The sequence below is a fragment of the Delphinus delphis genome, chromosome 15, assembly GCF_949987515.2.
Source record: "Delphinus delphis chromosome 15, mDelDel1.2, whole genome shotgun sequence".
NCBI lineage: Eukaryota > Metazoa > Chordata > Mammalia > Artiodactyla > Delphinidae > Delphinus > Delphinus delphis.
In genome coordinates, this window is record NC_082697.1 from 66,742,864 (window position 1) to 66,803,811 (window position 60,948).

The following is a 60,948-nucleotide window of genomic DNA, read 5'->3' on the forward strand; positions in this document are numbered from 1 at the left end:
TGTTACTGGTGCCTTTCTCTTGGCCAGTAAACGTGTTCTGCCTCTTCCATCGTTTTCTGGCCTTGAAGGCTTACTCGTGTACACTTTTCATTCTAAAGAATGCATTCATAAGGCTGTAAAGTCCTCTCTGACTTCCACCAATATCCACTCTCCTTCCCCAGAGGTATCTGCCATCATCCATTCACGGTCCACACTTCCCGATACATCTATGCGTCCACATAAGTATGTATCCATAAAAAGTATTGATTATAACTTATTTGCATAATGACTATCGCATTGTCACTTGCCCGTGTATTTTGAATGAACGTCTCATCTTGGTGCATAAATCATTTCTTGTTTAATTGTTGTATGTAATGCCATATGATGTATAGAGGTTCGGCCCTTCTCCTACTGAATATCATTTAGGATGTTTCCAATTTATAAGGAAAAACAGTGCTGTGGTGAATAGCCTTGTCTGTGTGTCCTTGTGCATTCTAGTTTTTTCCTTTTAAGAGTAGGAACTGATAAGAAACTACATTACCGGGCTTCCCTGGTGGCGCAGTGGTTGAGAGTCCGCCTGCCGATGCAGGGGACACGGGTTCGTGCCCTGGTCCGGGAAGATCCCACATGCCGTGGAGCGGCTGGGCCCGTGAGCCATGGCCACTGAGCTTGCGCGTCCGGAGCCTGTGCTCCACAATGGGAGAGGCCACGACAGTGAGAGGCCCGTGTACCGCAAAAAAAAAAAACCAAAACAAACAAACAAAAAACCAAAAAACAAACAAACAAAAAAGAAACTACATTACGTAACTGATAATGTAGAAACACTACATTCATGTGGACTGTTAAGAATGGCCCTGTGAATCTAATTTTTAGCTATTTATTGCTTTCTCTTTCCTCTTTACTCTTTGATGACAACTTGTACCTGATGTTCTCTGCTGTATTCCCTCACAAGCCCCTGCATCTGGCCCCTGCCCCCACCTCCACTGAACCCACTTTGGCAAAACCCCAAGACATCCCAACTGCAGGCCCAGGGGACAGTCATTTTGTGTCCTCTCAGCCACATCCACTGTTGATCTGCCCTCTTATTAAAACTTGTCTTTATGTTTTACTCTGTGGATGTCTTTTTCGTCTTCTCCCCGTCCCCTCTGCCTTCAGGTTCTGTCCTGACTATCCTGCGTGCCCTCTTCTTTTTCGTGGCCTTGATCACTTCATCTCTGTTGAAGACACCCAACTCTGTAGCTCCCAGCTAAGGTATAGACTGTGAGTCCCCTAGCTGCCTATAGGAAGTCCTCTCCTGGATGTCCCACAATCGCTTCATACTGGACATCCAAACCTAATACTTCCCCTTACCCCCAAATCTGTTCTTCTCTCATATTCCCAGTCTCATTTGGTGATACTACTGGACCTAGTCACTCAAGCTGGAAGCCTGTAACAGCATGTGGGACAAACTGGAAGGAGACAAAGGAGGCAGCCAGGAGACCAGTTAGGAAGATATTTCCATCATCCAGGCAAGAGGTGTTGGTGGCTTAGGTGAGGGTGTGGCAGGGATAGATAAAGGCAGACCTGGATTTGCAGTGGACAGACAGGAAGTGACGATGGAGTAGATGTGAGAAATGAAAACCGTACTGGACTACATGCTCTTCCCAGAATGCTCACACCTTCCTCCTCCTCCTTTTACACCTTTATATCAAAAACCAGCTCTTCCTCTGAGCCCCAATTCAAATGCTACTCTCTGAGGGCCTTTCCCAACTACTTCACCTGGACTTCTGCAACCTCTTCCCCTTGACCCGGTCCACAGTCTGCTTGGAGGCATTGGTCTGTGTTTGTCTTATCACCCACTGGAACCTCAACTCCACGAAGATGGGGGTATGTCTTGACTCCACCACAACCAGCCGAGTGCAGTGCACAGAGAAGGTGTCCAGGCAAAGGCTTGCAGGGGCAGGAAACCTCCAGCTCTGCCTCTCTCAAACCCAGGGTGTGGTCGGTGGGTGAAGTAGAGTTATGTGAGCTTCTCCTCCCCGGGGGCCACCCTAGTTGGAGTAAGGAATGGCAGGTAGCCTTCACTAAGGCTGAGGTTCAAATCCTGATTCTGTTCCTTACTAGTTGTGTGACATTTGTCAAGTCCCTTAGCCCCTATGAACCACTTTCCTGCCTCCCTCAGATCAAAGATCAAGTGAAATCCTATTTGTAGAAACATTTGTACAAACTCCTAAAAGGTTTGGCTACTTGTGTCTGGGCCCTCCTTCCTGATGGAAGCAGATGTGATGGCTGGAGTACAATGGCTGTCTTGTGACCATGAGGCAACCTTGAAAACAAAGCCTCATGCTTAAAATGTGCCTGTTTATACCTCCCCACCTCCTTATACTTCCTGAGAGTCCCAGTGCACACTGGGCCATGAGATATTCCCTTCCTTAGCTTCCCAGATGTTTCTCCCACATCAAGCCCCCTATCTGTTGCCGAAACTCTGCCTCTTTTCACCAGTGCAGAATAGAAACGTGGAGACAGAGTTTTGGGTGAAGTAAAAAAAAAAAATAGCTTCACTGCTTTGCCAGGCAAAGGGGCCACAGTGGGCTAATGCCTTCCAAACTGTGCTTCCCACCCTGGAGGGGGTAGTGAGGAGTTTTATAGTGCTCAAGGAGCAGGGTGTGATCCACTCGTGCACATTCTTCTGATTGGTTGGTGGTGAGGTCATCGAGAGTCAGCATGACCAACCCTCTGGTTCCAACTGGTCTGGGATCTATGTGCTGTGGGCAGCATACAGTTAACTTCTTCCACCTGGCGGGGGGTTTCAGTATCTGCAACAGCTCAAGGATGTGACTCAGAATATTATCTACAGCCCTTGAGGAGGAACTAAAGGTCCTTGACTTTGTTTAATAGCTAAAGTATTATTATTTTGCCTTGCTTGACTGTTTCTCATTTTTTTTCTCATTTCTCTGATTAAATTTATTCTTTGACTAAAGTTTTTCTGCAGACAAAAGGCAGGCAGAGGACATGGGTGGGGGCTCTATTCTGGGCAGGCTTCATAGGGTCCTCCTCAGTTACATGCCCAGTTTTCCACAGGCGTTTCTAGTTCAAAACAAGTTCTGAGCATTTCTTCAGAGGAAGGCGTGTCCTTGGCCCATCAGCTGTGGTGTCCTCTTGCTCTGTCAACTCCACCTTAGCTCTTCAGACCAGATGGCTTTGGGGCCACCTTCACCTTGTACATTCCACTTGGAATCTTGTTTGGGGACAAGAAAAAAGGAAGATAAATAACAAGTGTTGGCAAGGATGTGGAGAAAAGGGAACACTTGTGCACTGTTAGAGGGAATGTAAACTGGTGCAGCCACTATGGAAAATGGTATGGAGATTCCTCAAAAAATTAAAAGTGAACTACCATATGATCCAGCAAGTTCACTCCTGGATATTTATCTAAAGAAAACTAAAACACGAATTAGAAAAGATATATGCACCCCTATGTTCATTGCAGCATTATTTACAATAGCTATGATATGGAAGCACCCTAAGAGCCCATAAATAGATGAATGGATAAAGAAGATGTGGTGTGTGCGTGTGTATGTGTGTGTGTCTAATGGAATATTAATCAGCCATAGAAAGAATGAAATCTTGCCATTTGTGCCAACATGAATGGACCTAGATGGTATTAGGCTAAGTGAAATAAGTCAGACAGAGAAAGACAAATATTGCATGACTTAACTTAGATGTGGAATCTAAAATAAACAAGTAAACAAACATAACTAAACAAAAACAGAGTCATAGATACAGAGAACACACAGTTTGTGGGGGTGGGAGAGGAGAGAAGTAGGTGAAAGAGATTAAAAGGTATAAACTTTCAGTTACAAAATGAGTCATGAGTGGGAAATGTAGTATTTGGAATGTGAGTCAATAATTATGTAACATCTTTGTATAGTGACAGATGGTAACTAGACTTATCATGGTGATCATTTTGAAATGTACAGAAATATCGAATCACTATGTTGTGTACCAGGAACTAACATAGTGTTGTATATCAAGTATACTTCAAAAACAACAACCTCAGGGAAAATGTGATCAAATTTGTGGTTATCAGAGGTGGGGTGTGGGGGGAAGAGGAATTGGATGAAGGTGGTCAAAACGTACAGACTTCTAGTTGTAAGATAAATACAAGGGATGTCATGTATAACATGATAAACCTAACACTCCTGTACATTATACATGAAAGTTGAGAGTAAACCGTAAGAGTTCTCATCACAAGGAAAAATTTTTTCCATTTCTTTAATTTTGTGTCTATACGAGGTGATGGATGTTCACTAAACTTACTGTGGTCATGATTTCATGATATATGTAAGTCAAATCATTCTGCTGTACACCTTAAACTTATACAATGCTGTATTTCAATTATATCACAATAAAATGAGAAGAAAAAAGTAAATGGGATTTTACACGCATGCACACACACACACAGGAATATTATTCAGCTATAAAGAAGAAGGAAATCCTGCCATTTGTAACAACACAGATGAGCCTGGAGGACATTATACTAAGTAAAGTAAGCCAGAAACGGAAAGACAAACACTCTATGATCTCAACTGTATGTGGAATCTAAAAAAGTTGAACTCATAGAACCAGAGGTTGGAACAGTGGTTGCCAGTGGATAGGGGTGGGGAGGGTTGGGTACAAACTTTCAATTATAAGATGAATAAGTTCTGGGGATCTAATGTACAGCATGGTGACTGTAGTTAATAATACTGTATTGGTAACAATGTGAGGTGACGGATGTGTTATTTAACTTGATTATGGTAAATATTTCACAATGTATGTGTATATTAAATCTTCTCATTGTATACCTTTAAAAATCACATTGTACAACCCAAAATATATACGATTTTTACTTGTTCATCACACCTCTATATATGTACCACATCTTCTTTATCCATTTGTATGTTGATGGGCATTTAGGTTGCTTCCATGACCTGGCTGTTGTAAATACTGTTGCAGTGAACATTGGGCTGCATGTGTTTTTCTGAATTATGTTTTTCTCGGGGTATATGCCCAGTCGTGGGATTGCTGGGTCATATGGCAATTCTATTTTTAGTTTTTTAAGGAACCTCCATACTGTTCTCCATAGTGGCTGTATCAATTTACATTCCCACCAACAGTGCAAGAGGGTTCCCTTTTCTCCACACCCTCTCCAGCATTTATTGTTTGTAGATTTTTTTGATGATGGGCATTCTGACCATTGTGAGGTGATACCTCATTGTAGTTTTGATTTGCATTTCTCTAATAATTAGTGATGTTGAGCAACTTTTCATGTGCCTTTTGGCCATCTGTATGTTTTCTTTGGAGAAATGTCTATTTAGGTCTTCTGCCCATTTTTTGATTGTGTTGCTTGTCTTTTTAATATTGAGCTGCATGAGATGTTTACGTATTTTGGAGATTACTCCTTTGTCCTTTGATTCGTTTGTAAATATTTTCTCCCATTCTGAGGGTTGTCTTTTCATCTTGTTTATAGTTTCCTTTGCTGTGCAAAAGCTTTTAAGTTTTATTAGGTCCCATTTATTTATTTTGGTTTTTATTTCCATTACTCTAGGAGGTGCGTCAAAAAGATCTTGCTGTGACTTATGTCAAAGGGTGTTCTTCCTATGTTTTCCTCTAAGAGTTTTATAGTGTCTGCTCTTACATTTAGGTCTTTAATCCATTTTGAGTTTATTTTTGTGTATGGTGTTAGGGAGTGTTCTAATTTCATTGTTTTACATGTAGCTGTCCAGTTTTCCCAGCACCACTTATTGAAAAGGGTGTCTTTTCTCCATTGTATATCCTTGTCTCCTTTGTCATAGATTAGTGGACCATAGGTGCATGGGTTTATCTCTGGGCTTTCCTTCTGTTCCATTGATCTATATTACTGTTTTTGTGCCAGTACCCTATTGTCTTGATTACTGTAGCTTTGTAGTATAGTCTGAAGTCAGGGCGTCTGATTCTTCCAGCTCTGTTTTCTCCTCTCAAGATTGGTTTCACTATTTGGGGTCTTTTGTGTCTCCATACAAATTTTAAGATTTTTTTGTTCTAGTTCTGTAAAAAATACCATTGGTAATTTGATAGGGATTGCATTGAATCTGTAGATTGCTTTGGGTAGTATAGTCATTTTCACAATACTGATTCTTCAATCCACGAACATGGTATATTTCTCCATCTGTTTGTGTCATCTTTGATTTCTGTCAACAGTGTCTTATAGTTTTCTGAGTACAGGTCTTTTACCTCCTTAGATAGGTTTATTCCTAGGTATTTTATACTTTTTGTTGCAGTGGTGAATGGGATTGTTTCCTTAATTTCTCCTTCTGTTCTTTTGTTGCTAGTGTATAGGAATGCAAGAGATTTCTGTGCATTAATTTTGTATCCTGCAACTTTACCAGATTCATTGATTAGCTGTAGTAGTTTTCTGGTGGCATCTTTAGGATTATCTATGTATAGTATTATGTCATCTGTAAACAGTGACAGTTTTACTTCTTCTTTTCCAATTTGTATTCCTTTTATTTCTTTTTCTTCTCTGATTGCCATGGTTAGGACTTCCAAAACTATGTTGAATAAGAGTGGCGAGAGTGGATGGACATCCTTGTCTGGTTCCTGATCTTAGTGGAAATGCTTTCAGTTTTTCACCATTGAGAATGATGTTCACTGTGGGTTTGTTGCATATGGCCTTTATTATGTTGAGGTAGGTTCCCTCTATGCCCACTTTCTGGAGAGTTTTCATCATAAATTGGTGTTGAATTTTGTCAGAAGCTTTTTCTGCATCTACTGAGATGGTCATATGGTTTTTATTTGTTAAATTGTTAATATCGTGTATCACATTGATTGATTTGCATATATTGATGAATCCTTGCATCCCTGGGATAAATCCCACTTGCTCATGGTGTATGATCCTTTTAATGTGCTGTTGGATTCTGTTTGCTAGTATTTTGTTGAGGATTTTTGCATCTATATTCATCAGTGATATTGGTCTGTAATTTTCTTTTTTTTGTATTATCTCTGTCTGGTTTTGGAATCAGGGTGATGGTGGCCTCATAGAATGAGTTTGGGAGTGTTCCTTCCTCTGCATTTGTTTGGAAGAGTTTGAGAAGGATGGCTGTTAGCTCTTCTCTAAATATTTGATAGACTTCACCTGTGAAGCCATCTGGTCCTGGACTTTTGTTTGTTGGAAGATTTTTAATCACAGTTTCAATTTCGTTACTTGTGATTGGTCTGTTCATATTTTCTATTTCTTCCTGGTTCAGTCTTGGAAGGTTACATCTTTCTAAGAATTTGTCCCTTTCTTCCAGGTTGTCCATTTTATTGGCATAGCATTGCTTGTAGTAGTCTCTTAGGATGCTTTGTATTTCTGCGGTGTCCGTTGTAACTTCTCCTTTTTCATTTCTAATTTTATTGAGTCCTCTCCCTCTTTTTCTTGATGAATCTGGCTAAAGGTTATCAATTTTGTTTATCTTCTCAAAGAACCACCTTTTAGTTTTATTGATCTTTGCTATTGTTTCCTTTGTTTCTATTTCATTTACTTCTGCTCTGATCTTTATGATTTCTTTCCTTCTACTAACTTTGGGTCTTGTTTGTTCTTCTTTCTCTAATTCCTTTAGGTGTAAGTTTAGGTTGTTTATTTGGGATTTTTCTTGTGTCTTAAGGTAGGATTGTATTGCTATAAACTTCCCTCTTAGAACTGCTTTTGCTGCATCCCATAGGTTTTGGATTGTGGTGTTTTTGTTGTCATTTGTCTCTAGGTATTTTTTGATTTCCTCTTTGATTTTTTTCAGTGATCTCTTGGTTATTTAGTAATGTATTGTTTAGCCTCCATGTATTTGTGTTTTTTACGTTTTTTTCCCTGTAATTGGTTTCTAATCTCATAGTGTTGTTGTTGGAAAAGATGCTTGATATGATTTCAATTTTTGTAAATTTATTGAGGCTGGATTTGTGACCCAAGATGTGATCTATCCTGGAGAATGTTCCGTGTGCACTTGAGAAGAAAGTGTAATCTGCTGTTTTTGGATGGAATGTCCTATAAATATCAATTAAATGTATCTGGTCTGTTGTGTCATTTAAAGCTTGTGCTTCCTTATTAATTTTCTGTCTGGATGGTCTGTCCATTGGTGTAAAAGAGGTGTTAAAGTTCCCCACTATTATTGCATTAGTGTCAATTTCCTTTTTTATAGCTGTTAGCATTTGCCTTATGTATTGAGGTGCTCCTATGTTGGGTGCATATATATTTATAATTGTTATATCTTCTTCTTGGATTGATCCCTTGATCACTATGTAGTGTCCTTCCTTGTCTCTTGTAACTTTCTTTCTTTCTTTATTTTTTTTTGCGGTATGCAGGCCTCTCACTGTTGTGGCCTCTCCCGTTCCGGAGCACAGGCTCCGGACGCGCAGGCTCAGCAGCCGTGGCTCAGGGGCCCAGCCGCTCTGCAGCATGTGGGATCTTCCCGGACCGGGGCAAGAACCCATGTCCCCTGCATTGGCAGGCGGACTCTCAACCACTGCGCCACCAGGGAAGCCCCAACATTCTTTACTTTAAAGTCTATTTTATCTGATATGAGTATTGCTACTCCAGCTTTCTTTTGATTTCCATTTGCATGGAATATCTTTTTCCATCCCCTCACTTTCAGTCTGTATGGGGACACAGGGATTTTTTTTAGGTAATGGTAATACTCTGTATTTTAATTGTCGCGGTGGTTACACAGTTTTATGCATTTGTCAAAACTCATAAATTGTACACTACATAGGGTGAATTACCTGACTTGAAAAATTTACAGACCACAGAATTTGCTTTCATTTTATTTTTGGAAGGCTGTCCTGAAGTGATTATACAAATGCCATTTGACTTGCTATTTTGAAATGTCATTTTCTTATTTTAGGTTATCTGCACACTTAAAAATTAATTGCTTCATTAAAAAATAATTTCATGACTTTTGAATGCTTTTAATTAAAGTACATATTGCTTTGCTGAGGACCTTGTCTCTGTCTTCTCCCTGGTGAGCCATGTTGCAAACTGCCTATTTACAGCAGGATTCTGAATCAGCCCACATGGGATGGCCCAATGAACTGCATTTAACCAACATCACTGGGGATTCTAATGCTTGTGGTCCAAGGACTGTTAATAAACACCAGGAGGCAGTAGAGCTTTGTGTGAAGAATGTGGGTTCTGAAATCAGACTGCCTGGTCTAAAGTCATGCTTCAACCACTCATCTGCTGTGCAGTGGAAGCTTTCTGTGCCTTAGACTCTTTCTCTGTTAAAAAAAAAAATTGATAACAGTATTATCAACCTTGTTAGATTGTAGTGAGGATTAACAGTGTTAGCACAATGTCTGGCACCTAGTACATGCTGTCCTTGTTGTTAGTTGCATGTGTGATAGTCTTGCAGTGCTGTTGTAGGAAGCTCTTTTTCTTTCTTTTTGGTTTTATCCTTTGAACTTTATTATCACGTTTCAGAAATATCTTCATTTGGTTGACATACTGATAATTCTTCCCTCATGGAAGGTTCTTTTTCTTGAAGAGTGAAGCTGTGGTCCAGATTGAGAACTTCGTGTGGTAGAAATACATCTATTTTCATTTTTAGAGTACTTTTCCTCCGGGTATTTCTCAGGGGACTAGGCAAGCCTCACACAATGAAATAGCAGGGGAAGGTAAAGGAGAGGGTGATGAATATGGGCTGGGGGAGTAAGAAATGCAAGGATTTTGGTTTCAGATCATAAGGAGCTGACAATTTGTCAAGCACATAACTCTCAAAACAATGTCTCCACTTATACCCTTTTTGCAGGTATGTACTATTTTGCAGTAAATCGTTTCCCATTTACCTTATGGAGTGTTATGAACTCTGAATTTATGAGATTTGTTTTTAAAGTGTGTGGGAAAATTATACCACTTCTCTTGTGTACTATGTAAGTACAGATATGTTTATATTAGCCTTTGGGGAAAATCCACAGAATTTATAATTCACAAAAGAAAGTAAGCAGGTAAAGGAACAGACCCTGTAACTGGAAGAGACTTTAAGAGTCTCTGATCCAGGTCCATGACTTTATGTACAGGTGGTCTTTATTAATTTCCATTTTTGCAGACAAAATGATTAAGGTTATGTGATTTTCCAAGGTCACATGGAAAATATCAGGATTGTAACTAGAATTTGAGTTTCCTGCCTCCTGGCGTAAATGTTCAACCTGTTTTTGATGATAAAGAGGGCTGGATTAACTGATATGGGGACAGGGACTGGGAGAGTGTGGTGGGACAGAAGAGACCTTGAATAAGAACCACGGGCATATGAGAAAGCCTCATTCCTATACATTGCATGTTTCAGGCAAGTGAGGCCTGATACCTGTTGGATGAGGGAAGGCTGGCTGGTCATCACCATTCCCATAAGGAGTATAATGTAGGTCAATTAATTACAGTCTGAGGGTTTTTTGGTATAGAAACAATATGTTGGTACATTGAGAATGGAATCATCTCTCACAGGCACAGTAGAGTAGCATGGATCAAACTCACAGACCAATGCAAAAAAAAAAAAAAAAACCTATCTTAATCTATACTGAGACACTAAACTACCCATGGGACAAATGGTTGTGTTCCCCCACTATCCCTTATCCTATATAAGGGATATGGTGGGCATAGAATGAAGGACATGGCGATTCAGGATAACGTTAGGGATGATGTCATGGCACTTGATAAAATGGATGCACCCATCTCCATCCACACAGAGAGGCACCTGCTGCATTGAGCAAAATGGACCAGGCTTTGGTCTCCTGGGCTTGTGGTGGAGATCCACTGTGAAATCAGTCTGCCTTTCCATTTCCTAAGGCTGACCCAATCCTCCCCGCCCTCCACTCACACGAGCTGTTAATTCTAAAATATGTTATTACCTTCCTTCAGTCAATTTTTTGTCAAGTCTTGTCTTGGGGACCTGCCTTATTTTAAAGATGACTTTTCATCTCTTTGCTCTAATCCATTATGTACATGCTTCAAAAAGTGTGATTCTCAGCAATTTTATTTCCTTAGTTCCAGAATTTTTTTGAAGGCAATTTTATGATTGACTCCATGTACCACCTACCATGTCAAAAAAACCTGACAAAGTTTTTTTCTTGAAACATCCTTAAACATATATGTCAAAAATATAATTTATTCCTGATGCTTGTGTCCAAACAGACATAAGTTCCAAACTGGATAAAATAGCTAACAAATGTTAGATGTCCTCAAATATGATGTGTTACCATGTGTCAGGATGAAAATACGCCCATGTATTTATAGACATGGGCTGCTATTTATAGACAATAGTGGAGAAATTCCAGTCCATGAATCAAACAGGGGGTTGAAGGTTCTAAAAATGAATCCATTGTACTATCAAACCCTACAGGAGTAACTTATATTTATTTTCCTGAGACTTATTCTATTGAATAATCATGATGAGCACTGTAGATGTGGTAAAAATGATCTGTAAATATGTCTCCTTATGAAAGCAAAAAAAGTGCATATAACTAACCTAAGACAATTTGTTTAAATTGTAAGATATCTGAAAAGCATCAAATTTGGCTCCAATATCATTTATAGTTCTGGTTATAAAATGGACCATTCCTGGAGGGAGAACAGCCTGTTCTACATTCACAAATACCAAACTTCACTTTAGTGAGGTTCCTGAGCAAAGCTGGCTTCCCTGACCCACGTCCCCAGGGCTGGAGTGGGAGGCATGAGGGGAAGGTGGGATCTGAGTTCTGTTGGCTAAGAACAAAAGTCTCTGTGGTGGAGGAAAGGCTTCTGGCCTCTGATGCCTGCCCCGTCATATCTAAAACTTTTTTGGAAAGACTTGAGCATAGAAATCTAATGAACTTGGAAATAAAGCTTCTATTGTAAAACGGCTTCATAGCTGGTTTCAGTACTTACTTTGTCAATTTTAGGAAACTGTATGGAACAACTGCAGAGTTCTCACAATCTAAGGTTTTGGTTATCTAATAACCAAATGCATTTCCCCTGGATTTAATGATTCGTGCACACAGTAAGTTTAAGGAAGATCCCAGGCTAAGTTGCAAAACAAACTCACATTAGTTGTAGCTATTAAAAAATCGATCACAGTTTTCAGCAGAGAAGGGAGTTAATTCTGTCTGATTTTCAGGTTGATTGATTGCTCAAGTATTCTCTTTCATAAAAGTACTCTTCCTCATTTTCAGACCAGTTTGTGGTTGTGCAAAGATAAAATTGTGGTCTTCTCTCCTGCCAGCAGAGATGTGGTTCTGTGGTATGTTGTACAAACTATTTAAGATACTTATGTTTATGTACACACATACATGCTTTGTCTACCATAAAATATTTAGATTTTAAGTGTTAAAGGCTTTCTCATCATACCATGCAATATTTTTTCATGTACTTCATATAAACCATACGTTGGAAAGTTGTAGAGTCACAAAATAAGAAGGCTTTATAGTTTCAAAATAAGTATATGAAAACACAGTGCCATGAAGTTACATGGTGAGCTGGGGTGGAGAGGAAGCAGCCATTCACAGGACCAAACCCACATACATGCAGGAGACAGCAATTAAGAGGCCAAGGATAGGGATGTTTTGAAAATATACTTAAAACAAGATGAAAGATCTTGGACCTTTGAAACTGTCCTAGAAAGTGAATGAAAACAACAGCCTTCTCTTTTATCAGAGCTCTGACTCAGACCTACTACTAGGAAGACCTTGAAATACAGAATATATGTATAGAAATATATATCAAAAAACCATATATTCCTTTAAGTGGATCAAACTATTATATGTGCAAATTTCTTTTAGAGATCCTAGAAGCAGTTGCGTACATGGACAACATTAAGTACATAGGTGGCCCACCGTGATTCCTCACAGCCCAGAAGGCTCTCAGGGGTACCCCATACTTTCTCCCATAATTACTGGGTGCACCTGTAGTCCAGAGGAACTTGGAAGCTCTCAAGCTTAGCAAGGAGATATCAAAATGAGGCCCACAAAGCAACACTTCCTCAGGACAGATTTTTCCTGAACCGCCCCCCTGCCCCCGCCCCCCACTGAGGTCAGGTCTCTGCTGTAAGTTCTCCTAACAATGTACACTTCTTTTCTAGCACTCAGCAAACTGTAATTAACTATTCATTTTGTGATTACTTGGACAGGTCTGCCTCCCTACTAAACAGTAAGCTCTATGAGGGTAAGTCATTGTGTAAGTCATCGTGCTTTCCTCTCCATTTAGTCCAGTGCCTGATGTCTTGCATGTACTCAATAAATCTTTATTGCCTACGTGAAAGTGGTAGTTCTTTGTCTTTCCAATATTATTCCTGACATAAATTGAAACAGGTATGAGATTGCCATGGGAGGGAAGCTGTGGGGTTCAGAAGGTTCTAAGCAGGTGAAATGCTGTGGCTGGCCCAGAGGTATGCAAATGAGCCAGCCAGGAAGAGTTTCATACATCAGAGATGGAAAGGTTTTCCTACTAAGAAGACAGGCATCTCTGACAAGTACATAAACTTGAATTTGCTGCCTGATTTTGTGATTCTAGGTTTGAATGTTATGTAAATAGTTTTGTGTTTCATGTTCCTTTTAGCCACTTTCATTCTCACTTCCTAGTTCAAAGTCTCAGGAAGGGGTGTGGGAATAGACAGACACATTATGAGGAGGAGCTATAATCGTGGGCTCTAAGGGAATGTTTTATGGAGGTTAGCTTTGCAGAGACCAGTCGCATTAGGAATGAGCATCGTTATGATAATCTCGGTTGAGTTTTTATAGTTTATGAAGCTTTCAGATCATCTGATTCTCACAGACATATTGTGAACTAAGCGACTCAGAATCGTGGCCCACAGTTTATAGATGAGAAGAGGGAGGTTCGGAAGAGGTTGAGTTATCCAAGTTACAGTGAAAGCAAGAGCAAATTAACATTTTTTGAGAACTTACTATGTGTTGAGGCACTATGCTAAGCCCTCTATATTTAGAATATACAATTTAATCCTCACCACATCCCCATGATGTGATACATTATATATTATATAATAATATATAATAATATTATATATTATTACCTCCGTTTTACAGATGAGGAGACCAAGACCTAGAGAGGTCAAGTTGTTTGCCTCAAATCGCAAAATCAAGAAATGTAGAGCCAGGCTTCAAACCCAGGTGGTCTCTTTCAGAGCTCAGAGGATAAACCACTATGCTAATGAGTAGCATTAGGAGACTTCCAGTAGAGTATATTGTATTATTTGTATTTGCTAACCAGGTTTTCAGACTCTTGGTTCAATTCTGCTACTTTATGCTGCCATTTTTTATTTTTTGCTGTACGTGGGCCTCTCACTGTTGTGGCCTCTCCCGTTGCGGAGCACAGGCTCCGGACGCGCAGGCTCAGCGGCCATGGCTCACGGGCCCGGCCGCTCAGCGGCATGTGGGATCTTCCCGGACCGGGGCACGAACCCGCGTCCCCTGCATCGGCAGGCGGACTCTCAACCACTGCGCCACCAGGGAAGCCCCTGCCATTTATTTATTTATTTTTTAAACCTATTTGCAGTTTCACCTTAGCTTAGACTTTATCAGTAACCATAGTGATGTCATTGCATATGCCTGAGATTATATCAACCAAGTTCAGATAAAAATCCCTTCCTTATATTTACTAATTAAAAATAATTGTTGAATATATTTACTAGTTTTATGTTTTAGAGGTGCTCATTGCTTAATAACCACAAGGAACATCTATTGAATACACTGGGGAAAACTTGCACCTTTCTCTGACACTCTACAAAATATTAAGAAGTATAAAAAGAATCTAAGTCCGTGAAAATACGTGATTACATGAGTTCTTTTTAGTCCATTACCTCTTCAAAGAGATGACAATGAACAACAGTGATGGCACATTCTGTGTCCTCTACAGATCCAGCTCTCTCTCTCTATAGGTTCTCTTTGTAATTGAAAAGAGAACACGAGGGTGTCGTAATTTGTAGCTGATAAGAACAGTTACAACAAAAAGTGCCCTGCCTAGAGTTCTAGATAGGAAAGTGATCCATCCAGTCAAGATTTTGGGCCTGTGCACAGAGATGTGACCCAAGCTACACACCTGAGCCCTGGTCAGGAGGGCACTGAGCAGAGCCCAGCTTTTGAATATCACTGCATTTCAAAGCCACATTAGAAAGAATACTGGCTGCTATTTGGCTTTTTGTGTTATCTGTGCCTCTTCCCCTCTCTGTGATGGATAACTGAGGTTTTAATATACAGTAGTGACATACTAGTAGATGAAGGAAGGGGGCAGTCCCCAAGGGCAATCTGAACTTCTGCTTAGTATATTTACTCTTGCTGTTTTCCTTCCTCCTCATTTGTAATTCAAGAGGCTCTCTGAGAAGAGAGAGACAGCAAGGCTTCTTAGATGGATCAAAGGACGACAAGCTGGGATACCGGGTTCTATGAAAAGGTCTGCTATTGAATTTGTTCTGCTACCTTTAGGCACATCATTTGTTCACGCTGTGCTTTGGTTTCTTCCTGTGCTTGCTAAGAGTAAATAACATGTACTTGAATATTTTGTGATGATTATGGAGTATTTTAAATGCGTGAGTGATTTATTTTTCCAGGCCGCCTGCTCAGGTCTAAAGTGAAAGTCTGCTCCTTTGAGATGCTAGGCTTCGTGGTGGTCAACTGACCCCAAATCCTTTAGACGACAGCAGCCACCTAGTTGCTTCTTCTCAGCTCATCAGGCTTACTCTATAGTTGCCGGGCTTATCTTTTGGTCTCCTCTGTTTGCAGAAATGAAATATGTAATTTTATATGTTCATGCTGCTTTTACACTCCCCCACCCCACTCACCCCCTCGAAAAAGATGAAGGCTTTCTTTGGCACAGAGCTGCTTTATCTGTGACACTGATCCCAAGAGACAGTGGAGAGAGGTGACATGGCAAACAAACTGAATTATCTGAGCTTGTTACTATAGTTCCTTTTTGATGATTTGGGTCAGGACCACTAGAGGTTTGAACTAGATTTAGTAAGGTGCAGGCTCTTTGGGGTTTGGCAGGGAGAAGTCAGGGAATATACTGGAAACAGAACACAAAGTACCCTTCCCCTTTCCCCTCCCTGCCTTTTTGCTTGTTTGTTTGTTTGTTTGTTATAGCCTGTGTTACATTAGGCAACAAGATGCCCCTGTCAGCGAAAGGTGCCAAGCTGAGAGTCTTAGAAGCTAATAAAAATGTTTGTGGATAAGCAACAGTTTTGTTCCTCAGCAGTGGATCACCACGACGCTATTAAATAACAGTCTCTGAAGTGCACTAATGGAGTTAACAGAAAGGTTTCTTTTGTTTTGAACTAAAATACAGTGTATTACATTATTTCTAGTGAAGTTAAAAGCAGTTTCTAAACAAGCCTAGGAAGGTGTGAAGCTAGAGGACCCATGAAATATGTTACTCCTTAGTTGTAGCTTTGGTGGCAGCAGGAAGAACTTCAGACACAGGAACACAGTGTAACCTTTCAGTTTTGAAACGCTGCTAGGTCTTCCCGTTCTATAAATGATCAAAGAAACATTTGGGTAAATACTGCTCCCAAACCTTACTTGGCTTTAAGAGTGCTGGGTCCAACTTCCGTTTGTTAGTTCAAGGAAACAAGCAGCCAGGGACTCTAATTTGGGGTCTTCATTCTTGGACAGGGTCATCAACACACCAAAACATTACTTGCAGGTGCCCCAGCTGCAGCAACTTCCAACAAAGGCAGAGCTTTCCCCGATGCCTCTTAGAAACAGGGAGCCAGCAACCTGCCAGGCTTGGGGAACTGGGCGGGGAGGTGGGGAGGGATTGGTGGTAACTTTTCCCCCCTAGATTCCTGTCCGCTTTGCAGCTCCTGTGAAGCAGGGTGGAGGTCCTTGGGGTGGGGGTCTGGCTGGTCGGCTCTAAATGTAAATAGGAAGCCACGCAGCTCAGCAAGTAACAGTTAAGAAATGGCAGTCTCCATCTCTGGCAAGGACTTGGTCCAAGTGTCCGAAGGTACGAAAGGGATGAGGGTCACCCCCGGGTCAATCTGCACAACCTGGTGAAAGTCCCTCCGTCGTGGGGGCGTGAATGAGGGGCCCAGAGGCAAAGACTAAGGCGAGGAAAGACCAGAAGAACCGCGGACACTACCTTGGAGGGACGGGGAGGCTTCAGGTACCGCCTTGGAAATTATCTCCCCTGGCCCAAAAGTCTTAAAATCGTTTCCGCCATGATAAGGAGCCGCGACCAAACGGGAGACGGGGACGCGCGCCACGCGGATGCGCGCTCCCTTTGTCCCACCTCCTGGCCGGCCCGCTCATTGGGAGGAGGGAGCGCGCTTCGGAGAGAACGCGCCGCAGCCGTGCGTATGTGGTCCGGGTGGAAACTGGAGCCGGCGGCGGCGGCGTTCCGGTGTCGGAGAGGACGGGGGAGGCGGGAAGGCTGCGCGCCGCCCGCTCCTCCCCACCCCCCGCCTCGGCCCTGAAGGGGCTGGATGGGCGAGTTGGGCGCGATGGCTCGATCCTGGGCGGCGGCGGCGGCGGCGGCGGCGGCTGGAGGCGGTGGCGCGTCCTCCTCCTTGCCCCGGCGCCGGCGGTGATCCGAGCGAGTGGCCGCGGCCCCCGATGAGACTGCTCGCGGGCTGGCTGTGTCTGAGCCTGGCGTCCGTGTGGCTGGCGCAGAGGATGTGGACCCTGCGGAGCCCGCTCACCCGCTCCCTGTACGTGAACATGACGAGCGGCCCCGGCGGGCCGGCGGCGGCCGCCGCGGGCGGCAGGAAGGAGAACCACCAGGTACTGGGCCGAACCCGGGCCCGGCGGGGCGGGGCCGTGGCGGCCGACCTTCCCGCGCTCAGCCTGGCTATTGTGCGGGGCGTCATGGCGAGAGGCCCCCCCGGGCCTCGCCCCGCCGCCCCGGCCTCTCACAAAGTTTCCCCCCGTCTTCCCGGCCGGGCGCTCGGTCCCGGCCCGGCGACTCCTTTTGTTCCGCGGCGCGGTTGGAGGACGGCCTCCCCTATCCCTCCCCGGCCCCGGCGTGCGCGGCCCGGAGCCCCGCATTGTTCCTGGGTCCCCGGCGGTGATTGCAGGCGCTCCGCCACCTCGGCGTCCGCTCCCGGCGGCGGGACGGAGGAACTTTGGGGTCGGCGCGTGGCGACTGGGACCCATCTGACATCAGGGCCTGAGAGCTAGATGATCGGACCAAACCCATTATCCCGGACAACCTTCATCAGCTCCGAGAATCACACCGAAAAGCCGGTGCCTCTTTTTGCCTGGTTGAATTTCTGAACGTACAAAAGGTCATAAAGAAATTTAACCGTGCTTCGTGAGCCATTTAACTCTCTGGGCTCGTTCCGGTGACATTTTCCCTAAGCACTTAAAAATGTGTTTGACAGGTCGTCACTCCCATCCTATCGAACCTTCCCCTGCTACTAAAGAGAGATCGCCTTTAAACTTTGATTTTGGTATCTGACTGCAGAGATGTGATAATACGAAAGATGATGTAAGCTTCTACTGGAAGGGTTATTAGAACTGGGCAGGAGTGAATTCTTTAAAAAGTTGTAGTTGTGCACTGTGAACGATGGCGGTGTGGCTCGTTGGGTAGTCTTTTCATTAGCTTAGTTTTGTGCCGCTTAAATATGTGCATTTGTAGTATTAAGAGTGAGATATTTCATATTTGACCGTAATGTAGTTGGCGGTTAACATGACTATTGCAAGGAGGCTTTTGAACTCTGCCAGAGTGTTCGTTTATAATAGCTAGCATTTGTAGTACATTTTGCCTGCCCAGAGAGCAGTAGCTAATTACTTCCCATCTTGTGTCTCATAATTTTCATATTTTCTCATTCTCCTATGTCATTTTTCTTGTTATGCCAGGTGTTCAGAGTTTACACCGAAGTTGATTTCATGTGTTCTAATGAAACTAAAGAATTATCTAAGGAGATAAGGCTATTCATTCAGAGAAGTAGTATTTAGTTTTTCTTTAAAAAATATTTATAGTGGCCTTTTTCTATTTTTAAAGGAAATCATAAATTTCCATAAAATTTTTTAAAATTTATAATCCCACAGCTATTGCACTTTGTTAGGTAATCACTCCTATGATATTGTTAGGAGTGCACATAAAGTTAGTCGGTGATCTTAACTTGTAAACCACATTGTTTGCTACAGATTGATCAGTCAGTTTTAGAGTTGTACTGTAGTGATAATGTAGTTACCAAAATGTCATATATCTGTAAGGAACATGGATAATGGTGTAAAACAATGAATAGAAATGTCCTTTTTAACAGTTGGTAGAAATAAGTTTCTGGGTAGGATAAAAAGGAGGCTTATTTCCATTGACATGGAATTATGGTAGAGTCTCTTGGCTGTAGGTGTTTATTACAACGCTTGTGATTACCTCTACTGCAGTACACTTGATGTTTTCAGTGCTCAAAAAAGAAATAGACATATTATAAAACTGAAAAACTGTTTAAGTAACTTGGTTTTTATGGGGCCTAGGTAGAACTATAGCTGTAGACATAGCCTCAGAATATGTCCTAGCAAGATATCTCTGAATGTCTTCTAATTGTGTACCTTTATCAAGTTGAATCTGCCAGGTTCTAAGGAAATGTAATACCTCATTTACTTCATTAGGCTTCTGAGATACTAAAGTATGTGTGTACGTGTGTACATGTGTGTGTTCTAACCAGTTGCACCTGACAGCTTGGCAGCTAATTTCTCTGAAGACTAATCTGGTGGTTTCTGAATATTAGGTGGGCAGGGGGAGATTGGCTCTTTTCCTTAGAACAATCAATCCAGACATTATTTTGAGTTGATACATGCACATTATGAAAATATTGTCCATGAATAAAGATTAAAATGAACAAAAGAAACATGTATAGAAACCACAGTGAAATAGGAGACTGTTCTCTCTGCAACGTGGCTGAGTTGATGATTTGTTACCTGCTTTATATTTCAGGATCCTGGGTTTGCCTTATAAACTTAGTTGCTTGTGAAGTAACTTAACCCTAAACGCTTTTCCTCCCTTCAAATTAATAGTTCATACTGGGTCTTCTGGTGTTCATTTGGGTATGTGGCTTCCATAGCCAGCCACATCTGGTTCTTTTGCAGTTGCATGAAAGTGGGGTTATGGATTTGATTGAACCATACTTAGCACAAGTTTTCCTTATGGTTATTATTATTTTTTTTTTAAGTTTTATTTTTTTTTAATTTTATTTATTTTTTTGTGGTACGCGGGCCTCTCACTGTTTTGGCCTCTCCGGTTGCGGAGCACAGGCTTCGGACGCGCAGGCTCAGTGGCCATGACTCACGGGATCTTCCCGGACCGGGGCACGAACCCGTGTCCCCTGCATCGGCAGGCGCACTCTCAACCACTGCACTACCAGGGAAGCCCTCCTTATGGTTATTTTGATTAAGAAGTTATGGTGGTAGATTCTGTGTTTAAGACAGACCTTGGGCAATGTTTGTTCTTTAAAAATAGCTATTTAGTTACTATAGCCTTGAGAGGCAAGGCTCCTTTGAGCTAAAGCAGCTCTAAAACTATAGTCGCAGCACCATTTTAATAACTCGGTTTGGTGTGCTAGCTTCAAAACTGGGATTTATGTTTCACTTTGGGAAATCGAGAAGCAAGGGAGGGCTTCTCTCAGAGTAGGGATGGATATGGCTTGCATGCCAAATTGGGCTCACTGACTTTTTTGTACAGACTGTGAAGTAAGAGTAGTTTTATACTTTTAAATGGTTGCAAAAAATATATAATCTTTTGCAATATGTGAAAATCTTTTTACATGAAATTCAAATTTCAGTATCCACAAATAAAGTTGTGTTAGAACAGAGCCACCAACTTTGTTTACCTATCATCTGTGAGAGCTTCCAGATACAATGGCACAGTTGCATGGTTGCTACTTTATGACCTACAAGCCTAGAATATTTACTGTCTGGCCCTTTACAGAAAAAAAAGTTTCCTCCAGAGAAAATTTCCAGCTTCCTTAATCAGCAGCACATTCTCTTTTTTTAAGCAGCACATTCTTAATCACAGATTGCAAGGTGGGTAGTTTGACTTACTGGGAAGAAATTGAGGCAGACAGTGAGAAACTAGATATGTGACTTTTCAATATTGGCTGACCCGGAACTTACAAAGAAGATAACAGCAACAAAAACTTTGGATCTAGTCTTTTTGAGGCATTGCACCTAGTACTTAAAGTTAATGCAACTATTAAAGAGCTATTGAAACTCTTAAAGGACTCTTAGGCCCCACTAACTAGGTTCTTGATAATAACAGTTATTCAGCAGCTTCTCAATTGATGGAGTGAAAAAAGGATTTTTATCGAACTCCTTGGAGCCAGGCCAGGACTATTTCTGCAGGTGACATACTGCAAGGTTTTTTTTAAAAGCACAGATAACATTATCGGGAGTTAATAAGGTGTGACATAAAATTGCAAATATGTGTATATCTGACATTTTATTTTTTCACCTTCTTATATAAACTTGAACTGTGCTTTGCCATAAGCAGTGGTGGGTTTAAGATAGAATTGAAATGATTTGGATTTTTTTCCAAATGAAAAAACACTTGGACATCACAGCGAAAGATCAAAGGTTATGCTAAAGGACAGATTCTGTCTGCTGCCCCTCACTCCCCAGTTACCTTATGGAGGTGGACCCAAGTCAGGCATGAGTTATCAGTGCTCAGTGGGGCCAGTCAGCTAGCCAGACAGACACTGATGGATAGGTTCGTGTCCTCCTCTGAGCTGCCTTTGAAAGTCTGGAGGCCTTTGCAGCCGAATACCAAAGAGATTTTGAAAAGGGTTTCTTCCTTCCTTATAACCTGTGTTGAAACCCTAAACAAGTGTTTGCTTCAGTTTTACAGAACACGGGGATGCTCTGTTCTGGATATACCAGAGGCCTTTATGTTCCCCTCTGAAGGTGCCCTAGGGGACCCAGGTACTTCCAGTAAAAGAGGTTTTTAGACCCTCTGAAGCGTGGTTAAAATCTTAGGATTGTAAAATACAAACAGTGAGTGAGTATTTGAAATGAAGATTGCCAGTAATTTATTCATTACATCAGAGCTGAAGCAATTTAATCTAATCTGTATAAGTTGTTTCCCTCCATGGACGTGAAGGTGTCTTGTTACTCTGCACTTTGAAATCTCACATAAAGAGGTTGTTGGTTTAGGTTTGTGTCATTTGTAGAAAAAGAATGAATGATTTGAATATCTCCTCCTAAGCTGTACTTATACACAAGGTGTCAATGATTAAACGTCTGGACTGACATGATTGCATTGTAGAACTGAGAATGTGATTTTTGAATCCTTAGCTGTCAAGGTCAATGTCGTCAGGCTTGGTCTTACCACCTGCTGTAGTAGAAAAGATTCTGCTGGACCCTGTCAGTGGAGCCTTTCTGGTTGTTTTTAGTGGTACTGAATATCTCAGGTCTTTGCTTACTCATTTCTTTTGAGAATGGCTGGGTGCCCAGACCTACAGTGTGGTTTTTGGGCATTCCCTTGAACTTCAGTTCTCTGACTGGCTTTTGTGGACCTTGGACAGGAAGGGAAAGAAAATCAAGTTATTTTGCTTCTATTAAGTGTCAGGTACTTTAAATATATTATCCTCTCTAATCCTCAAAACAACTCTTGGATGTGGTATATCCCCATTTTACAGACAGAAGATTGAGGCTGAGCAATGAAACTTGCCCAAGAGCACAGTTAATAGATGGCAGAGTTGGATTTTGAAACCCTGCTCTGTCTGGTTTCAAGGCCCAGGCTTTCCCCACTGTTTCATGGTGTCTCTCCTAGGAATCCTTGTTGTCTGAGGGGCTGTGAAAGTAGACTGCCTTCTTAATGGCAGACTGTCCCCATTCTAGTGGACGTCTGTGTAGACATTGAAATTATGTAGCTGAGTACAAAAACCAAGTTGTTCTTGCAGTTTGTGAGTTAGATAAAGATGGGACAAGTGCTTGAAGTTCTGGCTTTCATCCAGTTTGTGCATGCTTAGGTCAAATTTAACATTGAAAAAAAAAATCTTGCCTGTGGTGTCTTTCTTGTGACACCAGCCAATTCTCTGACACTAACTAGGTGTTCTACAATTCACTTCTGTTTGACACTACCCGGAGTTAACAGCCCAGAGACTTAAGGGCTCCTTCCTGCAAGACTGCCCTCACTTCACATGTCAGCTACAAGTTGAGGGTCCACAGTCTACCCATGCTTCTGTCGGACTTGTTTATAAACTCTGTGGTTTCCACAACCCCCATCAGGTTAAATAACTTGCTGAAATGACTCACAGAGCTTTGGAAAACACTTGACTTCTGCTTATGGTTTATTATAGAGGATACAACTCAGGAACAGCCAAGTGGAACAGATGCCTAGGGCAAGGGGTTGAGGGTTGGAGAGGGTGGCACAGAGCCTACGTGCCCTGTCCAGGTAAGCCACCCTCCCAGCGTATCGATGTGTTCAGCCACCTGGAAGCACCCAGCCACCTGGAAGCACCCAGAACCCTGTCTTTTAGGAGTTTTATGGAGGTTTCATTACCAAGGCATGACTGATGAAATCTTCGGCCTTTGGTGATTGAACTCCATCTCTAGCTTCTCTCCCCTCCCTGGATGTTAGTGGTGGGGCTGAAAGTTCCACCCTGCCCTCCCGGTCATCTCCTGAGCATACAAAAGGTGTTTTATCACTCCTGAGTTTCTCGAAGGTTTTTAGGAGCTCTGTGCTGGGAACTGGCGATAAATACCAAATATTTATTTTTTATTAAAATCAGGAAGTTGGTTTTTTAAAATAACTTTCTAATTCTAATTTTACTAATGTGCGCAAGTCCTTTGTATTTTGGAAGAAAAGACTGTTATATCATATGCCACGTGTTTGACTAGTTGAGGAACTCAAAAAAATAATTTCAGAAAAACTTTTAACTGTATCCCTCAGTCTGATAAGCAGATATAATTTTATAGGGAAATTTCATGTCTACTTTAAAGGAACGATTCATCCAACAAGGTTATATAAAGATGAGGAGATTTCCATGGCCTTAATGAAATCTTTAAGACATGACTTAACACTTCATTATGTTGACTAGCTGGTGCCCTGTCATGTCTACCTGATTTGGCCATTTATTGTTTGGCTAATTATTAGTATCTCTACAGTCTTGTTGCTAGTAGGGAGAACATTGCTATTTACTGTAACCTCTTTTAGAAGATGTTATGTTTAGTTATCACATCCTATTTCACACTTGGCATCAGCAGATGACTGCATGGCATAACTCTGGCTTGATTAGACTTTGTTATTTCAAAGATTTCCTTACTTATTTCCATTGAACAAAACTCAAGCAAACTTTAAAGGGAGATGCTAGCTCACAAGATGCTTTTTCAGACCCTGTGGTCTCCAGCTGAGGAGTACAGCCCTACAGTAGGGCTGGCACACGGTCCTTCCAATGTGAACCTTTAACAGGCATGATACTTTGTTCTTGCCTGTGCACATTTGTCTCTGTAGTCTTTGAGGAGCACACGTTCAAAGAACTCACCTGCTTGAACATGTGCAGAAGCCTACAGACAGGCCACTTAGTGAGAGCTCATTAAAGCTTTTCATTTAAGCTGGGTTGTCTGGAGAGAGGTAACTCCAGGGGGACTGCCACATGGTTGCATGGGCTCCTGCACTGACTTTCTGTCAACATCTTAAGGGCAAGGTGACTAAGTATTTAAGGCCTGAAGGTCCTGGCCAAGATCACGATGACATTACTTGTTTCTCTGGGTTTCTGATTTTTTTCCCTCCTCTGGAATGTAAGTTCCTGGAGGCCAGTGAGTCCATCTTTAATTTTCCCTAGACCACTTTTGAGCTGGGATGGTTAGGAAATGCTAATGAAATTTTCTGGGTAAGCCCATTTAGGGGTTCTTAAGCAGTGGTGATTTTGTACCTTCAGGGACACTTGGCAATGTCTGGGACATTTTGGGTTGTCATAACTGGAGGGTGCTACTGGCATCTGCTGGGTACTGGCTAAGGATGCTGCTAAACATCCTGCAGTGCACAGGACAGCCCCCATAACAAGGATTGTCCAGCTCCAAATGTCAATAGTGCTGAGGTTGAGAAACCCTGGCCTAGTGTAATTTAGTTGCTATCTAGATCGGATTATCTTTAGACACATTTAGTCAGTCTAACTGGCCAGAATAGTTCTGCTTTCTCAGACAGATACACTGGGTAGCCTGAAGCAAAGAGAAGCTTCTTTGAAAGAAACTCATAAAAAAACCACATGCACCTAGAACAGGAGCTTGAATCAGCTGGGAGTGCTCAGAAACCCCAGGCTTCCTATTCATTCAGGAGCTATAAGGTGGGAAATGAAATGTGCTCTGCCAGGTGCCTGGTACAAGGTAGGCACTCGGTGTGTTCCTTCATTGCTTGCTCTGCTAATGCAGTTTTGTGGTGGGTGGGTAGCTTAACTACTATTTACAGAATTGGGTTTAAGCAAGGCCTTGCAAAAACCTTGAAGTTTTAGAAATTGATGAAACCCAGTGACACCTGTCTCCATGGTTATCCTTGTGTTCTCTCCAGGATTTTACTAGAAACTCTAAATTTTATCTGTTAGACTGCCTGTGATTTTTAACAATAATTGTTAAACAGATGAACATTTATTGTTCATCCGTATCTGTGCCAGTCACTGAAGTCAGTCATTGTCCCTGACCTTTTATGGCGCTTTCTGTCTACTGGGAAGATAGACACCGGACATGCAATTATGTACAGGTGTTCAGTTCAGTGGTTATAAATGTTACTGAGGAGACTTGGGAGATGTGAGAGAGTATTAGAACAGGGGATCCATCCTAGTCTGGAAGTTCAAGGGAAACTTCCTTGAAGAAATATTTAGGCTTAGGTCAGTTGGGGTGGTGGGAAATGTAGGAGACAGCGAATACCGTGCGAAACAGCCTTGGGAAAGGAGCCTTCCAGGAAAAGAAAGAAGGGTACAGTGTTGTGACATAGTGAGTGGCTGGGTGTTATGGATTGGTAGGGAGTGTCGTGAGGTGAGGCTGTGGACACAGAATGGACAATCCTGTAGGGCCTTGTAAGCCATATTAAGTATTTTGGATATTAAGACTTCTCTGAAGCAGGGTATTGACATGATTAGATTTGCATTTGAAATTTGCATTTTTAAAGAGATATGCTTGACCACTTAAGTTTTCTAAGTGTACAATTCAGTGCTTATTAGTATAGTCACAAAGGTGTACAACCATCCTCACTTTCTAATTTTAGAACATTTTCATCACTTGATACAGAAACCCCATATTCATTAGCAGACACTCCCCATTGCCTCCTCTCCCCAGACCTTTGGTAACCGTGATCTACTTTCTACTTTCTGTCTCTGGACCTGCCTATTCTGGACAATTCATGTAAAGGAAATCATGTAATTTGTGGCCTTTTGTGACTGACTTATTTCACTTAGCATAATATTCATAGTTCATGTTGTCTCGTGAATCAGTACCTCATTCCTTTTTATGGCTGAAATAATATTCCGTTGTATGGATCAATCACATGTTGGTTATCCATTCGTCAGTTGATGGACATTGGGGTTGTTTCCACTTTTTGGTAGTTATGAATAATGCTGCTATGGAATTGACATTAGTATCATACAGATGGTCAGGAGGAACATGGAATTCAACCTTCATCTTTAAAGAGAAGGGCATTACTCCTTTTTATTCTGTAGTACAGTCTTTTCAGTAAGCATTTTCTTTTCTGAAAGATTTGTATGGCAGTAAAGGTTCAACCACATGTGTTAATGTTGATGAATTGAGAGAAATGCTGTTAAAAACTTGAGTTTTGGGGAACACTTGAAAGCATTATTTGCAGTTAATGGTGCCAATTCTTGCTTAGTTCTGGAAGTCAGAGTCTGTTATTGTTCTGGTTGTCTATTTACAAGTGGATGCCAAAGAATTCTTAGCTCCTCTGTTCCACTTGAATGACTTCTTGTCCACGTTAATAGAATGTACCTGATTGCCTATTACCAAGGTGATGGCTTTCATCTTGATTAGTCATTTCAGAGAATTAAGAGAAAATAAAAGTTAGAATGGCCTCAGTATTACAGAGTTCAGAATGTGAACCAGGAGGTCAGGCATATAATAAAAAATGGTTTATGACCTGCACTGGGGCATAACTTCAGGCACAATGAGTGTTAAGAATTAGTTAATGATTAAGCATGAACGTTTTCAGACCAAGGAAAAAAGTGTAGGCAGTGAATGTAAGAAGCTTCAAAGCTTATCATGTAGAGTGGGAAAAATAAAAATAGTATCAAGCTGAAGCAGTTTTGGTAAAAGTGTTTAATGGTAAATTAACACAAATCAGTCAACAATTGGAAAGATTTGGTTTATCAAGTCAGGGCACAGAGTTCGTAAAAAGATTAGTTAATCTTTGAAATCTTAATGTGCCTGTCTGCTTCTTTGTATTGGTTTATAACTGGTTCCTTTCAATGTTAGTGTCGGGAATATTACCCAAAATTTCATTCAATATTTAGCAAGCTTAGGATGACTGTAAAATTGGTCCATCAATTGTGCAAGCAGTTACAGGACACCTACTGCTGATGAATGGTCGTGTTTGTCAGGGGGAAGCAGGTTACTTTTGGCTACTCATTGGGAGAAATTGATTGTTTCTTAGTGGATAACAGATTAATAGTAACTGGTCTACTCTGCAGTTTCATCATGGTACTTAATGGACTTACGTTTATTTATCAGGCCATGTCAGAGGACTTTATCTCACGGCTATTATTATTACAGTAGTCTCATGTGTCTGGTCCTATATTGAGGATTGGCCTGCATTAACTTGCTTAATCCTCTAAGTAACCTACCAGGATAGATAGAAACCAGTGACATCTCTAGTCTACCGATGAATTTACAGAGGCTCAGAGATTAAGTGACTTGTGTGAGCTCATACACGGGAATGGCTGAGCCAAGACTTGATGATGAGCTCACTCTAGAGCTGCGGCGCCCTGCAGGCTGCTTACCCCCTTCTCTGGTATACTAACGCTAGATGAAAACGGGACACATTTATCACGGAAGATTACATTTCATCCACAGTTGAGGTTCTTGAATTTTGTTCTAAAAGTGTGTTCTGGTTAGAGCCTATTCCTAGAAATCTGGTTCTTAGCATGTTATTACTTTGTCTTCTCATTGGTTGCATGTGACCTTAAGTAACTTCTTAATCTTTCTCAAACATACTTGGCTCCTGTCTAGTAGAATGTTATATGACCTGGTAAAGCGCACCTCAGTGTTCCTAAAGGTCCCTATTTAGCCCACAAGAAGAAGCGCAGCTTAATCTGGTCACTGGAATATTAAATTCTGCTGTTCCTCCTCCGCTTACTTGATTTGTCTGGTGGTTTCGAGTTAAATCATTGCATTGAGTGACTGTTTTCTTATCTAAAAACAAGGTTAATGTTGGTAGTTATTGCCTTATGTTGAACCCCAGTGAAGGAGAGGCCAACAGTTTTCCTAATCTTGGGGTTCAGGGGGATATGGTGACAGAGTTTTGGGCCAGGAGTCAGAGCACATGGACGGTGGCCTGGCTCTGTCACTTACTGAGCTGCATGACTCGGAAGCCTCTTCACCCTTCCCCCACTCTTCTCTGCGTACCCTGAAGGTAATGAGAATTAAACCAGGAATTATGTATGAGGAAATACTTTATACCTTATAGGTCATATAAGAGATGATGATTATTCTTAAAGTGCCATGAGATTATAACATTTGGAAATCTTAGATTTAATTTCGTCTTCTATTTTTTGTTTTTGGACTTCTTAGATGACGCTTCAGTTGTATGTTTTCATTTTTTTTCTTCTTTCTTTTTAGTGGTATGCGTGCAACAGAGAGAAATTATGTGAATCACTACAGGCTGTCTTTGTTCAGAGTTACCTTGATCAAGGAACACAGATCTTCTTAAACAACAGCATTGAGAAATCGGGCTGGCTGTTTATCCAATTATATCACTCTTTTGTGTCATCTGTTTTTAGCCTGTTTATGTCTAGAACATCTATCAATGGGTAAGTGAATCTTGGATACTTTTTTCTTTATCCTTAGGTCTAAAAAAAGAAAAGGAAAACGAAAAGTTACCTTGTTGAGATGTTGACCACCTCTACAGCTACAACACTTCTAGTCAGAATCCTTGGCCCAGTGTCTCAGCCTCTGCAATTATGCTTTTAAAATTCACTGTAACTTGATCTTGATAAACAGCCTCATTGGTCTGTATTTCTGTGATGGGAGTCACAGTGCTTCCCACTTTGGTGTGCACAGGAATCACCTGGGTATCTGGTTAAAAGGCAGATTCTGAGTCAGTAGGTCTGGGGTGGGACCAGAGATTTTGCATTGTTAACGTGTTCCAGGTGATGCCTATGCTGATCTATTAGAGAGGAGCAAGATGGTTGGAACCATCTTAACATAGACTGAAAAGTAAGATCTTTGCCTTAAGCACACTTCCCAGGAGCAAGTTTTTTTGGGAAGGATCTAATTCAGCCCAGCAGTGGATGGTGGCTTGTTCGAGTGAAGGGTTCTCCATCTGTTCTTTCTTTCTTTCTTTTTAAAAATATTTATTTATTTATTTCGTTGTGCTGGGTCTTAGTTGCAGCAGGCGGGCTCCTTAGTTGTGGCACGTGGGCTTCTTAGTTGTAGCATGTGGGCTCTTAGTTGCGGCATGCATGTGGGATCTAGTTCCCTGACCAGGGATCAAACCCAGGCCCCCTGCATTGGGAGTGTGGAGTCTTAACCATTGTGCCACCAGGGAAGTCCCTCCATCTATTCTTACATAATGTTTAGACTCACCAGAATTTTGTAAACATTGTGGAATTCTCTATCCCTAGAGTGGTTCTCTCATATAAGTCTATGGAAGAAGCTTTAGGAATATTTTTATCCTTTCTTGGCCAAATTTTCAGACACCGCAAAGCCTAAGAATCCAGAACTCCAAAGAGAAAAGCAGCAGGGCTCAGTGCTTGAAAAGCCTGTTGGACCACTTGAAGCCACTGGCTGGGCCCACTTTTTCTTCCCTTGAGGTTTGGAGCCAGCTTCTACTGAATGTCTGGATCCCCAGTCTATCATCTGGTCCTTAAATATGTTTTCAGGAACCATGAGCCGTTTCTCAAGATTTCTTCATTGTTTATATGAAATTGCCTTAAATTTGCTTTAGCAAACAGTTGTTATTTTTGTATTGGTAGCTGAGTTTAAACAACTTGGTCTGACATTTTGTTTCTAAAATTCACGGCATTGAATTTCTGTTCTGTACCATTTATTTTTTCGCTGGGAAAGCAGACAAGTCACCGCAGCAGTGATTTTTAACCTTTTGGGGGCCCTGTACCTCTTTGAAAGTGATATAAAGTAGAAATTCTCTCTTCAAATAGTCCTTACATTCAGCATTTTGCATATAATTTAGGGAGATTTCAAACTCTAAACCGCTTCCCCCTACCTCTACCCTGTTCGCCCCTGGTTAAAATTCTCTGCTCTGGGATTTCACAGTTCGGTCAAAGGGGCAATAAGATTAATAAATCCGTTTTGGCTTATCTTATCCACAGCTCTTCTGCTTTTCTTTTTTAAATAACCCTCATCCCCACCCCTTCATCCCCCCTTGGCACCCCTCTCCCCCAACAAAACAAAAACATCTCTTGCCCTGTGTCCTATTCTCAGCTGGAAGCTTAACTTTGAGCCCATTGGGAATTTCCGTCTATGGCAATGGAAGCTTATTACCACAAGTGGCTGTCTCTTATAGAAATAATTACTATGGTAACCTTTTTTGAAAGAATATTGATTTATTTTATTTATTTTGTGGGTTTTTTTGGCTGCGTTGGGTCTTAGTTGCGGCATGCGGGATCTCTGTTGCAGAATGTGAGATCTTTTCCATGCGGTGCGTGGGCTCTTTGAGGCTTGCGGGCTTCTCTCTAGTTGTGGCGTGCGGGTTTTCTCTCTCTGGTCGTGGCACGTGGGCTCCAGAGGCCGTGGGCACTGTAGTTTGTGGCACCCAGGCTCTCACATTAAGGTGTGCGAGCTCAGTAGTTGTGGCTCGTGGGCTTAGTTGCCCCGCGATATGTGGGATCTTAGTTCCCCAACCAGGGATCGAGCCGTGTCCCCTGCATTGGAAGGCAGATTCTTTACCACTGGACCACCGGGGAAGTCTCTATGGTAACCTTCTTGAATTAAAAAGATAAGGTACTTATCGACGTCCTTTACTGGGAAGGGGAAGACCAAGTAAGGAGAGACTTGATAGCTGTTTTCAGAGTTTATTTTATAAGGAAGATATTTGTAAGGAGGTTTATCTCCTCTGTAGACTCTAAATCTAGAGAGAACTTAGAGAACGTAGGATGTTTTTTTACACACACACACACACCCCAAAAAAATACATCGACATCACTAACTTTGGGAGTTAAAGACAAATTAGAGAGCCATACCTCTCCGTGGTATGTGTTTGCTGGAAACCTTGTACTGAGCAAAAGTCAGTGTCTTGGTATTTTAAGTGGGATAATTCTTCATTGTGTGGGACTGTCCCACACATTGCAGGAAGTCTGACTTTTCTGACCTTGCCTTCTAAGTGACAGTAGCACCCTCAAGTAATTGTGACCACCCAAAACTCTTCCCACCTACTCCCAGGGCCCCTAGAGACCAAAATTCATCTAGGCTCGATGAATTTAGATTTTTTTTTCTTTTGGCAGTTTAAATCTTTTTGTGTAGCCTCTGTTGCTCATGATCTTTGGAAATAGGACAATGCTTCTCTCTCTCGTGCCTTTCAACCTGAGCTCTGACCTCAGATGACCTCTAGCTCTAGAATTTTATGATTATCAGGTCAAGGGTCCTTAGACTCCAAAGAGATGGCTAGAGAAGCCTGTTATTTTAAAACTGGGAACGTTTAAGCCATGGAACTGTTTTGCAACTTACCTTTGGTCCTATGGCAAGTTAGCACCAGCATTTGAAACATGTACCCCCACGCCTGTGACCTCTCTTAGCTCTTGTTCTGACTCTGGCTCCCATGTGAAATTTTGTGTAGCTCTTTCAGGAAGTTCAGCTCCTTTTCTCAGATTTCTTTTTCAGCCTGTTTTCCCACTGGAAGATAGGAACAATTGAGGATTAAAAACAACTTGTCTTTTAGGAGATGTTTTCTCTGGGAGCTAGTTGTATTGGGTGAAAGTCTCTGAGGGTCCCCCCCACCGCATTTTTTAGCATTTCTGTAGGGCAGAAGATTTACTGCAAATATATTGTTAGATTTGGTTGACCTCTTCTAAGGGAAAGGGGAGGAGGAGTTTGTTATATGAGCTCCATATTTTAATTTTTTCCTGAAACTGGTCTTACCAGGAACACCCAGTTGCACACGTCCTTCCAGTCACTGTGTAACAAACATATTGCACCTTAGGATTATTTCCAGAAAGCAGCAGCATGGCACAGATTTCCCTGCCATTTCCTAGACCAGTGGTTTTCAGGCTTTTCCAGGGTCTGAAGAGGAAGCGCCTCAGGAGCTGCTTCAGGCTGCAGAGAAAGGCCCAGGAGTGGGCTGGCAGCAGCGCTGAGGCTCTCAACCTCATTTCAGCAGCAGTTCTCCTGTTACATTTTACATTGTCGATGAGTAACGTCTGCTTCATTTAAAGAAACGGTTCTGCTGCTTAAAGGAAGTTTGAGAATCCCTGCCCTAGACAGACTGGGATTTGAGAGCTAGAAAGCAAGTTCTAAATAGGGAGTGCATTTTATTTCTCAAGATGATGCTTCCTCAGGACTTGGTTTGATCTGTAGCTGCTTTTAGGAGAGCTCTCTTTGATCTCCATTTTAACTCCTCTTTTTTCAAAGGCATTACTATGCTTTAGATGTTTTTTAGGATTTTTCGAAATAATAGGACCCAGCCAATTGTATAACATACAAACTGACACAAGTATGAATCTACTTTTCAAATGCAGATTAACTGATATCACAAGGACCACTCTTCCTCTTTTCTCTAGTGTCTCTTAAAAATCTAATACCTAGAGCTACTTTTTATACTCATTGTTCAGTTTCATATTCTAAATGACTTTTTTCCCCTATTTTCTTTTTCTGCTTAGTGTTATTGGCTAGTGTTGTGGTCTGATCCTGTTGGCCTGTCATTTTTTTAAACCGATATACATGTTTTCTATTACTCCTTCCATCTTTCCTTCCTATTTTGACTTAAATTCTTCACATTCATCTTTTTTTTTTTTTTTCTTTGCGGTACACGGGCCTCTCACAGTTGTGGCCTCTCCGGTCGCGGAGCACAGGCTCTGGACGTGCAGGCTCAGCGGCCATGGCTCACGGGCCCAGCCGCTCCGCGGCATGTGGGATCTTCCCGGACCGGGGCACGAACCCGTGTCCGCTGCATCGTCAGGCGGACTCTCAACCACTGCGCCACCAGGGAAGCCCCACATTCATCTTTTAATTTCTTATATATTTTTTCTTCCCTTCCCACCTTTTATTCCTCTCCTTTCCCCACTCTTTTTGGTGTATTGTTTGCAGCCTCAAAGGCAGACGATGATATCTAGAGGTGTTTTCTTATTTTATTAACTTTGCTTTTTAATCATAAATCATATAGAAGATATATATTTTCATCGTATAATCGTATAAAATAAACATTGTGTAAGTTCAGAAGGCTGTTGGTGTTGAGTCACTACTTTGTGTGGATGTTGGGTGGAAGTGCTTAGCTTGTATAGAGTCATCCATTTTTGTCCTCTTTTCTTTTCCAGGTTGCTAGGAAGAGGCTCAATGTTTGTCTTTTCACCAGATCAGTTTCAGAGACTGCTTAAAATTAATCCAGACTGGAAAACGCATAGACTTCTTGATTTAGGTGCTGGAGATGGAGAAGTCACAAAAATCATGAGCCCTCATTTTGAAGAAATTTACGCCACTGAGCTGTCTGAAACTATGATATGGCAGCTTCAGAAGAAGAAATACAGGTACAATTTTTAGACATGGTTTAGAGTATATTTCTTGGTTTTAGATGTATTGCTTCTTGAGATTATATTATTTAAAGAATATAAATCAGAAACAATTTCCATGATGAGGAATTAAAAAAAAATCTTTCCATATTACAGTTGACTCTTGAACAATGCAGGGGTTAATTCACGTATAATTATAGTCAGCCCTCTGTATCTGCAGTTCCTGCACATCTGCGGATTTAACCAACCATGGACTGTGTAGTATTGTAGTGTTTACCTTTGAAAAATATGGGCAGTGTATAAGTGGACCCAGGCAGTTCAAACCTGCATTGTTCAAGGGTCAACTGTACAAGTAAGTGGAAATTGAGAGAGAAATCATCTTTCCTTGGCAGTGTTCTTCTGAACTAGAGGTTTTGGCACTGTAGGAAGGAAAAGGGTGGGTGAGAGACAGCTTGGAGATCAGATGTAGGGACTTGTTCCCTAATTTGAATCTGGCGTTCTCAAATCTTGTTTTTTGTTTATTTTTTTAATTAAAAAAAGCTTTTTAAAAATTGTAAAAATATGTAACATAAAATTTACCACTTTAACCGTTTTTAAGTGTACAGTTCAGTAGTATTAAGTATATTTGCACTGTGGTGTAACCACCATCACCATTCATCTCCAGAACCTTTTTATCTTTCCCAACTAAAACTTTGGTACCCATTAAACACTGATTCCCCAGTCCTCTGTCCCCCTGGCTCCTGGCAGCCACCATTCCACTTGCTGTCTTTGTGAATTTGACTATTCTAGGAACCTCGAATAAGAGGAATTGTACAATATTTGTCCTTTTGTGATGGGCTTATTTCATTTAGCATAATGTCTTTAAGGTTCATCCATGTGGTAGCATATGTCAAAATCTCCTTTCTTTTTAAGGCTGAATAATATTCCATTGTATGTATATGCCACATTTTGTTTATCCATTCATTTGTCGATGGACACTTGGGTTGCTTCTACCTTTTAGCTATTGTGAATAATGCTGCTGTGAACATGGGTGTACAGATATCTGTTTGAGTCACTGCTTTCCCTTCTTTTGGGTATATACCCGGAAGTGGAATTGCTGGATCAAATGGTAAGTCTGTGTTTAATTTTTTGATGCATTGCCATACCTTTTCCACAGCAGCTGCACCATTTTACGTCCCATTGCAATGCACAAGTGTTCCATTTTCTCTACAACTTCACCAATACTTGTTGTTTTCTGTTTTTTTGATAATATCCATCCAAATGGATGTGAAGTGTCAAATCTTGGTTTTTAGACCATCTGCTGCTTGAGAGACTTAGGAAGAAGGTTATTCTTAATTCAGTATGGATTCTATTGAATGGGGGAAGACGGTGCTGAGTATGGAATGGGGGAGGTGGAGGTAGAGCCTGCTTCCTTCTCTGATATATTTGAAGCTGGGCTTAGGCTTAGAAAGAAAGGAGAGAATTATGTACTCCCTCACTTTCTTACCCAGCTAAGTTCCTAAGTAGGAGACTATCTTAGGAACAGACTAACCCTAGAGACAGAGCATTAGCATAGCTCTTGGAGCAGGATTAGATTTAAATTTGGGCAAAACATGGACATGTTTAGCCTGGGGAAGAGAAGACCAAGTAGGAAGGAGGGGAAGGGAAGATTACTGTAAATGAGTATTTAAAGGGATTTATATGGAAGGAGGCCCACCTACCCCGGGCCATGGCCGTGCTTGTTTGCCTGACATTCAAACCCTTCTGAGACTAAGTGCCCAAAAGGAATTTTCAGTGAGACTTCAGATGTTTGAATTAGTGATTCAGTATATGTAGAGTTTACATGTTATGTTACCTGATAAACTTGTACACCACATAAAAAATACTTAGTTATTGGGAATTCCCTGGCAGTCCAGTGCTTAGGACTCAGCACTTTCACTGCTGTGGCCCAGGTTCAGTCCCTGGTCGGGGAACTAAGATTCTGCAAGCTGCGTGGAGCGGCCAAAACAAAACAAAACAACTTATTTTTCTTTCCCTAATAAATATTTCATATGCCAAAATCTGTTTGCAGTTTGATAGGGAAGTTATACTGGTTGACACTCTCTTCATAATATTATTAGTATGAAATAGAAACGTATTCACAAAAGTGGCAACTTTTGGTACAGTTTGACATTTTAATGGGCAAGCAGTATCTTACTAAGTTTAGGGTTCGCCTAATCCATGATGGCAGGGCAGACTTTTAGCTTCCATGTTTTTTTTTTTTGGCTTCTTTTTGGGAGGTAGCTGTTTTTTGTTTCTCTTCAATATCTGGGCTCATGAAAAACTGGCTTTTTAGTAAAGGTTCTGGATGTCATTTTTGAAATAAACCCATAAAACAGAAAATGGCCAGGCTTTCCCTCTGTTTTGCCAGGATATTATTGTTTATGCCAGAAAACCTGATTGTAAAATTTAAGGATGTGGCTTTGATTTTTAAAACAAAACAATAAATTTTCTCTACATTGCTGGTATTTTTTTTTTTATTTAGGATTTATCAAAATACTGATTGCTTTGTTACTTCTCTAAGGAAAATGTATTTTAAATCCCCCTGAAGGTAAACTATTACTTAACTCACTTTCTTGAAAATAATAACCCCCTGAACGGACGCCTTTCTTCTAGGGTTAGAAATGCTGTTTTGGAAGAGCCATAGACATTTAGGAAGGAATTATACAATTACTTTTTGATTGTGTGTACTAATGAACAGTTCCACAATTCAAATGACAATAAATAAAAACTGTTGTTTGGCAGGAAGAAAATTTTGGCAGCATGGTTACCTTCCTTAGTCTGCTTTACCAAAAGTTAACATGAAAATTTGTTGACATGATCTGAATGGTGGTTTGTAGATAGTGGAGGAAACAAGTGTGTGGCAAGATGCGGACTGGCAACGTGGACGGGTTTGGAATTAAGTCCGCACGGGCAGTTCACCCAAGTGTGTGGGTAGTTCAGAAGGAGTTGCGTATACATTTTTGACACCAGAGAACAAAGATCTTTAATGTAAATTTGAAAGATGCTTGACTTTAATCCATTATCTATAGGTTATCTTGATCTACAGGGATCTTTCTTGAAAGGAAAGGAAAATATTGTGGTTAATTCTATTTCTCGTGTTCATATCCTCTTTTCTTTTTTAACAAAAAGATACTGGAGACTGAAGGGATGGCCATTCACTCTCAACCCACCACCCTGGAAGCATTTATTCAAGGACTGATTGTTAGGTTCTTTCTCACCTTATATGGAGAGAGCAGGTTCATTGACCTGAATAACATACTAGGAGAGTTTCCAAGTTGTAATTTCTACTCTGCTAGAGATTTACAGTGTGACCTTGGACAAGTCACTTCTTTCATTTTTCTCATAAGAAGAGGAAGATTCTAACAACTTGTTAGGATTCCTGGGCTAATATGCAGTTTGAGTGGGGCTGATAAATACGTCTTCATCAGTGGAACTGAGTTTATAAGTAGAAATCACAAAACAGAAGTAAAGATGAAGTTGGACCTCTATAGGTATAGTTTTAACTGTCCCGATATTAAGGCTATAATTTTCTGTTATGAGCATGTGTTTCTGTCTTTCAAAATTACCAACATGGAAACTACCTATCCTCAAATAATTCTGAGATGGATTTAGTTAGATTATTCTAGATATTTTTTAAAATACATTTATTTATTATTTATTGGGTCTTCGCTGATGCGCGCAGCCCCTCTCCAGTTGTGGTGAGCGGGGGCCCTTCCTCGTTGTGGTGCGCTGGCCTCTCATTGCAGTGGTTTCTCCCGTTGCGGAGCACGGGCTCGAGATGCTTGGGCTTCAGTAGTTGTGCCTCGCCGGCTCCAGAGCGCAGGCCCAGCAGCCGTGACGCACGGGCCCAGCTGCTCTGCGGCATGTGGGATCTTCCTGGACCAGGGCTCGAACCCATGTCCCCTGCATTGGCAGGCGGATTCTTAACCACTGCACCACAAGGGAAGCCTGCATTATTCTAGATTAAAACATGCTGATGATGTTGGGTTCTGCTTCGTTTTAGATCAGGCCTAATTTTTTTTTTTTTTTGGTTTTTTAAGTCAAATATATAATTTGTCTTTTGCAAGTTTATGAATTTAAATTGGCTGTTTGGCTAAGGTATTAATATATAAATAGTCTTTCTTTTTAATTGTTCATTTCTGCTTTTAAAATGGGAATTGATGACATTTTTATCCTGAAAGTAGAGTCTTCTCTCTAGTTTAAATGAGCTAAATACAGCTCCTAAAATCATCATTGCAGTCACAGTTTCGATACAACAAAGTGATTTTGGAGCTCTAATGCCCTAATTTCAAGCAACAAAGAAATCTGACTAGCTCCTTGAAGTTTGTCAGTTTTGCTTTGGAGGAGGCTTTAGTTTTTAAAAACATCTAGATTGAGGGATTCCCTGGTGGCGCAGTGGTTGAGAGTCCGCCTGCCGACGCAGGGGACACGGGTTCGTGCTCTGGTCCGGAAGGAAGATCCCACATGCCGCGGAGTGGCTGGGCGCATGAGCCATGGCCGCTGAGCCTGCGCGTCCAGAGCCTGTGCTCCGCAACGGGAGAGGCCACAACAGTGAGAGGCCCGCGTAGCACAAAAAAAATAAATAAATAAAATTTAAAAATCTAGATTGAAAAGAAGATGCACCTGAGCAGTTAGTGTTTCTTTTTATTCTGCTATACAAAAATGCTCTAAAATGTCATTATACTGAGTTTTCCTAAACAGTCCTCATTATGCTTCTAGAATTTTCTAAGATATCTCTATCTGCTGAGCGTGATCAAAGACTTGTTTACCAAAGGTCCTTTTTCCTGTTTCCTTTTCCTCCTGTCTCTATCATAACATGCCTCACCTACCACATTCTGATTGGTATAACCAAGCAGGAGTGAGTAATTTATAGAATTGCCTTAATGGTGTGGCTAACAAAGCCTCTTGATATAGGGTCTCCTCCTCTCTGTGAGTAAAACATTGTAAAGGACTAGAAATGTTCTTAGGGCGAGAGAAGACAGGGAGGAGAGAGAGGGAGGGAGAGACTGATTGTGTTCATGAGATACTGAGGGCTGAGAGTGGTGTGTTAACTATGTTCTTCGCTTACTGTTTTAATAGGATGTCCTGTGCTTTATCTTTTTCTATATAGTTATTTAGAGATGAAGATTCTAGAATATGAAATAGTATCTCTCTCCTGGGAATAGAGATGTGCTCAAAAGACATAAATGGAAATTATCTTATACCACTCCTAGCCATTCTTAAAAATAGGAGGGACCCTAGGAATAGAAAACATGAATATATGATGTCTTCTACGATTACATTCCAGTGAATGTAAAAGTAGGATTCTTTGTTCATTAACTGATGTTCAAGAATTGGATGCCCCAGTTTTGTAACCATTTTTATCATCTTATATCTTCATATTTATTAAACATACTAGTTCTTATAAAGGAAATTTTGCATGTTTTGAGATTTGGAAATAGGAGAATTGCTAAATTTAAAGAAATATGGTTGTTTACTTTTGTATGGCCATTTTATTATTGCAAATATAAATTATAAATGAAGATTTTTGAACTTACTTTGATTTAGAAGACAAAATTAAAGTCTTTACTGGCATCTAAGTATTTTTAAAGATGTCTTTAAGAGGGTTTGTATCTTTCTGATTTTTCCAGAGTACTTGGTATAAATGAATGGCAGAATACAGGGTTCCAGTATGATGTCATCAGCTGCTTGAATTTGCTGGACCGCTGTGATCAGCCCCTGACTTTGTTAAAAGATATCAGAAGTGTCTTGGAGCCAACTAGAGGCAGGGTCATCCTTGCTCTGGTCTTACCTTTTCATCCCTATGTGGAAAACGGTAAGTGTGGCCACCCACTTACCAGCCTGTTATCCAGAATTGGTGCTTATTGGTATTTGTGATTCTGTGCTGTGCACAATTAGACATGGACTGGTATTTCTCAGAATAGCCTGGAATTTAACAGAGTACAGTTAACCCATGTAAAATACCACCTTGGTTAATGTTCGTCTTAATGTGGATTTTATAGAACTCTGGTACTCCCTTTGCAGTGGTAAGAATTAATACTCAGATGGATCTGCCTGCTCAAGATTGAAAGCCTAAAATGCTTTTAAATGGAGCCTTAACCACTAATTTATTAGCTTATGAGCTGAGTCAAGCAATAAATGATGCCTTTTAATCTACCTGAATATACCTGCCAAATGTTACAGCTGTTTCATATTTTACGTCTCTCGTCCCAGACTCTAATAATGATAAATGCTGTTGTTATCCATTTTTTCCTTTTGAAGACCATTTGTGTCCCAGCATGTATCATTTCTTTGACGTTTGGTGTTTTGATTGCATGGTCTTGCTCTTCAGCAACACTGAACGAAGAATATCTCAGAAGAAATGGTTTGATTTCATATTGCTTCACATTTACTTTTGGCCAGAGACATTCATTCATGAATGCAACCGCTTATGTGGTTTGCATTTTAGATCATGTTGAAAGTTATGACTTTAAACCTCTTTTGAATTTTCATAAGTTATTGTACAGTCATGTAAAAATTATTATATGAGTAATGCATGTTAATATTTTTAAATCTTTACTTTTTCTTTTTTACTGCCTTGTTCAGCTTTGGGTTCAAAAACTCTAAGAGCTTGTAGACATTTTTAAGAAATCCATTAGTATTTTGTAAGCATCGTAGTTATCAAATACCTGTGAGAGTCTGTGTCTTAAGGGATAACACTGAAGTTTGCTTATAACTGTGGATTTGTGTTGCCATTCACTTGCTCCTTCTTTTCTTCTTATTTTTTCTCCCTCAGGTCTTAGCCCCTTCTGATTTCGTGCTTGTCTTAACGTTTGCCGAATGGTTTTAGGTTTGTGTTGATGGTGGGGAAAATGGAGAATTCTTTAGACATAGGAGGGTGGGAAGGAGAATAGATAGAATAGATGTCCCCTCCCCCATCTAACTTCTCCATTCCTGTGTTGAATCCTTTTGTCATGGTAAAGAAAAAAACTGCTATAATGTGTGAGTGCCCATATAGTGCATATATGTGTTGTATAGGGGAAAACCTGGTAAATGTTGTCCTTGATAATTTAGCAGCCTGACCTTGTTTCAGTGCTGTTCCCTGTGTAACTAAACCTCGGCTCCATCTCACTGCATTGTAGTCACTAGTCATCAGGTTGTAAGGTCCAGTCTTCCTGTGTCCTGTTGGGCAACCACACGATGGAACTTTAATGCTACTTCCTGACATAGCAGGAGGTGGAAGAGCAGGGGAAAAAACATCAATCTAACCATGAATTTTATTTCCTTGTGGTTTTTTTTTTTGTTTGTTTGTTTTTTGTGCTACGCGGGCCTCTCACCGTTGTGGCCTCTCCCGTTGCGGAGCACAGGCTCCGGACGCGCAGGCTCAGCGGCCATGGCTCACGGGCCCAGCCGCTCCGCGGCACGTGGGATCTTTCCGGACCGGGGCACGAGCCCGTGTCCCCTGCATCGGCAGGTGGACTCTCAACCACTGCACCACCAGAGAAGCCCTCCTTGTGTTTCTGACACTAAAAATTGAAAAGAAGTTAAACTGGACAAGAGGGCAGTCTCTAGTAAGGCCTGAAAACGAGCTCCTTGATTGTGGTTGCACAGTTGCCTGTTGAATCCAAGGAGTCTGGTGTGTGATACACAGCAAACTGAGCAGCGGAGCCTTGTTTGCTGTGGGTGACCTTTAGTGACCTATAAGTTTTGTAGACCGCTTGTGGCACTCTATTATTGCTTCCTTTCTCTAAGTCACTAATTAGATCCTGATGATTTCCATGTGACACTGTGTGAAGACCCAGGAGGTGCAAAGTGATCTTGCTGTGAGTTCATGTATATGGGGCTGGTTTAAGGATATGTGAGTGTACTTTACACACTTGGCTCAATTTATTTTTTAACAAAAGCAGTTGTAGATGAAATGATTACTTGTGTAATTTTTTTTTGATTTGTCTTGAAGTTGAACCACAGCAATTTTGTTGCTTAGGTTAATTTAGGGAAAAAAAATGCAAAATGTATCTTTGTAATTTCAGTTTGTTTGGTTTGCTGACCCAATTCTGGTTGGGGGTTATTAAACCTAGTGAGAATTGTTTTAAGCATCAAAAAGGGGCAAAGTATGTAATCAAGAAAAGGAGACTTATTTTGCAAAAATGAACATTTAGTGATGTTTAATTTTTCAAAATTGTAATTTTTATGAAAAGGTAATTCATGGTCAGAAAGAGTTCAAGCAGCTTGCAAGAGAGTATAAAAGGAGGTTTCTTATCCACTCGTTACACAATCTTGTTCAGGTTTCTTGAATAGTTTTCTAAAGATAGTCTATGCAAATATGTGTGAACATGAAAAAATTGATTCTATAATTAAAGCCCATTATAAATAGTTTCATTGCCCTTTTCCTCTCAAGCATGTCTAGGAAATTATTCCTTACTAGTGCGTAAGTATCTACATCCTTGTCTACGTGTAAGCAGTGGTGTGCTGGAGCTGGTTTTACTGGCTCAGGAGAGCTGATTGTTATCTTGGCAGGAATTTAGTGAACTGGTTGTTAAACTTGGCCATTATTGAAATTGACCTCAATGGGAGTACTTACACCATGGAAATTGGCACACTCCACAAATAGTCTCTCCCTTCTCCTAGCTGATTGGTAAACCTTTACCAGCACACTGCTGGGCATTTGGTAACTTTACTAGCGGAGGCCTCTGTTGACTTATTACTTTTAGATACCAGCAGTTTGCTTTATAAATATTTACAAGTGAAATGAACATTCTTAGGCAAGTCTTTTGCACACGTGTAAGTAGGTATCAGGATGTTTTCTGCTTCAAGAAACAGAAGGAGCAACTAAAAGTAGCTTTTAAAAATTAAGAGTTTATTTTAGAAAAGTGATTTCGAGGTTGGTTAATTCAGTGATGAAAGTGTCCACTGAAGTTCAGAACTTGCTTTCATTTCTTCATCTTCAGTGCGTTGACATTCCCCTCGCAATTACAAAATGGCTGATGCAGCGCCAAGCATCATGTGTAGGCGTGACAGAGTCTTGGAAAGAAAGAGGCATTTTCTCCCATCCTTTTTTTTTTTCTAAAGTGATGGAAACCTTTTCCAGAAAGCTCCCTGGCACATCGCACTTTTTCCCATCGGTAAGGATGGGGGCACATGCCCTGCCCAGCCAACAACTGGCAGGCAGGTTAGGACAATTGTGCTGCAGGTCTGGGGAGGGAGTCTGCCCTGAGCATATTTACACTGTGAGACTGAGCTTGCGGTGAAGGTGGGAGGGATACTCTTATGGCACAGAATATCTTTATCATTTAAAAAGTGTTTACTGAGTGATGCTGGAGATAAATGAGCGAAAAACATACAAATATCCTTGTCCTCATGGAGCTTATGTTCTAATGAGGAAGACAGACTGTAAACAAATGGCATGTTGTTGATGATAAATGTTATGGAGAAAAATAAACAATAAAAGCAAAACAGGGGCTTCTTGGAATTGGGGGTTGGCTTTGGGCGCTATAATTTTAAAGAGGGGGGCTCAGGGAAGGGCCTCTCTTAGAGGGTGATGTAGGGAAAAGGCTGAAGGAAGTAAGGTTTATGGTTATCTGGATGATACATTTCTAGGAGTGGAACTGCTTGTTAAAGAGTGAGTTTTCCAGGGCTTCCCTGGTGGCGCAGTGGTTGAGAGTCCGCCTGCTGATGCAGGGGACACGGGTTCGTGCCCCGGTCCGGAAAGATCCCACATGCCGCGGAGCGGCTGGGCCCGTGAGCCATGGCCGCTGAGCCTGCGCGTCCGGAGCCTGTGCTCCGCAACGGGAGAGGCCACAACAGTGAGAGGCCCGCGTAATGCAAAAAAAAAAAAAAAAAGAGTGAGTTTTCCAAATAGCTACACTGTGATCCTAACACCATTTATTGAGTAATCATCTTTTCCCCAATGCTTTGAAATGCCACCTAAATCATAGACTAAAGTCCTATAATGTGTTTGGTTCTGTTCTCTGAAGATTTATCCTTCTATATGTGTACCAATACCAAAATACTTTAATTACTGTAGCTTTATCATGCTTGTTAATATCATAGCACTAGTCTTTCTTAATCAGTTTCTCTTAGATTTTTCTTGGCTTATTTATTTAACAGATCAACTTTAGCACTAACTTGCCTAGTTCCCCTATATTTATCGGTTAATTTAGGGAGTATTGAGTGTTCTTAGCTAATAATAGGATGTCTTTCAATTTATTCAGTTATGTTCATTAGTAACAAAATTTTCTTCATAAATGTCCTGCACAAGTTTTGTTAGATTTATTCTAATGGTGTGTGTGTGAGATATTATAAATAGGAATTTTTCTTCCTTCATGGTTAAAAAAATAAAAAATTTTCCCAGCTTTATATAATTGGCAAACATTTTTTGTATTTAATGTGTTCAACATGATGATTTAGTATACAGTATACATTGTGAAATGATTGCTGCAATCAAGTTAATTAGCACATCCATTACCTCACATAGTTACCTTTTGTGTGTGTGTGTGTGTGTGTGTGTGTGTGTGTGAGATGAGAACACGTAAGATCTATTCTTTTAGCAAATTTAAAGTATACAGTTCAGTATTATTAACTGTAGTCACCAGGTGGTACATTAGATCCACAGAACTTTTTCATCTTATAACTGAAAGTTTGTATCCTCTGACCAACATCTTCTTATTTCCCCCACCCACCAGCTCCTGGCAACCAACATTCTCTTCTCTGGTTCTGCAAGTTTGACTTGTTTCAATTCCACATATAAGTGTGATCATACAGTATTTGTTCTTCTGTGTCTAGTTTATTTCAGTTAGCATAATGTCCTACAAGTTCATCCATGTTGTCTCAAATGGCTCTCCCATCATATTTTAGAGTGGATATTATGCATACACAGACAAGCAGTTGTTTTTTTTGTGTGTGTGTGTGTGTGTGTGTACCAGTTTTGTAACCATTTACCTTATTGGATTATTTTAGTGTGTCCAGTAGTCTTCAGCATTGATTCTCTTGGGTTTTTTAAAATACAGTTATAGCATCTGCAGATGGTTTTAATACTTCCTTCTCATTTTTAGACTTTTTTTTTTTTTTGGTACAAGTGAATTTGTAGTTATTTCCAGAAAATGTTAAAGAAAAAAATGGTGGAAATTTTTGCTTTGTTTTTTACCTTAATGAAAAAATACTTTAAATATGATTCTGTCTTTTGGCTTGAGATTGCTGTTTGGCTTGAGATACATATTTTTAAAAAATCCTATTTTATTAAGAGCTTAAAAAAAATCAGGAATCAATGTTGAATTTGCCACCTGTGTTTTCAACATCTATAGAGATAGGGTTTTTCTCCATTGGCTTATTAAATTAATAGTACTTTTCTAATACATATCCACTCTTGCATCTCTGGGCTTAGGCAGAATAGTCTTGTATGTACCACTAGATTGTATTTACAAAAACTCTAAATAAAAATATTAGCATTAATATTATTGAAAAATGATAGTCGGTCTGATCTGATCTTTTATTTGGAGGATGTTATCTTTGTCATGTTTTGGTATCAATGTTCTGCTGGTTTTGTAAAAAATAATTTCTGAGTTCTTTCTAATGCTCTGGAACAGTTTAAATAGCATTATGGTTATCCGCTTTTGGAAATTTGGTAGAATTCTCCTGTGAAACCAGCTAAGCCTGTGGGTTTTGAGAGGTAGCCACTGGCAACTTTCTCACTTTCTTTCAGGGTCATTGTTCAGATTAAATTAGACATGTTAAGTCTTAAAGTTCCCATCAGTCTAAATAGAAATAAGCTAGACTCTGGCCAGACTGCTTTGTTGAAAGAGCATGGGCTTTGAGGGCTGACCTGTTTTGAAACAGGGGTCATCCCTTATTACCTGAGCCTCTCATTAAGCTTAGTGTTTCATCTGTAAAAATGGGGCTAATACCTACCTTGAGGTTTGTTGTGAAGATTAAATAACGTAATTTAAAGGATAGTGCCCAACCTTGTCTATCTCAGTATTGGTATTTGATACATATTAGATTTTTTCATTCCATCCTATTCCGTTACTTTGCTTTTATTTGTAGCTTCATTGATCAGATTTGTTCACAGTTCTTCACTTTGAAGTATTTGTCAATGTTTTTGCATTTTAACTTGGTCTCAGAATCTGTACCTTTTCCATCGGTTTATGTGACTTGACTCCACAGACACTTAACTATATGCCTATTAGCCCAGGGCTTCAGACTCTCTCAGGTCTTATATAGTAGAGAGAAAGAAATGACTTATTCTGAAAATCTCGTTTACACCTTTTGGTATGTGGGTTTAAGTGCTCTTGTCTAGAGGGTAGGGTGTATAGACACTAGAACCATGTCTGTCCATTTTCGTCTTCAAGTTGTTTTAATATTATTTTCTTTTCATTGTCTTGGGAAATATAAATCTAAACAGAAGGCTATAGCTTAATCCTTTCCAGTGAAAATTCTGGATGCTCACATAGCAGGAAAATTAATGTTAGGGATCCAGTGAACAGTCCTTATGAAGAGGGGTGAGGATCAATGGCTAGAGAGTGAAGTGTGCTTCATATCTTAGTTGAAATGCTGAAAAAATATTTTTCTATAGAAACATCGTTCAATTGCATTCATATAAAGGCATTTAAGAGCCTACTATGTACCAGGCAGTGCTAGGCAGTAGAAATAAAAAGAAATGAGACATGTGCTTCTAGTTTTAAAATACTTACAGAATAGTTCAGAAGATGTAAACAGACAATGGCAGGATAGTCTGATAAGAAACATGACAGAGTACTATCGGTTTAGAGAAGGAAAGATCCATTAACTGCTAGGGAAGTTTTCATGTAGGTGACATTCGACCTGTTTGTATCTGTGGAGCATTTTACCAGGCAGAGGGAATGGCATGTGCAAAAAAGCATGAAGATGTGAACAAGGTGGGGTTCACAGGCGAGGACAAGTTCAGTGAGACCCAAGGATAGCATGCAAAAGAGGCCTTTGGTTGCATAATAGTATAGCACTCAATAAATATTGTTGGCTACATGGATGGATAAAAGAATGAATATTCTATATACATCAGGCGCTCATATATGACCTCAGGGAATATAACTACTTGGAAAAGTGTATTCCAAATTTTAGCTTAAAAATCAATCTTTGAAACACAGTCTTTGGTTGTATTGGCAAAGATTTAATCTGAATCAAATATGAATTTGTCTTAGGGATTTTGTTTCCTTGTTAGTTACACAAAGAACAGTATATTTTCAGCCCTGAAAGTACCAAGTAATGATTCTCAGAAACGAAAAGGAAATGATCGAATCCAACACTTCTTCTATTCACCTAGATGGTGTTTGTGGTTAGTGGTTTGGAAGTTCATTTATTTCAGCCAGGCCAGTGGTCTCAAAGTGGAGGGAGTACACAAGACAATTTATTTTGGGATATAGGAAGAAAATATTAACATTTTTATTTATATTACTTTTAATGCCCATTGTTTAATTTCTATTTTTGTGTATACACATATACACACATAAGTGTATATGCATACACTATATAAATCACACACATGCACTCACACGTGTATACATCCTACACACAAATAAAATGAGGTTATGTGCTCCCCTCCCTCCCCTTTCCATTTTTCCTGGCACATGTGATTAGAAAGGTTAGAGATTACTGATTTAAACCATTAGTACAAAACGCTTTCAAGGGATCTTAAAATATTCTAAACTTTGATCTGGGTTTTAAAAATAAGAATACATCTCATTTTATATCAGCTTAAGAGAAGCACTTTAATGAAATAAACGTAATAGGTTGTAATTCATGTTTAGTAATGAACATATACTTGTAGGTCCTTTAAATAGATTTTTTTTTTACACAGAAATAACTTTCAGAGAACAATTCATAACATGTTTTCTTAGTGAGATGGTAATGAGTGCCATAAACATCCTTGCTGTATACCCAGTCCCTTACCTAACATTTCCCTCCTAAGTTGGTTAAAAATCAACATTGCAATGGACAATACAAAACTATATACTTAGTATGATCCCAGCTATGTATAAAGTGTAGGTTTGTGTAAGTGTGTATGTATGTGCACATATGTATATTTGTGTGTGTGTGTGTGTGTGTGTGTAATACAATGACTAATTAAAAGAGAAAAAAAAATCAGTATTGCAAGGGCATTGTCAGGAACAGTGCATTGCCGAATCCTTCCCTGGTGCTGTTGTGTGGCACGAGACTGACATCTAGAGTCGGATGTGGCTTATTTGTTCTGAGGTTTTTTCTGGTTGAACTTTCTGCTTTGGATTTTCTGTATATAAGTTATTGTATTCTTACTCTATATTCTATTCTGGTCTCACTTTTTGTTGGTAGCGTGATGTAAGTTATTTTGCATACCCTGGTAGGAAAATGTGCACTATACCATTGCCCCATTGCAGTACCAGAGGAAATAATTTTTGCTACAAAATACTTTTCAAGGTGATTTTTTCTAACTCAAGTTTTGCCACTGTCCTTCCTCCCTCCATCCTCCTTCCCTGCCAACTTAGTCTAATTGGCCCATCACTTCTACACACCGTAAAGACAGTTCTTCCGTGCAAGACTGAGGCACATGGTGTGGCTTCAAATCTTCTTCGGGGCAACAGTCATCATGTGGTCCACCTCATATGTTGAATGAAGCAAATAAAGGATATATGCTGTAATTGAAAGTTTTTGAAGATGTTTGACTGCTTAGAATTCTCCTAGCAAATTAGGAAAGTATTTTTCAGTTGCATTTTGTTGGGCTTTAGTATTGTGATAATTACTCTTAGTAATAGTTTCCTTATACTCTGACATTCTTCTTGTAGCCAGTTGACTTTTCCGTTTACTTTAAATTGTTTTTAAAAAAACCCTGATCAGTGTATGTCCATTGACACTTGCATAACTTCTGGAGTTGGATTTTCAGTGACTTAATTGAAAATCAGAAGATTTCTATGGTCTTTCATAGTTAGAAGGTGCTCTTCCATTTTCATAAGTGTTGTCTTTCTCCTGCTGCAATAGTAAATAATAAGCCATATTTTAGGTTATGTAACCAATAACGCCACGCTACAAGCAACATATAAACTACAGTGCCATCTTGCATTCTGGGTCCTAAATACCCTTCCAGTAACCTTAAAGGTCCAGTTACCATTTTCCCTTTATTTGGAGTAAGATGTGGGAACTGAAGAATAATTTTCTTGTTCAGATGCCATTGTCAAAGCCCTGGCTTAGAGCTTTAAAATTCCTACTTCCAGGCCTGTCTTCAGGCCATTTAACTTGGTCTCTTTGCTGAAAAAGGTGCCCCAGCATCAATAAGAAAAGAGTGTGAACAGGCATTTATAGTTATTCGGAGTGACATCTTAGGTAATTAGGCCACTTCTTCATGTGTTTATATATACATTGAAGGATGAAGTGACCACGTAGATGATATTCTTTCCTGGATGAAAATCCTTTTCAGAAATCGGATTTTAAAAAACACACTTCAGGGGGCTTCCCTGGTGGCGCAGTGGTCAAGAATCCGCCTGCCAATGCAGGGGACACGGGTTCGAGCCTTGGTCTGGGGAGATCCCACATGTCGCGGAGCAACTAAGCCCGTGCGCCATAACTACTGAGCCTGCACTCTAGAGCCCATGAACCACAAATACTGAGCCTGCGTGCCGCAACTACTGAAGCCTGTGTGCCTAGAGCCCATGCTCCACAACAAGAGAAGCCACTCAATGAGAAGCCCGTGCATCGCCACGAAGAGTAGCCCCCGCTTGCCGCAGCTAGAGAAAGCCCGCGCGCAGCATCAAAGACCCCATGCAGCCAAAAATAAATAAATTAAAAACAAAACAAAGCAAAACCCCCCCCACACCTCATATCAGAATTCTGTTTCATGTGGCCTCATGGCTGCTGTTTAAGAAGAAAATATCTTTCCTAGTATATAAGTTCATTATTTTGTATACATTTTAATTTAAATCTGAGCAGTTTGATCATGCATCATGGAAACCATCTGCTCTGCTGGCTCTAAAACAATGTCTTGTTTGAAAAACCTGTTTATATAGGACTTTAAAGAAACACTATCAGAATGTATTGTAATCAATATAGATGTATTCTTTCTATGACTACAACCCCAAAGACTGAAAAAAACCTCCTTTCTTATTTTTATTAGCTGTATCTTTTTTAATGTGAACAAGTAAGTTTTCTATATAATTTGATCCACAGATGTTTGCAACATCTACTTAATGCTTACTACTGCATGCAAGATACAATACAAAGTAGCTTTCAACCCACAAAAGCATCCTCGTCTGTACTGAAAACATTGCCTGTATCCAATGTGTTTCTGAAAGATTTCATGTCACTAAGATGCCAGCCTGGTGTCTATTGAATATTGCATCAGATGACCTTTGTTATGTATTTATCAAAGCAAGTTCTATATAAAAATGCATTTTGTGAAAATCCTCTTTCAGACGTTTGTAAAGGAAGACTTGGTTATCGATAGGTTGTTGGCAGCTTAGTTGTTTTTAGTTAAACATATGCTTTATATCTTTTTTGATATTTTACACTTACAGGTTGTTGGTTTGTTTCCATGTGTCTCTTCGTATATAGTTCTTGAGCAATTTCCTGAAAAATACGCCGAGCACTCTTTTTCTATAAATACAAATAAGAAAAAAATGTATCTGTCTCAGGAATAAAAGCAGTGATTATTGCACATCATCTCAGCCTTTTCTTTCTTTATTGCCACCAGTCTCAGAAACTACCCCGCCCAACACATCTATACCTAGTTAACTCTTGTATTTTGAGTATAGTAAGTAGAATTTATGATTGAGAACTATCAATTTACCACATATGTTACCATTAACATTTTTCTCAACAATAGGAAACAGTATCTGTGGTTGCAAGTTGTTCTTTGATGATGTTCTGAGTTTCTTAAATTATTTTGGATTTGAAGTAGTTACAACCACAATTCGAAAGATATTTTACAAGCATTGGTCTGTACCTTTTGTGAATCTTCTGTTTCTTTCTTTCTTAGAGTGTTAGATTTTGACTGTCAAGAAGAAAAGGAGAATCTTATAAGACACTTTATGTACTCAAAACAGTTGTGGCAGAGATCTCATACCATAATAAGGTTAAACTAACTTAATATTTAAATGGTAATGCAGTAAGAGTTAATAATTTTCATGTCATTTCTGAGATGCTTTATTAATAAAATAGCTCAAACTGATTGTAGGATTTATAGTAATCCTAATATAACATACACATCCCCCCTCTTGTAGCATGTGAATAGCCAGAAGATAGTCTTTCTCAAAATCTTTAGGCCTTTTAAAGATATTTAAAGGCAGTTTCTAATCTCTTTTAACTTTTTTTTGCTCTTAAAGATTGTTCTTAGCCCTTTCATACCTCCCCCACCAGCGGAAAGTAGCATGTGTATGATGGTTATAAAGAAGGGTCTCTTATTCCCATATTACTGGGTTTTAAAAAGAAAACCCTGTAAATTGTGTACTCTGGTTAATAATTTCAGTGATGAAAATTTTTGCTTTCTTCTACAGACCTCTTCTGCAGGTGGTATTTCCTGCAAATGCAAAGGAAGATATTAATTAGATGAGCTATTTCTGAGGCTCCCGACATGTGGAGAGATGGAAATTATTTCCTTATGATAATATTCAAGGCCATAGGGACATCTAATGCAAGAAATTTGACTTACTTTGGTGAGGACGATGAAGTACACGAATACACCAGTGACGTAGATAGACAGCAGTGATAAGAGGGCCATCAGGAGACTCTGCAATTCCTTGCTGAGAGCCTTCCTGTCTTTGTTAATTACAGATACAGAAAGAACCACAGTCACTATTGAAGCATATTATTGCAAATATATGTATAAAGTATAATCAAAACTACATGTTAGAGGTGAAACATTATCTTATTCTATTTGGCTATTCATATAAAAATTTATTCAGGGTCTCTTGATTCAGAAAGTACTCAAGTATATGATATAGTTAAAGCCAGTTCATTAGTTCTTTAAATGTATTATGCCCAACATGTTATTCATTTTTAAAACTTAAAATTTTTAAAAATTCAATTAATTACTTGTCATAATGCTAAGTATCACTTTTTATATAAAGTTTTGCTGAAAGTTAGATAAACATTAAGAGTTTGTTCAAGGGTGTTTAAAGTTTCTTTTAGTAGATATGATGTACAAGTGTCACCAAGAGTCTGTTTATGGAGTTAAGATACTTTCCCATGTGTATTTATAACCTTGAACTGTTTAGTACACATAGCTGAACAGTGCAGTTCTCTAAGAACCTGAGAAGGCCGTACATTGAGACTTTAGTGCTCACTGCATGCTTAAAAGACAGGCATTGTTATATGTGCCCCTTATTTCTAATAAAGTTCTGGAAGTGGATTTATTGAATCCGTTTGCACATTCTGAATTTCTCCCTCCTTGCAGGAAGTGTCCTGTGCCCTAGGTAGTGATGAAGTAACACACCACGTCTTCAAGTACCTGAGTATTTGAAATACAAAATCCATTTAGATTTATAATTGTTATCTGAATAACTTGTACTTTTCAACTAAATATCCCATAGATGCTTATCGTGTGAACTCAGTTTATACAACATACATTTTTCTTGTGAAACTAACAAATCAACCATATCTGTAAAACTTAAAAAGTTTCAAGTGTGAAATTAGGAGCTCTGTAGAAAAGGAAGTTGCCATGTCTATCTTAGTGGTACTTTCATTCCTGTTCCTCAAGAAGAATGTTTCTTCACATAAGCTTGCAGGTTTGAAACCTTCATCTCTTTACAAACCATTTTTCTTCTGTCTAGTATTTTTTATAGAAGACGAATGCATGCAGTGAGATATACAGATCTCCAAAGCGGTTGTGTTTGTTTTAATACCTATAGCTAATGTTTATTGAGCACTTGCTATGAACCAGGCACCATTAAAAGTGCTTTATGTGTATTAATGCATTTATAATTTACCTTACAGGTGAGAATAAACTAAGGTTAAATGACAGTGGAATATCAAAAGGCCATTAGAGCACCAAAGCAGGGGTTAAAATACAGGACCATCTGGGCTCCTCAAAGTCCTGTTTTAAAACCAAAAGGCTGGCTAATTTGAGTTTATGTTTTAATGATCTCAGTGCTCATCTTACCAGAGTTTTTTTTTTTTTTTTTTTTTAAAGAAGATGTTGGGGGTAGGAGTTTGTTAATTAATTTTATTATTTATTTTTGCTGTGTTGGGTCTTCGTTTCTGTGCAAGGGTTTTCTCTAGTTTTGGCAAGCGGGGGCCACTCTTCAACGCGGTGCGTGGGCCTCTCACTATTGCGGCCTCTCTTGTTGCAGAGCACAGGCTCCAGACGCGCAGGCTCAGTAGTTGTGGCTCACGGGCCTAGTTGCTCCGCGGCATGTGGGATCCTCCCAGACCAGGGCTCGAACCCGTGTCCCCTGCGTTAGCAGGCAGATTCTCAACCACGGCGCCACCAGGGAAGCCCATACCAGAGTTTCTTTAAAGACGAGAGGTCTGAAAAAAAGCACGAAGTTGCTGCCCTTCTTTTCCTTCCCCCAGAATCACGTGAAGCTTTTCCTCAGAAATTTCTTAATTTCTTAATTTATAGAACTTAGCTAGGCTCCGTGTCCTCACTTGCATGAGGAAATTGTCATGGATTTTAGTAAATCTCAAGAAGCCAGGGCCACACCGACCTTTTTTCTGTTCCTTATCTATGCAGAAGGGGTAGGGTCAGGGATCCCCCAGTGGCTTCACCTAAAATTTGTGTTTATTCTCCATAATGCATTTTTTTTTTTCTGGGTCCAATTTATTGATCGCTTTCGCTTCTCCAGTGTTTTGTTCTAGATGGTGCAATACCAGACTAGATACTGACAAGGCTGTCAGTTAATCATCACATTTCAATCAGTGTAACATACAAAAGGAGGATATAGTTGGTCAGCCTTTGCCAGTAAAGTCTGGACATGGAAAGAGAATATAGCACCCACATAACCCTGACTCTGCGTCTGTGGAGGCTGGGAGATGGTGTCAGAGGAGTTCTTGAATCCAGACTTCATGTTAGCTTGTGTGCAGGTCACACTCTTCACTGGCTCGGGTACTAAGTTATCAAATTGACCTCATAATCTCTGCATATAAGTATTGTGATGCATTTCGGGGGCAGAGCAGAACGCAGTGTTCGGGAATAAAGTCTTGACTAACCTCTTACCACCAGCACAGTCCCTCCTCCCGTCCGCTTAGCTCTCGGTTCCTTTGAACTGGGAAAGGCTATTCCACAGATGTAGATTGCACTGTCATTGAAAGCCAGCCTGTTTACAGTGAGGGCAACTTGGTTTTGTGCCAGATTCACAAGTGTGAATTTGTCTGTCTCATCTCTGCATCCATCCAAGCACAGGTTCTCGGGCTGGAGAGCGCCATAGCGAAACCACAGGCTTGTTGGTCGCTCTGCAGGGCACCCCTCGGTGGAGAAAGAGCACTGCATGGTCACAGCCTTTTGAGTGTAGTCCACTTCAAGGGAAGGTGGTTGAACCACCGAGACGGTACAGTTGCTCGCGGCACCTGCAGGAGGAAGCAGGTGAGCCTGTTTAGTGGGCCTCTCACCTCCCTTTGTGCTTCCGTTTTATTGACATTTTGGGGTGAAGAATCGTTGAAAGCCATTGCTTTCTTTTTCTTCCCTCACTCCCAGCACAGACAAGACTGTAAAAGTAGACACTGGTGACAGTATTTTATAATAACTATAAATGGGGTATAACCTTTAAAAATTGTGAGGTTGTACACCTGTAACTTACATAACATTGTACATCAACTTTACTTCAATTAAAAAAATTTGAGACTAAAAAAAAATAGTAGACACTGGTATTCCTCACTTTTCCTAACTCTCCGAGTTTCCTAACCTCAGCCTGCTGTTGTGCAGTGATGTCTGGTACTTGAGGGCAGCCCCAGAGAGGTCCCGGGAATCTGCATTATCATGAGCGGAGGTGACAGCAGATCCAGAGTCAGAAGTTCGGGGTCCACATGTACACTTGTGGTGTACGTACAAGCTTTCCTCTGACCTCCCTATGCAGATCACTTACTCTCTCAGGACCCGTTTCCTCATCCGTACCCCCTGGCCTCACAGGAGTGTTGTATTCAATGTGGTAATAGGTATCAAAGCCCTTCATGCAAATGTCACGCCCACTGATTGAGCACATGGGCAGTAGGGATTTGGGGGGGGCCTTGTGGCAGTTGTGATTGCTAGGAATTCATGACAATTTACAGTTGTTCTTTTATGAGTCTAGTTGTCCCAGTGGGAAACATTATAAAAGGCAAGATGTACATCTGGGAAAATGTAGCCCGGGCTCAGCCTACAGGGTCTTTGATTACTGAGCAGAGGCCTGATGAGCTGGCCGGGCCGCAGCCCAGCAAGTTGGATTTCTTCCTGGCACTTGTACGTTGCTTTGTAGTCTCTTGTAGCTTTCATCTATTTGATGAGAGTGTAGCTCCTGGAGCACACACTTTAGTTGGGATCCTAGCTCTGCCAGTTCCTAGTTCTCTGGTCTGTTTCCTCATTAGCAAAATGGGGATAGTATTGTGCACCTCATGAGTTTAGCGGGAAGTTTAAGTGAGGCCATGTATGCATAAGGAGTATTTACTTACCTAAGTCTTAGTAAGTATTTAATAAAAGGTAGCTATTTCTGCTGCCACCATTATTCCATTAATGGGCAGTGTCATATGCCCATTTTAGAGATAATTGTGGACATCTCAGCAATGTGTTAGCAGGGCCGGGGTTAGATATCCAGTCGAGTGCTCTCTCCACCATGTCCTGCTGCTTTCATGTCATAGAGGTTGGGTCCCTACTTTGGCCTTCTGTCTAATCCCAGGCATGTGAAGCTGGAAAGCTGCTCAGGTGTTTATAAATGGGAAGACCTCCCCTCAACCCTTTTGGGATCAAGGGAGGGGCTCTATGTGAAATAGTATTGGTTGAGACAAATTGGAATTTTTGCATGTTTTTAGTCTGACTTTGCCTGGTTATATGTTTCCATGTGGTCTTATTTGTCTGACTTTGTCCTTGGCTACTGTAAACGAAATTGAAAGGTAATCCAAGTGGTCTGATGTAAGTTTCAGACGAGCTTTTTGTCACCTAACGTTTTTGTTATAGGTCCTGACCCAGAACAGAAGAATTAAAACTAGAATCATGGTATCTGTGATGCAGGTCTGTTCTCACCATGTTTTAATTTTAGCATTTGTACAATTGAAGACGAGCTGGGAGCTTTTTAGCAACCTGATAAATGTAAACCAGATGAGAGGGTAAAGTCACTTGGAGAAGACCAGGCTTCCTACTTCTTCAGCTGAGGGACTTAGCTTCACTCCTAAGTCTGATAACTGTAAGCACAGGTCTCCTACCCAGACTCAGTCACCTTAGAAGTAAAGAAACGCTTTACAAGGTATAGTGATCATTATGTATGGAAACTTGAAATGGAAGTGGGCCTACCAAGCCACAAAGTTAACCAGCAGTGTCCCAGTGTCAGGTCCTCTGTCACATAGAGTTTTTAACAGGGAAGCTGCCTTTTAACATTTTTCTTGGAGAGCTAGTGCTCCAGGGTAAAATAAATATTTGCAACTTTGGAGTTTCATATATCTGCTCATTTCTGACTATTGCCTGAGAAGGGAGAAAACCAGTTGCAGTGGTTTCCTGTGAGAGCGCAGACTGTGAGGACACCGCTGCCCCTTCCCCCATGCTGTGAAGCAACATCTTAGTGAAAAAAGGGAAGTTTGGATGATATGTCACACTGCAGCCCACTCCTTGAAAGATTTCTCTTTAAGAACTCCCACATTCTGTAGGATTTTTTAAAAAAAAAAATCTGAAAAGGTTGAAAGTTTATCTTCTTAGTGGAGGGAATAAAAAAAGATTACTATTTTTGAAGACCAAGCTAGAAAATACATAGAAAATTAATTTTTTGACACTTTCTAAAAAAAGCCTCTTTGGAAAATTTCGAACATATGCAGAAGTAGTCGACCAGCACAGTAACTTCTGTGCCGTCACCTGACTTCAACCCAATGTTGTTTCACCTCTTCTCCCTACTTGCTCCTTCAGTCCTGTGTTATTTTAGGGCAAATTCCAGATATTTTATCTGCACATCTTTCAAAATATATCTTTAAAAGATAAGAATTCTTTAAAATAATACTAATTAAAATATATTAAAAGTAATATATACATATTAGGGAAAAAAAGACTATAACTGAAAGTAGAAGCAAAAAAATCACCCATAGTCCTTTCATCACCCCCACCAAAATCACTGTTAACATTTTAATATATTTCTTGACAGATGAGAAAAAAATCATTTTAAGGGCTTTTGCTCCCTTTCCTGCCCTATGACCCAAACTTTGTGGGCAAATCAGAGATTATTAGATTTATTAGAACTATGGTGAGATTATTAGAACTGTGATGTAGGAAACTCTTTCATAGAGAAAAAAACAGGTATAGGCATCCATATATTATGAGATGATTCTTCAAGGAAGGAGCCATTGCAGTTGTTTTTTTAAATGACAAGTACTTTAATTTATAGAAATTCAGCTTTTCTGAAGCACTGTTCTTTAAAAATATTCAAGTATTGTTTAGTGCAGAGTGAGTTCACCTGTATGGGAACTGAATTGTTGATTACTAACATGTGATTTTACGAATATTTTCAACCCTTTGGTGAGGTGCCCTTCTCTACAGCTGCATAAGAGCAAAGGACATTTTCAGTGTTAATATGAAATTTTTTCTCAGCTATTTTTTTTTATTACCTGTTTGAGAAAAAAAATTTATCACCTTAGACAATTTCCATAATGTTATACATTTAAAAATTAATCTGTAGGGGCTTAAAATATAAATGAATTAGGCGAAAAGTAGCAATTGATTTAAATAAAATGGAGGGAAAAATAAAAGAACCTTACCGACATGAAATAGAATCAGATTGAGTTCCAGACCGAGAATGATTTTGCCTCTGTTCACAGTCTCCATTTCTGTGTGTATGTGTGACGTGGTTGGCGGGATTGTGTATTTGAAGAGAGTTGGCTTTTTTTTTTTTAAAGAAAGGAAGAACCAAAGAGAGGAACTCTTATTAAGGAACCATAATCAGGAACTTTTTGAATTGTGTAAAGATTGTTTGTAATCCAGTTTCACCATTGAAAGTTGAGATTTTAGCCTAGAGCACACTTCTAAATGTTCATATGTTCACATTTTTCTTGGATTTTACAAACCCTCGAAAGTGTTAGATGTTTTGAGTGAGATTTTGATTTACACGTGGTGCATATTCTCAGGATGTATTGTTTGACGGATAATTCGTACTTTAAATTTCTAGAGCAGTTCAGTCGCTGGTCTTGGGGCATCTAATTTGTGCTTAGTGCTGGGCCAGTAACTTCTGGAAATGGAGGAGAAGCAGAAGGAAGTGTCTTCACGTAGAGGCAAGAGAAAAATTAGTGAACGGTACATCAGAGTACAATGAAGAAATAAGTTGTGTACCATTAACTAGCTGTGCCCCAGTTTGTGTGACCCCTTTTATTGTGCTGTGAAACAACTGTGTGGAATCTCTGTCATCCCCAGCCCCTTGGGGGCTTCAGCAGTCAGGTTCTTTGTAAGCAACAGAAAATGACTTGGGCTGACTTAAGCAAAGGGTAATTTACTGAAAGGATTTGGGGTAGCTCAGCGAGTCACTGGAAGGACTGGAGAGTCGTGTGTGGGGGTCTACACACAAGACACATGCCCCAAAACATACTATAAAACTGATCCAAAGAGCACACTGCCGCCGCCGAGCACTAGATGCTGCAGCTGGACCAAAGCCGGTCGGTAGTACCGCCCAACGCTGCCCAGCTGCTTGGTCTCACGCCACCGCTCCGCCTCCCCAGAGAACGAGCCTCATGTCCCCACTTCTCTGGGTCACTAGCTCCTCCTTCCAGGTCTCAGGTGAGTGTTTCTGAGCTTAGGTCGTGTGCCAGTGCCTTAGCTGCAAGAAAGGCAGGGAAAGCTGCTTCCCCAGGCTTTGTCTTCCACCAGGAAGAGGGTGCTGGGCCACTGAAAAGAGCGAAAAATCTTCCCACTGTACTGTTTGTACTCTTGGCACCTGTTGATTATATTTTGTCATTTACGGAAAGTTATTCTCAGTCTGAATTTAGTAACGCTTTTAGTATTATTGTGTTTTTTCCATCATCATAGCATCTAAAAGCACCCCCAAATTTATATATACTATTGTGTGTGTGTGTGTGTCTGTAGTCAGTGCTTGGTATGTGTGTGAACTTGAAGACCTTTTCTAGCCCCCCAGTATCTGGGCATCTGATGCTCATGGGTTTGGGAATGACTAACATAACATAGACTTCAGCCACTATTCCAAGAAGTGCTGGATTGATTCATCCATTCTAGTGTGTTAACCACTCTCTGGTTCTGGAGCTTAACTTTTATGAAATTGTTCTGGAAAGTTAGAGAGTGGATTGACCTCCCTTGAAAAAGATACTGAATGATCTGTTTTTATAAATTAAAACCTTCATTAGCTTATTTTTATTTTCAGCCTGATAAACCTCTCTAGTTAATATGTTGCATAATTTTACTACACTAGTGGCATTTTCTAGCATTTATCCAAAACCGTCTTTCAAGTTTTACGTGTTACTCTCTGCTTCAATATTCCAGTGTTTAATCAGCAGTTTTCCAAACCTATTAACCATTACACACCAGTCAGTCTGAGGGAGGGTGATGTCCAAAACTGTCAGAGAAAATAGTAGTGTGGGCTTTGGGTCCAGTTAAACCAGGGATTATGTTTCTGCCCCAGTGTTCATGAACCTTGTAGGCTGGGGCATGTGCTTCAGTTCTCCTAAGTCTGTACTTCCTCTCTTTGTCCTACTGCTGGGTCACCTGGGAGATGATTCCTCAAAGCACCCAGTGCTTGGCACATACCAAGTCCTTAGCAAATATTGTTCTTCCCCTCTTCCCTCTTTAAATAACTTGTTTGTTCAAGAATTTAACTTAATGTTTTTATTTGTTTTAGTAGGTGGCAAGTGGGATAAACCATCAGAAATTTTGGAAATCAAGGGACAGAATTGGGAAGAACAAGTGAATAGTCTGCCTGAAGTTTTCAGAAAAGCTGGTTTTGTTATCGAAGCTTTCACTAGACTGCCATACCTGTGTGAAGGTGACATGTATAATGACTACTACGTTCTGGATGACGCTGTCTTTGTTCTCAAACCCGTATAAACACGTGGAGCTTGAAATTTTCACAGTCCACCCCAAGAATGTATGCTCCGGAAGAGGGTCTGCGTTCTCAATTATGCGAAGGGAGGACCTTTGGGGACTGCCATTCTAAATATCATGTAGGAATTTTAAAAGCCAAAATACTAATTATTTCTTTGTAGTGTGTAAAAGGAATGTTTTTAAAAAACAAAAACCCAACTCTTTGAGGACTTTTATTAACTCTTTACTCAGTAATGCAGGTCACACTCCGATTATGGAAGATATTTTTTATACTTAATTGCAGTAGGGACTCATTCCCAGGCAAAGCAATAGTCATGACTTCACATGGAACCAATAAATATGGATTGTTTTTAATAAAATGAAGACTGGCAATAAAACTGTCCATCCAGTTGCAAATATTGGTTATAGGATATAGCCACTGATACTCTTTCATGTTTAGAAATTCTATCATTATTCAAGAAAATGTTTTTAATCATGCTAATAAACTTTTTTGGAGATGACTTTGGCATCATGTTTGAGTTAATATAAGGCTTCCCTAGCATCTGTCATTGCTTTGGCTTCAGGGGTACCCGAATAGTAGCAGTATGTGAAGGATGCAGTTGACTTGAATGTGCGGTGAAGGAAGGCTTGAGACGGGGGTGGGGTGCTTACTGCAAGGTGTGGTGAACATAGGCAACCCAGACGAACCCTCAGAACAACCTCATTCAGATACAGTACTTCGAGGACCACTCTCACTCCCTAACTCATGTTGTTTTCGGAAGTGCGGAACACTGGATTCTGACTTTGTGGTAGCTTCTGTCCTACATTCAGAATTTTGTTTTTTCCGGACAGTCTCAGGTTCTCAGCATTGAAACATTCAGTTTTGTCTTCTGACAAAAATGCAACCTAAAAATGTTTTAATTCAGCTTCTTACTCTGTACTTGTATACATCTTTCCCAGAACTCGGCTCTTTCGAAATCCTTAACTGAGTTTATCGAAATCCTTGACTGAGTTTAGAGTTTGCCAAGAGTGTGGTTTGAGGAAACCATGTCAGACTCATGCATTCTAGAATCAGCA

The 60,948-nt window shown here is 40.3% G+C and overlaps 2 protein-coding genes across 3 annotated transcripts; one reads left to right on the forward strand and one right to left on the reverse strand.

Moving 5' to 3' along the window:
* Positions 1 to 16,744: 16,744 nt before the first annotated feature.
* METTL9 (methyltransferase 9, His-X-His N1(pi)-histidine) lies at positions 16,745 to 60,392 on the forward strand. 2 transcript variants are annotated; one of them, XM_060031886.1, is made up of 5 exons: positions 16,745 to 17,700; positions 28,696 to 28,886; positions 33,561 to 33,770; positions 39,404 to 39,588; positions 59,690 to 60,392. In XM_060031886.1, the coding sequence occupies exons 1-5, from the start codon at positions 17,188 to 17,190 to the stop codon at positions 59,893 to 59,895; spliced, it is 1,305 nt and encodes a 434-aa protein (XP_059887869.1). In that variant the 5' UTR covers positions 16,745 to 17,187; the 3' UTR covers positions 59,896 to 60,392. The 2 variants fall into 2 exon arrangements, with proteins under 2 accessions (XP_059887869.1, XP_059887870.1); XM_060031887.1 differs by having other exon boundaries at positions 17,230 to 17,700; positions 59,693 to 60,392.
* IGSF6 (immunoglobulin superfamily member 6) lies at positions 47,386 to 57,778 on the reverse strand. Its single transcript, XM_060031889.1, has 7 exons — positions 57,609 to 57,778; positions 53,895 to 54,251; positions 51,397 to 51,503; positions 51,244 to 51,264; positions 50,692 to 50,739; positions 50,262 to 50,342; positions 47,386 to 48,725 (listed from the first exon to the last, which is right to left on the reverse strand). The coding sequence occupies exons 1-7, from the start codon at positions 57,673 to 57,675 to the stop codon at positions 48,666 to 48,668; spliced, it is 741 nt and encodes a 246-aa protein (XP_059887872.1). The 5' UTR covers positions 57,676 to 57,778; the 3' UTR covers positions 47,386 to 48,665.
* Positions 60,393 to 60,948: the final 556 nt, after the last annotated feature.

Excerpts from the sequence above, each read along its gene's own strand:
- METTL9 (XM_060031886.1), top strand. The coding sequence starts at position 17,188 with ATGCGCGCTCCCTTTGTCCCACCTCCTGGCCGGCCCGCTCATTGGGAG. Across the intron at positions 33,771-39,403 it reads CTTCAGAAGAAGAAATACAG|AGTACTTGGTATAAATGAAT; the intron begins GTACAATTTTTA and ends TGATTTTTCCAG. Across the intron at positions 39,589-59,689 it reads TCATCCCTATGTGGAAAACG|TAGGTGGCAAGTGGGATAAA; the intron begins GTAAGTGTGGCC and ends TATTTGTTTTAG.
- IGSF6 (XM_060031889.1), bottom strand. The coding sequence starts at position 57,675 with ATGGAGACTGTGAACAGAGGCAAAATCATTCTCGGTCTGGAACTCAAT. Across the intron at positions 51,265-51,396 it reads ACTTCATCGTCCTCACCAAA|GAAATACCACCTGCAGAAGA; the intron begins GTAAGTCAAATT and ends TTGCATTTGCAG. Across the intron at positions 50,740-51,243 it reads AAATACCACCTGCAGAAGAG|TCAAAATCTAACACTCTAAG; the intron begins GTCTGTAGAAGA and ends TCTTCTTGACAG.